Raw genomic sequence first — 72,089 nt, forward strand, 5'->3', positions numbered from 1 at the left:
AGTATTTATAATTACTTTAAATATAATTTTAAAATAATTTCCTGGCCGGGTGTGGTGGCTCATGCCTACAATCCCAGCACTTTGGGAGGCTAATGTGGGAGGGTCGCTTGAACCCAGGAGTTCAAGACCAGCCTGGGCACCATACAGAGAACATGTCAAGACAAAAAATTTAAAAATTAGCTGGCCATAGCGGTATGCACCTGTAGCCCCAGCTACAGGGAGACTGAAGTGGGAGGATCACCTGAGTCAAGGAAGGTCAAGGCTGCAGTGAACTCTGTGGCACTGGACTCTATCTTGGGCAACAGAGCGAGACTCTGTCTTTAAAAAAAAAATAAAAAAAATTTGGCCAGGCATAGTGGCTCATGCCTGTAATCCCAGCACATAGGGAGGCCAAGGCAGGTGGATCACCTGAGGTCAGGAGTTTGAGACCAGCCTGGTCAACATGGTGAAACCCTTTATCTACTAAAAAATATAAAAATTAGCTGGGCGTGGTGGCAGGTGCCTGTAATCCCAGCTACTCAGGAGGCTGAGGCAGAAGAATCACTTGAACCCAGGTGGCAGAGGTTGCAGTGAGCCTAAATCATGCCATTGCACTCCAGCCTGGGTGACTTTTTTTTTTTTTTTTTAAATAAAAATAACATCCTGTTCTTTTTTTTTTTTTTTTTTTTGAGACGGAGTCTCGCTCTGTCACCCAGGCTGGAGTACAGTGGCCGGATCTCAGCTCACTGCAAGCTCTGTCTCCCAGGTTTATGCCATTCTCCTGCCTCAGCCTCCCGAGTAGCTGGGACTACAGGCGCCCGCCACCTCGCCCGGCTAGTTTTTTTGTATTTTTAGTAGAGACGGGGTTTCACCGTGTTAGCCAGGATGGTCTCGATCTCCTGACCTCGTGATCCGCCCGTCTCGGCCTCCCAAAGTGCTGGGATTACAGGCTTGAGCCACCGCGCCCGGCCTATAACATCCTGTTCTTAAAAGATTTTAATTGAAAGTCACCTTTTTTCATGTATCTTACAAAACTTATGATCAGGAGGGGTTCTGTAATTACATATTTCCATGAAAAGTGTTCACTAGTAAAACAAGATTGAGAAACTTTGTCACAGAGGATCTTGCAATGTAAAGAATAGATTTGTCAAGGTGGGCCTCCCCTTCTGCAGGAAGGATCAGAGCCCTGCGGCATCAATGCAGAAATCCCTCCCTGCTACCCCCGAACATGTTCCAAGATAGAAATACTATGACAGCCTTTAGAATGTGCAGAAAAAAGCAAAAAAGTATACTTTTCCAAAGATGTCATTGCAAACGCATTTCACATAGAATCTGAAATTCTATGTGATTTTTTCCAAAAACAGGGTAGTGAATATATGGTAGTATAAGGAATGTGTATTAATTTCCTTTTATACAAGAGGGAATAAGACACAGAGAAGTAAGATTATGAGCCTGTGGTGATATAAATATTTAGAAACAATCTACAAGTCAGGTTGGAGAAAAACAACTCTGCTGTCTATCATAACAAAATTATTAAAAAGTGTTTTAACTTATTTTACAGGTAACCATCCACATAAATGTTACCATACTTGAATGTTTCTTGGAACATGTTGCTGAGAAGTGTCTGTAACATGCTATTGTAACTTTTTTTTTTTAATAGCTTGTATCTTTATACCTTATATCTTTCATTCCAGTGCTGTAAGAAGTGACACATCTCAACCTCTAGGACATTGTTATTTGTAACTGAAAAAATAGTGCTGCTTATCAAATTATCTAGAATTAATTACAAAGGCAAATGGTCTTCCTCATAGCAAGTATTTCATAACTATCAGTTCCTTTAAAAATCTCTAAATTAAATGACAGAGTGCCAGGAATTCTCATTTGCTTATTTTATTGGTGTCCTTAAAGATATTTATTGCTAGATGAATAGCATATAGTTAATGCTTTGTTTGAAATACCAGACCACTCTCAGACCAATCTTGAAATGCAAGATTATTACTATTATTTTTTAGTTTTAGAGAACTAGGATGACGTTGGGTACCACATATATTTTCAACATTTATTATATTTTTAATATAAAAAGCATAAAGTTGAATACCATATATGTTTTAAACATATGTTATATTTTAATGTAAAATATATAGCCCTAAAATCTAGGTAACTCCTAAAAACTTTTGAAATAAATACATATATGCATATTTTTCAAAAACGTGGTGCATAAAGATAAAATGAAAACCACTTTCCACTGAAGAAGTCTAGAAACGATGACCCACCCAGAAGAAACAATGAAAAAAGCACCCCAAAGGCCAGATTATTTTCTTTTTATTATTATTATTATACTTTGAGTTCTAGGGTACATGTGCACAATGTGCAGGTTTGTTACATATGTATACATGTGCCATGTTGGTGTGCTGCACCCATTAACTCGTCATTTACGTTAGGTAGTTCTCCTAATGCTATCCCTCCCCCCTCCCCCTACCCCACAACAGGTCCCGGTGTGTGATGTTCCCCTTCCTGCGTCCAAGTGTTCTCATTGTTCAATTCCCACCTATGAGTGAGAACATGCAGTGTCTGTTTTTTTGTCCTTGTGATAGTTTTCTGAGAATGATGGTTTCCAGCTTCACCCATGTCCCTGCAAAGGACATGAACTCATCCTTTTTTATGGCTGCATAGTATTCCATGGTATATATGTGCCACATTTTCTTAATCCAGTCTATCATTGATGGACATTTGGGTTGGTTCCAAGTCTTTGCTATTGTGAACAGTGCCACAATAAAGACTTAAATGTTAGAACTAAAACCATAAAAACCCTAGAAGAAAACCTAGGCAATACTATTCAGGACATAGGCATGGGCAAGGACTTCATGTCTAAAACACCAAAAGCAATGGCAACAAAAGCCAGAATTCACAAATGGGATCTAATTAAACTAAAGAGCTTCTGTACAGCAAAAGAAACTATCATCAGAGTGAACAGGCAACCTACAGAATGGGAGAAAATGTTTGCAATCTACTCATCTGACAAAGGGCCAATATCCAGAATCTACAAAGAACTCAAACAAATTTGCAAGCAAAAAAACAAACAACTCCATCAAAAAGTGGGCAAAGGATATGAACAGACACTTCTCAAAAGAAGACATTTATGCAGCCAACAGACACATGAAAAAATGCTCATCACCACTGGCCATCAGAGAAATGCAAATCAAAACCACAATGAGATACCATCTCACAGCAGTTAGAATGGCAATCATTAAAAAGTCAGGAAACAACAGGTGCTGGAGAGGATGTGGAGAAATAGGAACACTTTTACACTGTTGGTGGGACTGTAAACTAGTTCAACCATTGTGGAAGACAGTGTGGCGATTCCTCAAGGATCTAGAATTAAAAATACCATTTGACCCAGATTATTTTCTGATTACTATTTCCCACTAAAGAAACCAGGGCTCCTTGGAGAAACAGCTGGTTCCAAACCCAGCACAGAAAATGTACCAAAGGAGCTTATAATATCTTGTCATTCCAGAATGCAAGGAGGCTCTCAAAGACTTCCAGGGTCATGTCAAAAAAATCTCAGCACCCAAATTTCAGAGGCTTCTACTGGAATGATGGGAACATCAATAACAATTATAATAGCAGTGGATTAAAGTATATCAAATATGTTTAGATCTATATGTTCATAACAGTGAATAATGAAACACCATTTACCTTTGGAGGATGTTAGGAAACTAACTTTTTTTAAAAAACTGATACATATTTTTTTTAAATTCCCATTCAAATTGTTGGGTTAAACAGATAACAAGAGGGAGTTTCTCTTTATAGAAGTATTGCAGCAAATAAATTAAGAAGAACTGAACAGTGATTAAAACATCACCTTTTGGCAACTTCTGATGAATTAAACTGGATCTGGGCAATGATCATCAATGGCTGCTAACAGCACAAAGAGACAACCTGACATTTTGATCTACAAACGTATGATCTGGTTTCTTCCTCAAAAAAACTGAAAAGGGAAGCCGAGGCCATGGCTCACACCTGTAATTCTAGCATTTTGGGAGGTTGAGGTGGGAGGATGGCTTGAGTTCCAGGCTGCAGTGAGCCATGATCACACGACTTCACTCCAGCCTGGGTGACAGAACAAGACTGTCTCAATAAATAAATAAATAAATAAATAAATAAATAAATAAAGGTTAAAAAGATAAAGGAGAACTTATATGCTGAAAGGCACTGATGAGAGATATAAACCAATAAGAATATATGGACCTTATTTGAATTCTGATTCTGACTCAAGCAAACAAACTTAAAAATTGACAAGACAGAGAATTATGAACTGACTGGATAATTTGATGACATCACATGACTTTTTAAAAAATGTGATGAAGGTGTGGTGTTTTCTTTTTAAAGGATTCCTTACCTTTTGGGGATACATGTTGAGTTATTCACAGATAAAATGATTTGGTATCTGAGATGTCTGTTGAAAAGGGCAGGGGAGGGAAAAGTGAGAAACAAGATAGGCTGTGAGTTGAAGCTGGGAGATGGATACATGGTGCTTTGTTATTACTCTCCTCTCTGCTTTGGCTATGCCTGCTTGAAATCTCGTATACTAAAGGGCTTTATAAAAACAACAAAAAATCCTTTTAAAAAGAGTAAAATTTCACTTTCACTCACCACTTCTGGTCTACCCAAGTAGTTGCATCAATTTCTTTTCTTTTATACATTTTGAGAATCTTTTATTAATTTCATACCCACTTAGAATTTAGTATATTCATGGTGAGTTGAACCTTGCATCATTAGGTGTGACTAATGATGCTTTTTGCCTTAAAATCTATTTTATCTGCTGTTAATACAGTCATCCTAGCTTTATTTTTGTTAGTATTTACCTGATATATCTTTTTTCGTCTTTTTATTGTTAACTTATATCTGTTGTCATAATTGAGGTGTACCTCTTTAAAATAACATATAGTTGGACTGGATTATTTTACAAACTGATATATTCAGTGATTAACTGGTAAGTTTTGTCTTCTTACATTTATTAAAATTTCTGATACATTTGAACTTATGTCTGTCCTCTTAATTACAGTGTTTCATTTTGTCGCCTCTTTGCTCCTTTTTTCTTACCTTTTGAGTTGATATCTGTTATCTTCTTCTTACCAAGATAAGAACTATTCACTAGTTTCTTCTCTTTGTCTTCTTACTACTTTTGGGGTTTATTCTGTTGGTTTTTATCCCCAACTTTTTGAGTTAGATGTTCAACACATTGCTTTTGAGTTTTTATTATTTTTTAATATAAGCATTGAAGGCTATAATTTTCTGTAAAATATAGCTTTAGAAGCATCCTATATATTTTTTAAAATTTTAATTTTTTTTTTTTTTTTTTTTTTTTTGAGACGGAGTCTCACTCTGTGGCCCAGGCTGGAGTGCAGTGGCTGGATCTCAGCTCACTGCAAGCTCCGCCTCCCGGGTTCATGCCATTCTCCTGCCTCAGCCTCCTGAGTAGCTGGGACTACAGGCGCCCGCCACCTCGCCCAGCTAGTTTTTTGTATTTTTTTAGTAGAGACAGGGTTTCACCGTGTTAGCCAGGATGGTCTCGATCTCCTGACCTCGTGATCCGCCCGTCTCGGCCTCCCAAAGTGCTGGGATTACAGACTTGAGCCACCGCGCCCGGCCTAAAATTTTAATTTTTAAGTACCTCTCTTTAAATTGACACATATTTAAAAGAAGCCCTAATGAGGTATAATTACAATACAATAAGATGCATATATTTAAAGTATATAGGCTGGGTGCAGTGGTTCATGTCTGCACCAGCACTTTGGGAGGCTGAGGCAGATGGATCGCTTGAACTCAGGAATTCGAGACCAGCCTGGGCAACACAGTGAAACCCCATCTCTATAAAAAATGGTTTTTGTAATAAAAAAGTATATATTGTGATAAGTTCTGACCCATAAATACACCCACGAGAACATCGCCACAATCAAGGTAACAAATGTGTGCATCACCCCTAAAAGTTTCCTCATGGATCTTTGTAATCCCTCTTCCCATCCCCACATGACCACTCAACTGTAGTGTAGATTCTATTAGTGTAGATTCACTCATACTTTCAAGATATATATATATATATGTTTTTTTTTTTTTTTTTTTTTTTTTTTTTGAGACAGGGTCTCACTCCTGTCGCCCAGGCTGCAGTGGTGCAATCACAGCTCATTGCAGCCTTGACCTCCTGGGTTCAGGCGATCCTCCCACCTCAGCCTCCTGAGTAGCTGAGACTACAGGCATGCGCCATCATGCCTGGCTAATTTTTTGTATTTTTAGTAAAGAAGGGGTTTCACCATATTGCCCAGGCTGGTCTCGAACTCCTGGGTTCAAGCAATCTGCCTGCTTTGGCCTCTCAAAGTGCTGGGATTACAGGCGTGTGCCAGCGCACCCAGCCTAAGATTTTTGTATAAATGGAATGATTTATACATATGCGCTCTACCTTGCTGTATTGTTTCACTCAGCATAATTATTTTGTATTTCATACATGTTATTTGATATATTAATAGTTCATTCCTTTTTATTTCTGAATAGTTTTCAATTGTGTAGATAAATCATAATTTGTTCATTCACCTGATGATAGACATTTGAATTATTTCTAGCTTGGAGATGTTACAAATAAAGCTGCTATGAAGATTCATGTAGAAGTGTTTGAATGGACACATGCTTTTATTTCTTTTGGATAAATGCCTAGAAGTGGAATGGGTGGTTAATATGGTAAGTATACCGTTAACATTGTAAGAAACTGCCATACTTAGTCCAAAGTGGCTGCACCATGGTACACTCCCACTGGCAGTGTGTGAGTTCTGCATGCCCCCTGTATTTGCCAGCACTCAGCATGGTCAGCCTTTTTAATCACAGACATTCTACTAGGTGTGCAGTACTAGCTGCCTGGGGTTTCATTTGCATTTACCCAGTGACTCATAATGCTGAGCATATTTTCATGTGCTTCTTTGCCATCAATATGTCTTCTGTAATGAAATAACTGTTCAAATCTTCCACTCACCTTTCAATCCAGTTCTGCATTTTCTTATTGAGTTCTTAGAGTTCTTTATATATTTTTGGTTCATATTTTATCAGCTATGTGATCTGCCAATATTTTCTCCTAGTGTGCAGCATGTCTTAGCAGTGTCTTTTAAACAGCAGAAGTTCTCAATTTGATCCAATGTATCGATTTATCAGTGTCCTAGAAGGAATACTCTTAAATTGAGATTTGTTTCATGGCTCTAAGATGTTCTATATTGGTAAATGTCCCATGTGCACTTGAAAAGAATGTGTATTCTGCTATTGTTGGAGGAGTGTTCTATATATATCAATCAGATTCAGTTGGTTTGTAGAATTGCTCAAGTCTTCCATATCCTTACTGATTTTCAGTATACTTGTATTAATTGTTGAAAGAGGGGTGTTTTATTTTTAAGTTCTGGGGTACCTGTGCAGGATGTGCAGGTTACATAGGTAAACGTGTGCCATGGTGGTTTACTGCACCTATCAAACCATCACCTAGGTTTTAAGCCCAGAATGAATTAGCTATTTTTCTTCATGCTCTCCCTCCCCCGTCCCACCCTGACAGGCCTCAGTGTATGTTGTTCTCCTCCCTGTGTCCATGTGTTCTCATTGTTCAGTTCCTACATGTAAGTGAGAACATGTGGTGTCTGGTTTTCTGTTCCTGTGTTAGTTTGCTGAGGATAATGGCTTCCAGCTCCATCCATGTCCTTACAAAGGACATGATCTTGTTCTTTTTAATGGTGAAAAAGGGATATTTAAATATCCAACTATAATTATTAATTTACCTATTTCACCTTACAGTTCTATCGGTTTTTGCTTCAAATATTTTAAAGCTCTGTTATTGGGAACACACATGGTTAGGACTGTTGTCCTCCTGACCAACTAACACCTTTATCATTATGAAATGACCATCCTTTTTCCTGGCAATGTTCTTGAGTATGTAATCGACTTTGTCAGATATCAATATAGTCACTCTAGATTTATTTTGGTTAGAGTTAACTAGAACATCTTTTTCCATCCTTTTACCTTTACCTTATTTGTATAAAGGGGGTTTTTCCCCCCCAGGTAGGCAGCATATATCTGGGCCTTCCTTTTGACAATCTTTGCCTTTTAATTATGGTATTTAGACAATATTTAGTGAACATTAACCGATATAGTTGAGTTTAAACCTGCCATCTTGCTATTTGTTCTGTTTCCTTCCTCTCTTTTTATGCCTTCTTTTGGATTAATAGAGTTTTTTTTTTTTTAAACAATTTCATTTCATCTCTATAAGTTTTTAAATTATAGCTCTTTGTGTTATTTAGGAGGTTGCTTTAGGGTTTAGAGTACACATCCTTAGCTCATTACAGTCTTTCTTAAGGTGACATTATACCATTTCACATATAGCATTAGAACCTTACAACAGTATCCTGCCATTTCTCCTCTACCTGCCTTTGTGTTATTTTTGTAATACATTTTATTTCTACATGTTATAAACTTCACAACACACTAATATTTTTGCTTTAAACATTTCTTGCTCTCAGCAGGCATATCTCCGGCAGCTTCTTTCTGTTCTCTTGCTAGAAATTTGTCTAAAATAAGAACAATAGGATCTGAGATCATAAGGTTTCATAATCTTTACTGTATGGTCTGTGCTCTGAAGCTTTTTCCCCATTGCTTCCTGGTTGTTGTGAATTTGATGGATAAATCACCTTCAAATATAAGTGAATTGTTATTTTATAAAGAAAGCAGATAAAAATCCAAATGGTGATTGCAAAAGTGAATTTGAAATAATTCAGTAATGAAAAAGAGACCCAAACAGTAGACTGTTACCAACTAAGTAGACAGCTGGGGGAAATCCCTCATGGAAAGGGCGGGGGTGCTCTGCATTTGTTTATTGTAGAACTACAGGGCTGGCCAAAAGTTGCCTCTTTTTCCCTTTTAGGAACTGGTCTAAAGTGTTCTCTCACTTAATGAGGCATTTCTCCTTTCGCAAAGCCAGATGTGGTAAAGGTATTTTATATATTCTTTAGCCAGCGGTTTTAGATGTAGAAAAACCTCTCCAATCTTTAAAACAATTTCTTCTTGAAATATGAACAGTAGTATGAATTCTAGAATATCGTAATGCATTTTATTGTATTCAAATACACAGGATAAAACAGATACTGTGACAACAGGAAGAAGGGAGCAGGCTATACAGGAGAACTATAAGGAGAAATATATAGGCTATATAGGAGAAATTCTGAACCCAGTTAATGCACACAGAGGATTTTAATTTAATCCTTGCTTGTACACCAATGGAGCGTTTAACTCTCTCTCCCCAGCAACTTATGTCTGCAGTACTCCATGTTAGGGTGCACTTTGTATTTCTATTCTAATTCTATTAATTAGAATTCAATTTCTAGTTCTATTTCTGCTTCCTAATCAAGGGCACAATACAATTGTCTATTTCTCAAATCCCTCTCTCCTCCTGGCATCTGGTTTTCTTGGCCCTCCACGTTCTCTGTTAAAATGAGTTCTCAAAGGCCTCAGCCTACAGTTTCGTTAACAGAAGCTCGCTGAGGTGGGGCCTCGGGGTGCCCACTTCAGCCTCCCCAGTCATTTAGGACAATTTCCTAAGTCGAAGCTAGAGATGCGTGATGCGTTTGGTGACTTTTCCTGGGTTCGCGCTTAAGCAGAGCCACAGGTTGTGGGGGCGACCAGGCCTCTGGGGAAGAGCAGGTGCCGCGGAGCCGGCGCGCCAGCAGCCCTCGGCCAAGGCCACCTGCTCTCAGGGCCCCGGCACCTCTGTAGGGAGGCGGCGGGCAGGAGACGGGCGCGCAGTCGCGCAGGGGCCCCCAGGCGAGGGTGTGGGGGAAGCAGCGCAGAAGACGCGGACCTGGAGCGCGGTCACCGCGTTCCCGCAGCTACCTGAGTTACCGAAGCCCGCGGGACTGCGAGGCCGCCGCGCGTGGGCAGGGGCTCAGGTTGCGCCCGGGTGCCTGTCGCGGCCCCCGCCCCGGAACGGTTGCAGCCCTGCGGGGCTCGCCGCCCACGCCGCGCTGAGGACGCTGCCCGAGCCAGGCGCCCGCCCCCGCCCGCGGTCTCAGCCGCTCGCAGCGCGCCGCCCCCAGCCGCGCGTGGCTGCTGCCGAAGGCTGAGACCGCGCTCCCGCAGACCAGTTCCCAGCAGCAGCGCGTCCTCCCTGCTCCGCGCCTTCGCTCCGGACCCGCGTCGTCGCAGCCCCGCGGTGATGAGCCCCGAGCCGGTCCCGCCGCCGCCGCCGCCCCAGTGTCCCGGCTGCGATCGCGCGGAGCCGATCGCCCAGCGCTTGGAGGAGGGCGACGAGGCCTTCCGCGCGGGCGAGTACGAGATGGCAGCCGAGCTCTTCCGCTCCATGCTAGCCGGGCTGGCGCAGCCGGACCGCGGCCTGTGCCTGAGGCTGGGGGACGCGCTGGCCCGCGCCGGCCGCCTCCCGGAGGCCCTGGGCGCGTTCCGCGGCGCCGCGCGGCTCGGGGCGCTGCGGCCGGAGGAGCTGGAGGAGCTGGCGGGCGGCCTGGTGCGCGCCGTGGGCCTGCGCGAGCGCCCGCTGTCCGCGGAGAACCCGGGCGGCGAGCCCGAGGCGCCGGGCGAGGGAGGGCCGGCCCCGGCGCCCCGCGCGCCCCGCGACCTGCTCGGCTGCCCGCGCTGCCGGCGGTTGCTGCACAAGCCGGTGACGCTGCCCTGCGGGCTCACAGTCTGCAAGCGCTGCGTGGAGCCGGGGCCCGCGCGGCCGCAGGCGCGGCGCGTGAACGTGGTGCTGAGCGGCCTGCTGGAGAAGTGCTTCCCGGCCGAGTGCCGGCTGCGCAGGTTGGCGGGCCAGGCGCGTAGCCTGCAGCGGCAGCAGCAGCCCGAGGCCGCGCTGCTCAGGTGCGACCAGGCGCTGGATCTCGGTGAGTCGGCTGCGGGGAGGGTCCGCCTCCCCTACACCTGTCGGGCCCAGCAGCGGGGTGGGGAGCTGACCGGTGGGCCTGACAGGTTTTGGGCTTCCGAGTGCATTGTCCAGGCTTAGGGGTCACTTTGCTTCCTAACCATGGGAAGGTGAAAGGTGGGGGCGGCCACACCCTGTAGCCAGGAGAGGCCACCTGCACCCCACTGGTTTTGTCTTTTCCAGGATGCTGGTAAGTTTCCCGCGGCCCCGGGAGCAGCTCTGTAAGGTCCTGTAATTGCCTTTTGGCACCTTCTGCGCTGTTGAGGAGTGGGGAGGGTGACCAAATATTTTTGCTCACCCTGAGGGAAAATGCATGTAACTGACACACTAGAGGCGCGGAACGGGATGCCTTGTACTGGGGCAGGATTTGCTTTGGGTTTCAGCTAATATAGTCAGGAAGGAACCCCCTCCACTCTGCTGTCATCACGTCACACGCTCCGGCTCTAGCCTGCTCTCTGCCTCAGAGGCCATCATTAGATGTCATGGCGTATTTAACTTACAAGATAGTTACACTGACTATTGTGTGTAGTTTTAAAATTATTCATTCAGTCATTCCCTGATTTATCTGAGGCCTGAGACCAGCAACAGGCATTCTCCTGCCTCCACCCAACCACCACCTGTTAACACTACTTAGCTGAAAGGAAGACCAAACTTCTGTCATCGTTTTGGGCTTTGACATAGGAATATGCGCTCTATTGGCAGTTGTTTGGGGCCGTGTAAGGAGGACCGTTTGCTTTCTGGTTTCACCGGTTTTATAATAGGGGGTATGTGATTTAAAGCACTAGCCGAGAAGACTTGTTGAATCTCTTGTTACTAAAAGAATCTTCTAGCATGCTACAGTCAGTTCGCATGTTATTTTAAACCTAGGATTAAGGTTTTCTCTTTTAGAAAGCACAAATTATAAGGTGACTAGCATCCAATTTTGTCTTGCAAAAAAAAAAAAAAAAAAACAAAACAATAATTGAACAAGTGCTCAATATCTATATCTAAATTGGGATATTCTCTGCTGGAATAGAGCACTTAACTCAGCTTTTCTGACAAGTATTCTGTAGTTTTTGCAACCAACATATCCATACTTTAACAGGCATATTTTTTAGTTTTCTACTAATTTACGTATTGGTGGTGTTGGAGCAGCACTACCCAATAGAATTGCCGTGTAAGCCACACATATTTGGAATTTTCTTGTAGCTACATTGAAAGGGTGAAAAAAGCAGGTGAAATTTATTTTAGCAATTTTTAACCCTATGCATTCAAAATATTATTTCAACATGCCTTCAATTTTAAAAAATAATTGAGATTTTCCTTTTTTAAACTTAGCCTTTGAAATTCATTATATATTTTGCATTTACTGCACTACCCAATTCCAACACCAAATTTTCATTGGAAATGCTTCATCTATATTTAGATGTTGGAGAAGATATAGAAAAATGAAAAGCTGCGATGTTTATATGCTGCTGAAGGGGCTGCAAATTATACCCCTGAAAAATATTTGGTAGTGTCTGCAGATGGTAAGCCTGTCGTTGGCCAAATAGTTTCAAAGAGGTATATGCATATGTGCCCCCAAAAGAATGTGCAAGTAGGTACAAGAGTGTATGTCATTGTTAGAGACACCCCAAAAGTGCACACAACCCAAATGTCCAGTAAGAGCAGAAGGGGTGCATATATGATTATGTTTTCATAGCATACTATACAGAAAGAAAATAAATCAACTACAGTTACAAACTACGATGTGGACAAATCTCACAAACATAATGTTAAGTGGAAGAAGTCAGACTCAAGCATTTTTACTATATGATCCTATGTATCTGTAAGTCCAAACAGACAAACTTACTGTAGGATGTTAGAAGTAAGGACAGTGTTTACCTTGGGTGGATGAAAAGGGAATAGTGATTGTGAGGAAGTATGAGAGGGATCTGTGGGATAGTGGTGATGTTCTGTTTCTTGATTTAGGGGATGGATACACAAGTGTGTTCACTTTGCAACAGTTCATTGCACTATATACTTATATTTTTTGCTTTTCTATGTATATATTAGACCTAGTTTAAAGGTTTTTAAAAGACTATTTCAGTAAATTCATATGAGAACTTATATAGAATGTATTCATTTTTCTATTCAAAGATTAGCTTAAAATTTTATGAAAACATTTAATTTCCAAATAAATTAGCCCTTTTAAAGAGGTTTTGATATAGTAAAAAAAAAAAAAAAAAGTTCACCGATGTTTGGAATCAGAAATACCTGTGTTTAGATCCAAGCTCTGACTTTTTTTTTTTTAGACGGAGTTTTGCTCTGTCACCAGGCTGGAGTGTAGTGGCACGGCTGTACAACCTCCACCTCCCTGGTTCAAGCAATTTTCCTGCCTCAGCCTCCCTAAGAGCTGGGATTACAGGCACACACCACCACACCCAGCTAAGTTTTGTATTTTTAGTAAAGATGGGGTTTCACCATGTTGGCTATGATGGTCTCAATCTCCTGACCTTGTGATCCGCCCTCCTCAGCCTCCCACAGTGCTGGGATATTAGGCATGAGCCACCACGCCTGGCTTTTTCTTTTTCTTTGAGATAAGGTCTCGCTCTGTCACCCAGGCTGGACTGCAGTGATATGATCTCGGCTCACTGCAACCTCTGCCTCCTGCGGTCAAGAGTGACTCTCGTGCCTCAGCCTCTCAGGTAACTGGGATTACAGGCACGCACCACCATGCATTGTATTTTTTTGTGTGTTTACTATTAGTAGAGACGTGTTTCACTATGTTGTCCAGGCTGATCTCCAACTCCTGTCCTCAAGTGATCTGCCCACCTCAGCCTCCCAAAGTGCCAGGATTATAGGCATAAGCCACCACCCCTGACTTCTGACACTTATTTATTATGTGACCTTAGCCAAGTGTGGTAGTCATTAGTACTGGTCTATCTCTATACCTTCCCCAAACAAGGTAGGATTACACTTCCTGGTCCACCTGTGATTAGGTGGAGCCATGTGACTACTTTTGGACAATAAGTTATGAGTAGAATTTAAAATCACTAGTACGTATGTAAGAGGTAAATAAATGTATGAAAATATAAAGCATTCAGAAGACAGTTGTCTATAAAAAAGAGCCAAGTGAGTATTCTGGAAATTCAAAATACAATATCTGAAGTTGAGAATTAATTAGATTTGTTACAAACCAGATGGCACACATCAGAAGTCTGAATGAGAAAACTCAGAGGCAAGTCAACAGGAAATATCCAAACTGAATCACAGAAGAAGAATAAAAGAGAGCATGAGAGTTTATGTGAGACACAGACAGAAGTTCCAACATCTATGAAATTGGAATCCTGAAAGAAGAGAGAGGGGAAAGACAAGAGAAATATTTAAAGAAAAAAGTAATTGAGAATTTTCCAAATCTGATGAGAAACTTTAAATCACTGAATCAAAAAGTTCACTAAGCCCAACAGGATGGACACAAATGCACACACAAACATACACACAAAACCCATCCAAGTGCATTATAGTTTAGTTCCTGAAAACCAAAGATAAAGAGAATTTAAATGCAGTTAGAGAAGACAGGACATAGTTCCTTTGAAGAAATCATAGAAGACTGACAGTTGACTTTTAGACAAAATTATTAAAGCTAGAAGATAATGGAATAACGTCTTTACAGTGCTGAAACAAAAAACAAAACCTAGCTGGAATTCATTACCCAGCTGAAAATATTTTTCACAAATAGAGACAAAATCAAGGTTCTTTAAACCAAAGAAGTAACTCAAGCTAAAGTATTTTATTGCCATCAGAATTACATTTCATAATATACTGAGGGGAAGTCTTCCGGCTAAAGGAAAAGTATCCATATGGATGCATGGAACTAATGCACAGAGTAAAGAGTGCTAGAAGGTGTAACAATGTAAGACAATATTGACTATTTCAAATAACAATAATAATGTCTTGTGGTATTTGTAGCATACATAAAAGTGAAGGATATGGCAATAGTACAAAGCCAGAATGGGTAAATATAGTTAAATTGTTGTATGGTTTATACACTGTTTCGGAGGTAGTAAAAGTACTAATTTATTTTATTTTATTTTATTTTTTTTTGAGACGGAGTCTCGCTGTGTCTCCCAGGCTGGAGTGCAGTGGCGTGATCTCGGCTCACTGCAAGCTCCGCCTCCCGGGTTCACGCCATTCTCCCGCCTCAGCCTCCCAAGTAGCTGAGACTACAGGCGCCCGCCACCACGCCCGGCTAGTTTTTTGTATTTTTAGTAGAGACGGGGTTTCACCATGTTAGCCAGGATAGTCTCGATCTCCTGACCTCGTGATCCACCCGCCTCGGCCTCCCAAAGTGCTGGGATTACAGGCTTGAGCCACCGTGCCCGGCAAAAGTACTAATTTAAAGTAGACTGCTAAATCAGGTTTGCATGTTCTGTTATCTTGAGTAACCACCAATAGGAAGGTAAAATTAAAAAACTGTAGTGAAATAGTAAAGTAATACTTGATTAATCCAAAAGAAAATGGGAGGGAAAAATAGAGCAGCAGAGAATAAGTGGGATAACTAGAAAAGAAATAGAAAAATGGGGATTTAATTTACATTAAATGTGAAGACCTGAATTTTCCATTTAAAAACTAAATGTTGGCAGACTGGATTAAGTGAATTATAGTTACATGCTGTTTACACACGAGGTAAACTTTAGGTGTAAGAACACAAAAAAGGTTAAAATTAGTAGGATGGCAACAGAGACGGACAAAAAAAAAGGCCTGATATGGCAAAATGACTATGAGATAAAGTATTCTTTAAGGCAAGGAATATCAGAAGAAATAAAGACATTTATGATGAATGAGTCAGTTCAACAGAAAAAATAATGTATCATAATATTCCTAAATTTTTATGCACCTAACAACAAGTATACACACACACACGGAGAGAACAAAAGGAGACAAAAGTGAAAGGGGAAATCACTGGAGATTTTGAACAAAACTTTTAGTAACTGATAAAGTAAGGATTGAAAAATAGGTAAGGATATAGGTACAACATACTGCAGCACTTTGATTTAATTAATGTGTGTCTACAACTACTGCAAAAACACAGACATTTAGGCTCCCATGACCATAGGCAGAGCATTGGAGTTGGCCTGTGGTTGCGTTTGCCAACTCCTGGATTAGGCCATGAAGTCATAATAAATATTAAAAGATTGAAATCAGACTGTATATCTTCTTTAAACACTGTGGACTTAAACTAAAATTAAATAGCAGGTAAATAGAATATTTTCAAATTTTTGAAATTAAGCAATATATTTTTGTATAATGATGGGTAAAATGAATCATAATGTAAAGCAGAAAATTTTCTAATTTTCTAGTAATTATTAGAATTATTAGAATTTCTAATAATTATTAGAAAATTTTCTTTTTTTTTTTCTTTTGAGATGGAGTCTTGCTCTGTCGCCTAGGCTGGAGTGCAGTGGCGCAATCTCAGCTCACTGCAAGCTCTGCCTCCCAGGTTCACGCCATTCTCTTGCCTCAGCCTCCCCAGTAGCTGGGACTACAGGTACCCACCACCATGCCCGGCTAATTGTTTGTATTTTTAGTAGAGATGGGATTTCACCGTGTTAGCCAGGATGGTCTCGATCTCCTGACCTTGTGATCCACTTGCCTCAGCCTCCCAAAGTGCTGGGATTACATGTGTGAGCCACTGTGCCCGGCCAGGAAATTTTTCTAATTTACCTGAATGATAATGAAAATACAAATATCAAACACTATGGGATGCAGTGCAACAGTGCTTAGAGGGAAACTTCCTGTTTTAAGTGCCCATACTACAAAAGAACAGCTAATAGTCAGTGATCTCTAGGCTTCAATTTCAAGGTGCTAGAAAAAGAAAAGCAAATAGAATCCAAAGAGAGTACAGAGAAGGAAATAAAGGAGCCAAAATCAGTAACAAGACAGGAAAAATACAGCCCAATATTTCTTATGAATATAGTTACAAAAATCCTAAACAAAATATTAGCAAACTGAATCCATTGATATCCTTAAAGAATATCACATCACTATCAAGCAGGTTAAGTTTTGTTTAGTCCTGGAAAATCAAGCAATGTAATTCACCATCTTTACAGAAAAAAGAAAAATGATATGATGCGTGTTAGCATCTCTCAGGAAACTACGAATAAAAGGGAACTTTCTTAATTTGTTAAAAGTCTATAAAAATGAGATAGCAGCTATCATAATTAATGATGAAATAATGTTTTCCCATTGAATGAGAAGGTAACAATATTCTATTCTCACTGCCACTCAGCATTTCACTGGAGATTCTAGATAGCTATGTATTAAGATTGGAAAAATAAAAGATAAACAAAAAACTGTCATTATTTGTAGATGACCTGGCGTACGTAGAAACTGCAGAAGAATGTATGAACTATTAGAAATTATAAATGATTTATCCAGATTGCTGCCTACAAGGTCAATATAGAGGTATCAAAGTTAACTATATACTTAGAAAAAAGCAAATAGGAAAATTTTTTTTTTTTTTTTTTTTTTTTGAGAGGGAGTCTCGCTCTGTCGCCCAGGCTGGAGTGCAGTGGCCAGATCTTGGCTCACTGCAAGCTCCGCCTCCCGAGTTTATGCCATTCTCCTGCCTCAGCCTCCCGAGTAGCTGGGACTACAGGCGCCCGCCACCTCGCCCGGCTAGTTTTTTTTTTTTTTTGTATTTTTTAGTAGAGATGGGGTTTCACTGTGTTAGCCAGGATGGTCTCGATCTCCTGACCTCGTGATCCGCCTGTTTCGGCCTCCCAAAGTGCTGGGATTACAGGCTTGAGCCACCGCGCCCGGCCAGGAAAAAAATTTTTAAACAATTTATATAAACAGATTCCTTGGAATGAATCCTGAAATGTCTGAAAGATGTTTAATACCTCTACACTGAAAATTTCATTTCAATACACTGAAAACATGAAACATTTCTGAGAGAAATTAAAGCAGACTTAAATGGATGGATATATCATTTTTTTCATGGATTGCAAAACTCAGTATTGGCAAGACATGAGTTCTCTGCTGATTGAATGGTAAATTCAGTGCAATCTCAGAGAAAATCCTAGCCAATGTTTTTGGTGGAAATTGATGAATGACCAAGGCAACAATGAAGAAAAAAAACCACGCTGGCGGATTTACACCAGCAGATACCAATACTTACTATAATGCTGCAGTAATTAGGACAGCATTGTATTGGCTTAAAAATAGACACATTGAAACTGACTCTCACATATACAGTTTCTTGATTTTCTACAAAGATGCTAATGGAATTCAATGGGGAGAAAAGAGTCAGTTGCTTTTCTATATGGAAAAGAAAACTTGAATACCTATCTCACATCATATAACAAAATTACAATTAAGTATCTAGGAGTCATAGGAGACCGTTTTCAAGGACTTGGGGTAGGCAGTTGTTTCTTAAATAAGACACAAAAAGCATAACCATAAAACTTCTGTTCCTCAGAGGCCCCCAAAAGAGTGAGAAGGGGATGAGTATACAAATATCTTACTGAGACCTCTAATGCAGAATAAATAATGCCTATGATTCAAAAAGAAAAAGCCGATCTGTCTAAACACAGTAAGTACTCACTTAACACCGTTGATAGAAACAACTTGAGCTGAAACTACGTAATACGCAAAGAGTTAAATAGGTGCTTTTTAAAACTAGATCTCCAACTGAGCAATTAACATCTAAAAGACTGCACAACATAATTAGTGCTCAAATGCAAATTAAAATGAAAATAAGTTAGTACATCCCCACCAGAGTAGCTGAAATGAAAAGAACTGGCAATAATTCGTTTTTATTTGCAGCAATTGGAACTCTTAAATTACTGGTGGAAGCATAAGTTTGTGTGACAACTTAAGAAATATGTTTGGTAGCACCTGCTAGAGCAAAACTCATACAACCTCTGATGTGGCATTTATACTTTTGAGTATATTCCTAGATAAAAATGAATGCTTATGTCCATCAAAATATGTGTACAGGAATATTCATTACAGCTTTATTTATATATACCAGAAACATTTGGGGAGCAGTTCAATTGTTCGTCACTAGTAGAATGAGTAAATAAATCAATCCTACAGTGTAATATTACACAGCGATTTTTAAATTTTATTGAAAGATTAATTTAAAAATATTACTGAGACATATAACAATATGAATGAATCTCACAGAATGATAATTTAGTGAGAAGTCAGATACAAAAAAAGTACATTCCATTTATAATTATCCATTTAGAGAAGTTAGAAAACTGGAAAAAGTAATCCAAAGTGACAGAGGTGAGAATGGTGGTTACCTTTAGCAGTGCACACTAAGTGGGATAGTGCACAAGGGAACCCGCTTAGGCCCTGGGGATGATTGGTGTGATGATGGCACGGGTGCATATGTAAGAGTTCAAGATACACACCTAAGATTTGTGGGCTTGACTCTATAATTACAGTCTCCCATCAGTTTGAATACATAGGCTTTGAGGAGTATTGCCATTCTTTCTTTTCACAGGGAACACTACCCAGTTTTTATTACTTTATGTGTTTGTTTGTTTGTTTGTTTCTTTATTTGAAACTGGGTCTCACTCTGTCACCCAGGCTGGAGTACAGTGGCACAGTCTTGGCTCACTGCAACCTCCACCTCTCAGGTTTAAGTGATTCTTGTGCTTCAGCCTCCCAAGTAGCTGGAATTACAGCCACGTGCCACCATGACTGACTAATTTTTTACTTTTAGTAGAGATGGGGTCTCGCCATGTTGGCCAGGCTGGTCTCAAACTTGTGACCTCAAGTGATCTGCTCCACCTGGGCCTCCCAAGGTGTTGGGATTACAGGCATGCGCCACCATGCCTGGTTCATTTAACTCGTTTAAAATAACATGTAATTCTCCATTTCTCACCACTGCACACATTTGACAAATTTTATAGCTGTAACCCTAGCTCCGAGTACAACAGTGGCTCTGGGTTGCAGTTGGAAGAAGCCTTTGGTGAACCCTAAACACAGACGTGGTAGACATCTCCTCTTTTCCTCTCAAAGCCTGGGTCGTAGGCTGCCCTCTTACGACTTTTCCCCATAGAGGGGTTAATTGGTGAACCTACTGAAATTTTGCATCAATTCCTTGGGAAGTACATAGGTACATTTTTCTTCCATATGTTTTGTCTACACAAAGACTTTAAATGTGCACTTCCTCTTCTGCTTATTTTTGAGTGATCCTTGGAGAATTCCTTTAGTTTTGTTAAGCCTAAGGTTTAATCCTTAGAAAATGTGTAGGCATTTATTTTATGTGTTTTAAAAGACTAAATTGTGAAGTGCTGTCCTCACAAATGTATCACCAAATGGTGGAAGCCAACAGAGAAAACAGTTTGATTCTTTCAGTGTCTAGATGAGAAGTGTTTGTTTTTTGGCCTTTTGGCTAAGATCAAGTGTAGATGGGAGGTGTGAATTTTATGAAATTTGGACTTCAGTTAAAGCACCCTTTAGAATGTGAGTAGAAACTTTTTTTTTTTTTTTTTTTTTTTGAGACAGAGTCTCGCTTTGTGGCCCAGGCTGGAGTGCAGTGGCCGGATCTCAGCTCACTGCAAGCTCCGCCTCCTGGGTTTATGCCATTCTCCTGCCTCAGCCTCCCGAGTAGCTGGGACTACAGGCAACCGCCACCTCGCCCGGCTAGTGTTTTGTATTTTTTAGTAGAGACGGGGTTTCACCATGTTAGCCAGGATGGTCTCGATCTCCTGACCTCGTGATCCACCTGTCTCGGCCTCCCAAAGTGCTGGGATTACAGGCTTGAGCCACCGCGCCCGGCCTGTGAGTAGAAACTTAAATATAAAAAAGAATGATTAAAAATAAATGTAAATGAAATGTATTTTTAACCCTGGAAGCTTTATCAAGATTAATTAAGCTAACACAAAGATAGTATAAGCAGAGGAATAATGAACAAGATATTAGTAAAACAGAAAAAAATTGACTTAGTTAACAGGTCAGAAACTGGTTCATTACAAAGACCATTAAGGGACAAATATTTGACAAATGTGTTGAAGAAAAAGCAAGGCATAAATACCATCAGGAATAAAGAAGCGTAATTGCGGATATAAAAGGATATTTATAGAAGATTTTAAAACTTATATAAAAAGGACAATTTTAAGTAAAATACAAATTATCAAAATTTATCCCTGAAGAAGTAAAAGGCTGACATGACCCTATAAAAAAATGATAATGCTACTCAGGGATTCTCTTCTGCTGAAAAGGTGCTAAGGTCAAGCAAGTCCTTACAGCTTTCAATGACTGATTTCCATCTTATTTCAGATCATAGAAAAATGTGGGAAGATTTTCATCTCATTTAATAAGGTTAGTATAATCTTGACACCACAATCAGGTAAAGCTCGCACAAGAAAAAAAAATGTATAGGCTAGTCTTACATATGTATATAGATGTCAAAATCCTAATTAAATTTATTAGTAGTTGGAGTCCAGCAGTGTCATAAGAGTTAAGACCAAGAAGAGCTTATATTAGGGCCATAAGGATAATCCAGTACTAGAGAAATCTTTCAGAGTAATTCACCGCAACAGGTTGAAGGAGATAGACGATATGTAATCTCTCAGATGCTGAAAGCAGTCTATAAAATTAACACCTACTTGTTATAAAGTCCTTACAGAAAACTAGGAATAGGAGAGAAATCACCTAACTGGATAAATATTTTCTCTCAGAAACTTACAACAAACGTATTTTATGTTAAAACATTAGACACACGTTTTAAATTCAAGAATAAGAGAAAATGCTGTCACTATTATTGCAATATGAGAGTATAAGTAAATAGGAGGTACAATGTATAAATACTAGAATGAAAAAGAGTGAATTGCGCATGACATTCTTGTTTAAAACATTCCAGAAAATCCATTGGTAGATTGGACTAATAAGAAACTTTAGCCAAGTGGAAACAGGATACGAGATCTCCATTCTTACACAGATTTGCAGCAGTTATAATCCAAGCCTAAAAAACTGTACTTCTAGGAGCACATTTTTTTTTGTAGCTTTCTAAAAATCTCCAAAGGAGAATTGTATATTTCAAAATGCATTTAACTGTGCGTATGAGGCACTTTCACCAATCTTTTAGTTGGAAATAATCTAATGACATGCTAAAAAGGCAGATATCGTGAGGAGAATCTAATAGAATTCTATAATGTCTTCTCAGCAATTAAAATGCTCAATTTAAAATCATATGAATTGATGCCAGCATTTCAGAGTTAGATGCGCATTTTCAAAGATGAAATACATAAAATCTCGTGTTCGATCATAATTAACAGATGAATATTTTCAGTTGTTTTGATCATAGGAAACACTAACTTGGGAACTTAATTAAGAAAAATGTTATTCCCCAAACCAGAATTCCATTCTTTCATTAGTTTATCTGTATTCCAAAAAAGTACTTAAATTACTATCCTTACCATATTTTAAATTGCATCTATAAGAAATCTGTGAAAATTTGTTTTCCTTCTTGTTAAACAAGTATCTATATAATATCTTTCCATTTGCCTCTTTGCCTGCAAAGCCTAAAATATTTACTATCTGGCCTGTTACAGAAAACAAGTTTCTGCCACCTGCTCTAGCCAGTTATCCATACCCAGCAATGTCTCTTTTAATAATTCAAATTGTATTTTTTAACTCTTGCTATTTCTTTCCACTTCTACTTTTTTCTTGTTATACCTTCTCTATGTGACCTATATGTGGTGATGACACATTTATAGGTAGTTACTTTTCACCATGTCTTGGTGTAGTATCTTGATGCGTCAGTTCTCTGGTGCAGGCTTGCTCAGTTACCTACATCAACTAAAAGGAGGCTAGTAGCATTTGGAAAGGACCAAGGGGGTAGTTTGAAAAGAGTCAAGGTTGAGATTTTGGAGGAAACTGAAAACGTACATTAGGTAGAGGGATGAGAACACATCTTAGGAGCTCAGAAAATGTGTGGTTGAACTAAAATGCATAGCTGTAGCCCTCCTACAAGGATCGTAGGTGGGCGTAGGTAGAGTGAGCCAGGCCCCACAGTAAGGAAAAAGGCTGTGATGGTTCTGCCTTTCTGAGGTCTGGCTTCCTGCCTTTGCCATGGGACTCTGCCAAGTCAATACTTCGTAGACTGCAAGTCAGTCCAAAGAGAGAGCCAGTTTTGGCTTCTGTGTAGCTGGACTTAAGTCTGTGGCAGCGCGTGAGTCATTATCAGGACCTCTGCTGTTGAGGAATGCAGAGAAAGGAGTTTTTTTTTTTCTTTCTTCCCTTAAGAGAATGTACTCTAGTTACAATTATGGGGACAAATCAGCATCTATAAGTTGTGTAGAAAAACAAATTATGGGCCAGGCACAGTGACTCACACCTGTCATCTCAGCACTTTGGGAGGCTGAGGCGGGTGGATCACCTGAGGTCAGGAGTTTGAGACCAGCCTGGCCAACATGGTGAAATCCCATCTCTACTAAAAATACAAAAATTAGCCGAGCATGGTGGCACATACCTGTAATCCTCGCTACTGGGGAGGCTGAGGCAAGAGAATTGCTTGAACCCAGGAGGCAGAGGTTGCAATGGGCCGAGATCACGCCATTGCACGTCAGCCTGGGCGACAGAGTGAGACTCGATGTCTGGGAAAAAAAAAAAATGTTTTACTTTTCTGTTTCTTAAACATGAATTTCCTTGCATACTTTCATAAAAAATCATTTTAAATCTCTTCTAAAAATACCTAGCTGTAGCAGTAAGAGGATTCAGCCGTTGCTGAATTTATTATTGGAGATGATGTAGCTTGTGTGTGTGTGTAGGAATACTCAGTGGTGCTCTGTTTTTCTTGGTGCTTTTTCAAGTCTTGTTAATCTTCTTCCTGTTTTGCTGAGAGGAGCTGTCAAAAATATACTTCCCAAATAACTAAACTCTAAATACGATTGGAGGGAGCAATTCTTTCTTATTTCGTCTTTATACTTTATACGTATGTATATATACACTTTAATATATGTAATGACATTAAGATTGCTTGTTTTTAAATGCGGTCATTTTTATTGATTTGTGTTCCTCCTGTCTTTCAGCTCCTGATGATAATTCATTATTACTGCTGCGGGCAGAGTTATATTTGACCATGAAGAACTATGAGCAAGCGTTCCAGGATGCCAGTGCAGTCTGTCAGAATGAACCTCTCTTGATTAAGGTATTTGTATGTGTTCGCTTTGGAGATAATCAATGTGAAGTTTATACCATTTTCTTAAAAATAAAAGTAAGATTATTGTGATCAGGTACCTGTAGACAAAGTATGTTTCCCTCAAATTACTGTAGCCTACATTTAGCAATCCTTACCTCATACTAAAGCAACCTGATTTAAAAGACTAAATCTCCGACTGAATTTAGCTGAGAAACACGAATTTTGGTTACACTTAATAGAAATTTAGCTGAATAATATGCTGGCTGCATTGAAAAATATATAAATAAAATCAAATTTTATAAAGTTGTAAGTGAAGAAAAAAATATTTAAAATTGCAGCGTAAATAGGAAGATCACATCTTGATCCTGGTTAGCTGTTGGATCCTAATATGCATATGAACAAATCAATGCTATTGGTGAAAGAGGTAACATTTTGTGTACATTTTACACTAATTTTAGTCTCTGTGTTTTGATTGGAAAGGTTTAATATTTCTCTCATGACAAAAAACAAACTTTGCTGATCTAATAATGATAGCTTAAGTAGTACTTAAAGAAGTTCAAGAAGCCAAAGAATAAAAGCTTTTTCATGAATCTTTGAATGTTAAAGTTTTGAAGAACTTGTGATGAAATTACCAGCTCTATTAGTGAATAATTAAAAATATTTATTCTGCTCTATTACTTTATATCACCTTTGTTTTAGAAACATTAAAGAGACATTAAGCCAGGTTAGTAGACAAGCTCAGGGAAGCCTGCCCTTTTCCCTCCCAACTGTTTTTTTTTTTTTTTTGGTTTTTTTTTTTTAGGTGGAGTCTCGCTCTGTCACCTAGGCTAGGCAATTCTCCTGCCTCAGCCTCCCGCGTAACTGGGACTACAGGCATCCGCCACCACACCCAGCTAATTTTTTGTATTTTTAAGTAGAGACAGAGTTTCACTGTGTTAGCCAGGATGGTCTCAATCTCCTGACCTCGTCATCTGCCCGCGTCGGTCTCCCAAAGTGCTGGGATTACAGGCATGAGCCACTGCGCCCGGCCTCCCTCCCATCTTTTAAAACAAATATTTTCAGGTTAGCTTGAGTGTCAAGTTCAACCTAGGAATAAGCTCAGGATGGAAACAGATGTTTGCTGGACTAAGCTCAGAAATCTGTTTTGTTGCTTGTTTGCTTCCCTATAAAAGAAGTTTAGACTCCAATTTCGAATGCCTTTTCTCCTACGCCTTCATCCATTCTTCTTTAAAATTATGTTTTCAATTGACAAACACAAATTTGTATAATTTATCAGGTGCAATATGTTGATTTGAAACATGTATACACTGAGAAATGGCAAATTCAAGTTAATTAACATATGCATTACCTCACATACCATTTTTGTGGTGAGAACACTTAAAATCTATTCTCTTAGCAGTTTTCAAGAATGCAATACCTTATTATCGACCACAGTCAACATATGGTATTGTAATAGATCTCTTGAACTTATTTCTCCTGTTTGACTGAAATTCTGTATCTTTTGACCGACATGTCCCCAGTTCCTCTCCCCTGCCAGTCTTCTTCTGAGTTAATTTCTATCAGTAATGATCAAGCCTTAGTTCTTATGAATTATAACTATTATTTCTGACTGACAGCAGCCCTGCATTGCCCTCTGACGCTAGATTCCTCTCCATAGTATTATTCTTTGAGCTAAAAACTTGACAGTGTATCTCTGACAAAAGATAGACTTAATTCCTACAGAGGTACGTGGCTAATTGTAACTTTTCAAGGGAGGCAGCAAATGAATATCTAGTGTATGAGGTGGTATGAAATGATGGCCATACCTGCAGGGTCTGTTGCAAACCTGTGGACCTCAGTTCTTGACAGACGCCCAGTGAAGAGAAGCTTCAACCAAAACGTAGTTTAATAAGTAAGTTGAAGATAGTAAAAGATATATTCTAAGTTTATTATTATAAGTAAGGACTGGGGAAGAAGTGCTACTGGAAGGTAAGGCAAGGGGATGGGCAGTAAGTTCACTGAGGAGAAGACTAAGGTGGCTGAGTGTGATCAAGCTGAGATGGAAGCTGGTTTAGAACCAAGCACTTTGAGAAGCACTTCTAGACTCTCGGGAGAGTTGGGTTACAGCAGTGTGTCTTATTCAAGCAAAACTGCCCTTTCAAGCATCCAGTTATGGCTAATATTCATCATGGCTAATGATTCAAAGCTTTTGGAGCAACTGGAGATAAGCCATTGCCAGCAAAATATTTGCCCGTTTGCAGAAATAGATACAGGCACATGATCAGTTTGATCTTACCCACACAGCAAACCTGTAAGACTTAAAATTACTTAAAAGCCAGTTAATTTATTCAGTTAATAAATATTTATTGACACACTGTGGTATCAAAACTGCAAATCTTGATTGGGATTCTGAGCACATGTATGAAACACTTGAAACTTTACATGAAGTTCTTTGTGCATAGAAGACAGTATTATTTTCTCAGAACTTTTGATAATCAAAGCAAATTTAGACACTACTGAAACATGAAAATTGGGGACTTTCACAAGGCTTGAAAGGGGCCCTAGCAACTTTGTATTCTTACTTTTGTACTTTTCCTGACCAGGTGCAGTGGCTCACACCTGTAATCCCAGAACTTTGGGAGGCTGAGGCGGAAGGATCACTTGAGGTCAGGAGTTCAAGACCAGCCTGGCCAACATGGTGAAACCCTGCCTCTACTAGAAATACATACACACACACACACACACACACACACACACACACACACACACAAAATAGCCAGGAAAAAATTAGCCAGGCATGGTGGTGCACACCTGCAATCCCAGCTACTCTGGAGGCTGAGGCAGGAGAATCACTTGAACCTGTGAGGTGGAGGTTGCAGTGAGCCGAGATGGTGCCACTTCACTCCCGCCTGGGCGAGAGAGTGAGACTCCATCTCAAAAAATAATAATAATAACAATTTTGTACTTTTCCTTAAACAACTTTTCAAATGATGTAAGATTCAGGCTCCACCAAAGTGGAATCTTTTGTGATTCCGCTTTTGTGAAAGGAGAATAAGAACATGAGTCAAACCACATTTATTGTCAACGTAAGGTCCCATAGATGAATCCTGATTGTCCGAAGTGTATTTGAGACTTCAGGGAGCTCAGGGATGAAACTGCTGATTTTTTATGTAGAATACTCGTGTCTTTCGAAATGGCTGCTCTTCCCGAGAGCTGCAAGGTAAGCGATGTGGTGAATAGACAGTTAGCAAACATGAGGAGACATGCTGGTGCTGGAGATGGAACCTGGGCACCATCAGAAGAGTCATGGTATTTAAAACAATGGAGAGACAAGTGCAGTAAGATAGGACCTGAAAATAGACCTTCACATTTACCTGCTAGTGGCTAGCAGTGTTCTGGAGAAATTTTAGTGCAGAAATAATAAAAATGACAGTAACAGGGGTAGTGGTTTACTTCTGGTAACAGTGAAGGAGTGAAGCAGTCGTGTGAATCCAGAGGCGAAAACAGTTACCAAAACTGGATGAAAAAAATAAAGACACTATAAAGCCTCCAAAAACAGAAGCTGGAAGAGAGTTTCTAAAAAACCTGCGCCTGAAAGGGATGAGAATTGTGTGTGGGTTTTTTGTTGGTTTGTTTTTGGTTTTGTTTTTTTGGTCCCTGAGTTCTCTCTATCTCCACAGCTACAGCTGCAAAAAAACAGTACTGGGACAAGCACTCAGCATCACCACCTAAAAGGACCAGGAGTTCAGACTTCTAACAGAACAGCTGACAATTAGGGGAAATCCCTGAAAGCAGAGACATCCCAGAGTGGATGATTCCCAACTCTGGCCAAATCCTGACTTCCAAATTTCGTAGGCATCAGGGAGAACCACAAGGCTTAAAAAGGAGCTGTGGAGGCTGGGTGTGGTGGCTCACACCTCTAATCCCAGCACTTTGGGAGGCTGAGGCAGGCAGATCACAAGGTCAGGAGTTAGAGACTAGCCTGGCCAATATGGTAAAACCCCATCTTTACTAAAATAAATACATAAATAAATAAAATTAGCCACGCATGGTGGCATGCACCTGTAGTACCAGCTACTCAGGAGGCTGAGGCAGGAGACTCCCTTGAACCTGAGAGGCGGGGGTTGCAATGAGCCGAGATTGTATCACTGCACGCCAGTGAGAGAACAAGACTCTCACACACACACAAAAAGAACAGTCAATTAAAATTGTCTCTGAGAGGGCCCAGATACTATATTTTCCACAAAGAGTCTTTGAAGAAGCTATTATGAATTAGTTCAAAGAGTTAAATTGCAAAGAATTGAAGGAAAGTATGGTACCTTTGACTCAAGAGCAATCTCAACAGAGAGATGGAAACTGTAAAAAATGGAAATTCTGGCTGGATGTCATGGTTCATGCATCTATGCCCAATGCTTTGGGAGGCTGAGGCAGGAGGATCACTTGAGGCCAGGAGTTCAAGACCAGCCTGGGAAACGTCGCAAGACCCCATCTCTACAAAAAGTTTAAAAATTAGCGAGGCAGGGTGGCATGTGCCTGTAGTCTGAGCTACTTAGGAGGCTGAGGCAGATTGTTTGAACCCAGGAGTTAAAGGTCACAGTGAGATGTGATCATGCCACTGCATTCCAGCCTGGGCAGCAGAGTGAGACCTTGTCTCTAAAAAAGAAAGAAAAAAAAAATTCTAGAAATAAAAATTATCAATGCTGGAATTTAAAATTTCTAGGTAGGCTTAATAACACATTATACATGGCAAAATAATCAGTGAAATTGAAGATAGATCTATAGAAACAGAAATTATTCAATGCAAAGAACAGAAAGAAAAAATATTAAAGAAAAATGAAAAGAATCTTGGAAACTTGTGGGACAATATGAAGTGGTACAATATATGTGCAATTGGAATCCCAGAAGAAGACAGAAAATGTTTGGCAAGAAAAAAAAGAAGAAATAATGGGTGAAAAGTTTCCAAATTTAGTGGGAAACATTAATATTAGACCCGAGAAGGTTAATTCAAGTTATAAGCAATGATAAACTCAAATCATAATCAAATGGCTAGGCTGTAAGCCAAAGATAAAAGGAAAGTCTTAGAAGCAGTAAGAAAAATGACATGAAATGAGAATGAGAAAAATGACATACAGGGAGATAATATTTATGGTTGTCATCTCATCTGAAACTGTGGAAGCTGGTTGACATTGGAACAACATATTCCAAGTGCTGAGAGAAAGTCTTTCAACTATATGTAAACCAGTAAAAAAGAAACAAAAATAGTATTTTTACAGATTTGAGAAAATATGGTATTCATAAGATGAAAAGAAAATGCCCTGGGAAATTACTGATCTGTATTGTATTTTGTTTACTTTTATTGTGGCGCTTAGTATATTATGATTTGTATTATAATTGGTTTTAGTCATGTCTGTCTTAGCTCATGAGACTGTAAACTCCTGGAAGGCAGGAAGATGGTAGTGACCTGTAATTGCTGAATGAATTTAAAGTGGATAGCCAGTTTTCTCTTAGCACATCCCTTAGAACTCCTTTGTGCAGTATATTTCAGGTATGGTAGCTCCTGTGTTCTGACTGTAGATTGTATTTATGAGCTATTGAAGTTTGCTAAGTTTCCAGGATAGAGAGAGACAGGAGCGATAGAGTCATCCTTGGTGGGTTTTGTTTATTCTATGTAATGTGAAGTTAAAACAAATTGTTTTAATAAATTTGTTCAGGGAAGTTTGTATTCAAGTATGTAATCATGCTGAGTTTTAAACATGTATACTTTGTCTTCGGTGAATCTAGGGACATCAAGTAAAAGCTCAGGCTCTTTCTGGATTGGGAAGAAGTAAGGAAGTGTTAAAGCAGTTTCTCTACTGCCTCGCTCTAAATCCTGAGTGTAACTCTATGAAGAAAGAAGCACAGAAGGTAAGAGTTCTGTTAAAGGAGTTTCTCCTTCAGGTCTTGTTTATAGCCTTCATGTCCCTGCTGAGTAACCCTTGCCTGTGAAATAAACAAGAAATATAATTCTGAATGTGTGTGATGATGTGATAAAAAGCCCACGGCAATAATTATAAGGTTCGTGCATTGGATAACTTCTAGGGAAACATTATATTTTGTCCCTGGGTAAAGCGGAGTGTTTCGTGAGACAGCATAAACATGCCTCGATTCTGTTGACGTAAAGACACATGTGAGACAAGGCAAGGTTATTATAGTTTGTGTAGAAGCTTTATAAAAGACATTATGATATATGTAAAATGTATCAATTCGGCTCTATAGGGTGACCTGTGATTTTCACCAAAGCTTCACCAGCATAGTGCCGAAATATCTGCTCGTTTACCCATCATCCGGTCACACTGAATGTGGAAATCTATCCTGTTAAAAAGCTTATACGATGGTTACCTGGTATTTACTTAGCACTTCCAATGACCAGGAGTTTTTATGTTTTTATGATGCTTCCCTGTTTTAACTCTGTTTATTGTCAACTTCTACCATGTATTTACTCTGTAATTTTTACTTACCTGTCTAGTTCTATTTTCTGGAGCAACAGAAAATGAATCCGTTCTTCCTTGTGCAATTCAAACCACATAAGATGTTTGAGAACAGCTATTATCTTTGCCTTAATGTCACCTTGTGGGCCAAACATTCTTTTCTCACAGAGTGGCGTTTCTAAGATTTCCTCTTCTGGATGCATTCTAATGTACCCTGTATTTTAGCATCTATATTTGACAGCCACGGTTGGTGAAATTTTACCTCCACTTGTGTTCACATTAGGGGCATGTTTATTTTTAAGTACCTAGCTCATCTTCTTTTAAAATAGGAACTTTATAGCAACGTTGTTTTTTATCTTCTCTTGTGCAGTTGAATGATGTTAGTCCTGTTCAGTTGTCCTGACAGTTGTTCAATTGACCAGTGTCACTCATTGGTTTTTGGCCATCATTTCAACTTATCTAAATAATATTGCGTCTTCAGCCTGCTGTTCAGCTATCCCTGCCTGCTTTGTCCTATATGGAAACTTCCTAAGAATCTTAAAACATGTCTCAACTGATTCTCATAACACTTTTCTGAGAAAGTCAGCCCAAGGTCAAAGAGGTGAAGCACATTCACCAAGGTTCCTGGACCAGGGTTTAGGTCTTGTGGGTTGTTGTCTACCTGGAGCTTTTTCAGACATGGTGTTTTCCCCTGGGCATTCTATGACTGAAAGATATCGTGTATCACAGAAGGTACCGAAAACAATGTTAGCCTGTTCACATGGAATGTGGCTCCATCTCCAGCAGCTCTGCTGAGGCTACTCAGAGCTGGGGCTGAGGACATTGATGACCCTGCTGAGGGTGGTGGTGTGCATTGCTACAGGACCATGGATTCTAGTGCATCCACCTTGAACCTCGAGGAACAGTGGAGGGTGGGAGGAGTTTTCGTTTAGGTTTCAGTCACTCCTGTCTGCTTTCCTCAAACCTTGGATGCAGCTGAGGCCATGAGGACCACAGGACCATTCGAGTGTCTGCTAGAACCGGGTGTCAGCTAGAAAGCCTAACTGGCCATTGCTGTCCACCCTTCCCCTGCCCCCCCACAATGCCGCTCCCTGGTTCTTGAACCACAATTATGGCCTTTCCCTCTCTCTTCCTTTAAAGTTCTTTACCTGGTGGCTCTTCTGGTTCTCATAAATAAAGCAGTTCTGTATAGTGACCTCAGCCCTGTGGGTGATCACAGCTTAGATTTAATTCAAGGCCCCCAGCAACCTTTACACTACCTTTCTCTCTTATCTGTGTGGCTTTTAGGGGAGATTTTATGTAGTGTGTAAGGACCAGGTAGAAGGAAGTGGTAATGCTTTTGTCATTGGGAAGTGTAAGACGGAAAGGAATTGGAAGCTAAAATAACAATACATTGACTCTGGTTTCAAAAATGTTTGGATTTTACAAGGTTGGCAGTTAAAATTATTCTTTTCACGTTTTAGGCTTATTTGGCCTCTTAGTTTCCTCTGAATCTATAAGACATACTATATTTTCACAAAAGTGTTTTAAAATATATATTTTTTTCTTTTCTTGGCAATTTTGTAGGTAATGTGTGAAGTGCTGTTTTCAGCTACAGAAAATGTGCATGAAAATTTAACATCTTCCATCCAAAGCAGATTAAAGGCTCAGGGTCACAGCCACATGAATGCCCAGGCTCTGCTGGAAGAACGTGATGCAGGGAGCTCGGAGGTATGACGGGCATGTGTTTGTCAGGATTCTCTTGATTAAGCTTTAAGTAATTGCTTCCTTTTGAACAGTTACAGATTATTCACACATTATGGCATTACGTTAGTTAGACATATTTCTCAAGATCAGTTGTAGCTCCTTAACCTGGGAGTTGGAACTTTTACATGAAGTCTGTGGAAGTAATGAAAATGATTAAAGATCGAAAGAAGCTTTGGAACACCACCAAATCACGCAAAATGGCAGGAGACTTGAAGTTATTTTGGCTTGGAGAAAATAAAGCAAAGGGATGATTTGAATATGACATACGATTTTATGTGTGTACGTGTGTGTGTGTATGTGTGTGTGTGTGTGCGTGTGTGTGTAGATAGACAGATAGACAGACAGATTGCATATGAAGATAACTTTTCACTTTCCCAGCTCAGGAAGAAATTATCCTGTATTTTACTGTGAAAAGAATGAAGCTCATCTTAGAAATTAATAGATGAAACCAATTATGAAGGAAGAGTATAAGCCCCCCCCCTTTTTTTCCCCAAAGATTTCTAGTACAGGCTACTGCATTCTTTTTATCTTATGCTATGATTTCTTTAATATTCAGGATTCCTTTTTTTCCTACTTAACCAGAATTCATCTGAGAAATCTGATATGCTTGGAAATACCAATTCTTCAGTTTTGTATTTTATACTGGGTCTACACTTTGAAGAGGATAAAAAGGCATTAGAAAGCATCCTTCCAACAGCACCCAGCGCTGGCTTAAAGAGGCAGTTTCCAGATGACGTGGAGGATGCACCTGACCTGAACGCCCCTGGAAAAATTCCCAAGAAAGGTCGGTGAACTATTTTCATCAGGCAGTTCTGTGACTCCAAAGTGATAGAATGCTAGCTAGTATTCAATATATTTAAAAAATTTTTACACCATTTAATATTAGTAATGAAATGATTATATCAGCTCTAAGATTATAGAGCATTTTAGATGTTTTATACTGCAAAGACTTCATAGTCAAAAATAGCAGAGAAAATTTAGCCAAAATTTTAAATTTTATTCATGCTTACCATCCAGATAAATTACTGCTATATGCTATTAACTGAACAGAAACTATTTCTGCCCAGTGTGATTTGTTACATTGATACAACACGTTTGGTCCAGAGGAAATACATTTCTTGCATGGGTGTTGTTCAGGTGCTTAGGTGTTAATGACAGCGTTTTAAATTTTTTCACATTCAGATCTCTCACCTCAAAGGAGCCCAAACTCTGAGACAGAAGAAAGTCAGGGGCTCTCGCTTGATGTAACTGACTTTGAGTGTGCCCTCTGCATGAGGTAGGATGGTACAGAATCCATGCAACTGTTTTAAAACTTCAGCCTTTCTGAAATGTATACCAAAGTGTAATGGGCTTTTTATTATCAGGGAAACTATGGAGAGCTCAGTAATAGTTCATTTATTTTCTAAAGATTTGAGAGGATATAAAATGGCAGTGCATGCAAGTGTTTTCTAGAACAGTAAGGGGATTGCATAAGGAATCCTTCGAAAACCAATCTGTGATTTGAAAGTCTGTCCTGGACATTTCTGGCTGAAAACGGATATTTTGTTCCAGGTTGCTCTTTGAACCTGTCACGACGCCCTGTGGACACACATTTTGCCTAAAATGCCTTGAGCGCTGCCTTGACCATGCCCCACACTGTCCTTTGTGCAAAGACAAACTTTCGGAAGTAAGTACATTTTGGGAAATGACGGGACAGCTCCTCCTGTCATCCCTTGGTGGATGCTTATTCCCTGTCTTGCATTGCTTCCCCCGCCCAGTTGTTAAAGAAAGTGAGATTTCTCCAATCAAAGATAGGTCTTTTCTCATCTCTTTGATTGATCAAGAAATACACAAGGAAGGTTTACATGCAGAAATTGCTAAATGTTAAGGACATTTTTAGGTAGAAATTTTAGTTGAGATAGATTGAAAATAGCTCACATTATGAGCCCTTACATTACGTTCATTGTAAATGGTTGAGACATTGTCATGGTGCACTTAATGTGCTCCAGGAATTCTCTTTTTCATCTTGAGAGTTTTTCGTAGGACTGAAGACTTGATCATTTCTGACCACTGGTGAGTCCCTTTAGGGCTTTTACCAGTTGTCAGTTATTATTGTCTTTGGTCTGAAATCAAAACCAGTAAAAGTTGGGTTCCATGGGGAAGCTATTTAATGATATTTAGCCCCCATATAAACGCTTAAATCCATTTACTTTAGGTATGGTAAATACAATGAAGAATATTTAAAAGCTGAAGACCTTCTGATCAATTTCTGAAATAGTGAATCCATGTCAGCTGTATTGGGCTGTGGTCCCATTAGCACCATTAACTTTCTATGGAGCAAGTCATATAACATCTTAAGGAGATGGGGAGCATCTTCCTTTGTTTTGTATTCATTAAATGAGACTGATAATATTGCCTTAATTACTTTCCAGAGATTAAATTTATTGAATGCATTTTAAGTAGGATACAGTTTTTTTTTTCTTTTTACAAATGTACAGTAAAATTTATTTTTTAAATCTGATGTGATAAGAGGAGATATTATACTTAAGTGAAGTTTTAAATAATTATAACCTTGAAAATTTACTGCCAAAGCATTTTTAAAATAACTAGTTACAATTGAAACCATTTTCTAAAACATTATATGTACATACTTGCTTTATTAAATTGCATGTATACTGAGTCTTTTTAAAGTCTTCAGAGTTCTCATAAACATCAGTTATTGTGCTGTGCACTGTGTGTCACGGTGGTGGCTGTGTTCTGAGTCTGCAGAGCTGTTTCCTTGGTGGCCCCTGTGCAGTTTTCCTCCAGGCATTTGCTGTCTCTTCTTGCTAGTAGATGCATCGGACCCATTGCCTCTTGTTCTGGTGCCTGCCTGGGCCAGAACAGGTCGTCTGTTCTTACAAGAATAAAACGCATGTATGTGTGAGCCCTGTTTACAACACAGACCTTACTCACTTCCGTTTCAATGCTGCCTTGTAGGGGGCTGAGTGAAGAAGTGATAGCTGGAGGTTGGCGGTAGAATAGAAGCTGCTTAAGTACTGAGGCTTTCTGTGACCTGTTTTCCCTGTATTTCCAGGCACCAGCACATTCACCAGAGACTCTGGAAGTCTTTGTTGAATGAATGAATGAATGATTACATGTAAACTATACATGGATTACTAATGTTCTAGAAATTAGAAATTAGAGTACTATAAAATGAAATAAAATCCAAAATTATAGTTTCGTCTTTCTTCAATGCAGAAGTCACATCATGTGCATAGGCGACTTTGCACACACTACCAGGGACCTGAATCATCAATTATATATGAATCTACAGAACCCTTGGTTAGCATCATGCCAAGTAGAACACATTTTATTATATTACTCTTCAATAAAAGGACATCATAAACCATTTATTAAATACCTATGTCATATAATAATGACAATTATAAAGCAGTTTTGTGAATGAGGTGATAGCGTGTTTCTCTACCAGTTACCCTGTAATGGTGGTTCTCAAACGTAGGCGTTTCCAAAGTTTGAACTCCTGGTTCCCAGTCAGTCACAGCAATACATGTAGTTTGTTTCACACCAGCTATAGGGAAACCTGACAGTATGCGAAGGACTCACCCAGCCATCGTGTGTTGGAAATACGTGGAGCCGTACCAAGCCCAGAAATACAGCAGGCCACCAAAGAAAGAGCAAAGCCCTGAAGCTCGCCAGGCCTGGGGTCCTTGTATGCCATGGTGGCTCAGCACTGACCCCTTACCCTTTCTGAATCACAGCTTTATGAGCACAGTAGAGAGAACAACTATAGTATTATACTGTTTTCAGGACTGATGAAGCACCTGTAATGGTCCTGATGTGTATCAGAATGTCAGTGAAAAGAGCTACTATATGCTAGTATACATGCCTGCAATAAAACAGTGCAGCCTACTGAACTACTACTCTGTGTGCACACACGCACACACACACACACACGCACACACAGAGGAGTAGTTCAGCCACATTGTGGCCCTTCTACCCACTGATCCCAGCACTTTCTTGTTCAGTCTCCTTCCACCTTTCCCTCACATCCAGCTTTAATCTATGGTCCCTCACTCTCTTTCTCAATCCAAAGAAAGTCAACTTTTGCCTTTTGCATGCATCCTGAGTAACACAACAAAGCTAGAAAAACACACAACGTTGGGAAGATTGGTGTCAGTTTAAATTAACAATTTTAAGTCTTAGACTCAAAACATGAGTAATCATTCTTACATTCTTTCTCTAGTAGTTCCAGTTCTTCACTCTCCAAGCTGATCATTGCAAAAGTCTCTCTACTCCCAACATGCCCTACTTCACTCCCTCCCTTCTCACCAACATCAGGGCACTTGGTTGAAAATGTAGATGCTGTCAAGATTGAGTTGCCTCATCCTTTGCCCAGGTGAACGCCTCCTCCTGGCCTTTTCTCACAGTGGAGGGGCTGTCCGGGCTCCTGGCACAGGCTGGCCCGTCTCCCTCTCCATCCCTGTTCCTTTTTACCCGCTCAGAGATCCTACCCGCCACCTCTTTGTTCACCTTTTGACTCACAGAAGCTTCATCCTTTAGAGTCAATTACCATACAGTATCATTTGACTATTTTTGTTTGTTTTTGTTGAAGTTATTGGCAAGCAGGAACTTTAACATAACTGTTCTGGCCGAAGAATTAATATTTCGATATTTGCCGGATGAATTGTCTGATAGGAAGAGAATTTATGATGAAGAAATGTCAGAACTGTCAAAGTAAGTGCTCATGTTGTGTGTCCTTGGTCTTAAGTTCAGATTGAACTTAAGCTTCACCTCAGATTCAGCTTCACCTCAGATTTTCTTTTCATGGCAGAGAACTCTCTTGGCGTGTAAATGGAAACAAATGTTAGTTGTAAAGTATTTTTGGAAACATAATTGCAAGAAGTTATAAGAATTTTTTTCTTTTTTAATAAGGTATTTTTACAGTGTTTTAACAAAATTATATAGTTGCTTTTTGTATGTCAATAAGTGATACTGAATTTTTCAGGATTTAAAAAGCAAAGAAGGCTGGGCACAGTGGCTCATGCCTATAATACTAGCATTTTGGGAGGCCAAGGCAGGAGGATTGCCTGAGCTTAGAAGTTCAAGACCAACCTGGCCAACATAGCAAGACCCCATCTCTGTATTTAAAAAATTATTTAAAAATAAATAAAAGGCAAATAATATAAATGTATTTGTTACTGATGAACTGTATACTTAAGAATAGTAAATTATATATTTTACCTCAAAAATTGTTTTAATGTAATATCTGCAAAATGGAGTAAAGTGAAGCACAGTTTTAAAAAGTAGAGAGAATGAGAACTAATACCCAGGTTTGCGAATCACGACAGGCTTGACAGTTTTCATCTTTTAAAATGGTAAAAGTTTTGTATTTTAGTAGCGATCTTATCACTCTTCCACTCTTCTATTTAAAACTCATTGCCTTTGAGTACTATGCAGTTTTTGCTTTTATTATAATTTTTATAGAGTGCTTAAAAGGTATAACTTTTCCAAGCAAAGTAATATAATTCAGCATCTTCTCCTTTCTCAAGTTAAATAAGACAGATTTGTCAGGAAATCTGGGTGAGCAGAGAATTTTCATGTGCTATAGTCCTTGGCTTTCTTGTCCCTCTTAGCCTGAGGGTTTTGTTTTGTAGAGGGGAGAGCTGAGGTTGGCTAGCTTTTGCTGTTTTGGTGGCCAGTACTACCCTCTGATCTAATAGCTCATGTATCTGAGATAACATGTCCCCTTACTTCTGCAGTCTGACCAGAGACGTCCCCATCTTTGTGTGTGCCATGGCCTTCCCCACGGTCCCGTGTCCACTCCACGTCTTTGAGCCCCGCTATCGGCTTATGATAAGAAGATGCATGGAAACTGGCACCAAGCGGTTTGGCATGTGTCTGTCTGCTGAGCACGCAGGGTAAGAACTGTCAGCATTCAAAGGGTCCTAATGAAGGGCAACGTTTGACGTTTTTCTTGCAGAATGATTTAGGCTGATGCTTGAAAACCTCCAGTGACTCCCATTACATAGCAAAGTCCAAGTTCAAGGCTGCCCACAATGCGGTCCCATCCCTTCTTTCTAGCCTCACTGCCCACCTCTTCCTTTCAAGCTAGTCCACTGCCGTGCTACTTGCCCTTCTCTTGTGACAGCTCATGCCTCCACACCTCCATGCTTGCCTCTGCCTGCAATTTTCTTTATCCTCGTTTATATACAAACAAATCTAGTCCAACTTTTGAGGTCTAGAAAAATTGCGGCTGGGCTTGGTGGCTCACGCTTGTAATCCCAGCACGTTGGGAGGCTAGGGTGGGAGAATCGCTTGAGCCCAGGAGTTGGAGACCAGCTTAGGCAGCATAGGGAGACCCCATCTCTACAAAAAATTAAAAGAAAAATGTCTATATCCTCCACAAAGCTTTTTCTCTGTCTCTACAACCAAACCACTTTCAGTCTCACAAAAACGCACTATGCTTGGTTTTCCCCTCCCCTCGTTTCACGTCTTTGTCCAGAGAGGGTGTTGCAAGCCAGCAAGTTGTTCCCCTCTATAGACTGATTTGGGGACTCAGGACCCTCCCATCCCTTAGGGCCTTGTCAGCCCTACATGGTCATGATGAGGTCACTGCATCCAAGTGCTAACTGTGGAGGAGGCGCACGTGCTCTTAAAGGACTCTGGAGAAAGGGGGCTGCCTCCTGTTCACACCTGCTGCAGAGGAGCCTGGCAAATATAGTCCACCCACGTGCCCAGGAAGAAGAGGAGACTGCATTTTTAGGGCCACTCAGAATTTTCTACCATAAATACCTAGGGACAGAACTTTTTAAAATATGTGTAGGACCTTTATGGAGAAAATTCTGAAACTTGAAAGACATTCAAGAAGTTCTGAATCAATGGAGAGAAATGCCATGTCTGTTGGTGCAGAGACTCGATGTCGTAGAGATTCCGAATCTACCCAGTTCCCCAAATCTAGAGTAATTTCTGTCAACATCTCCAGGAGGCTTCTTCATGGACTTGCTCAAGCTGATTTTAGAATCTGTGTGGAAACGCAAAAGGCCAAGCCCAGATCTGGCTGAACAAACAGGAGAACATTCCTATAATATCAAGTTTACAAGCCTTAGTAAGTAGACCAATGAAACAATAAGGTAGAGATCCGAAACAGGTCCACGTGTATATGGACGCCAAATTTATAGACAATTGTATGAGAAAAGACAAACTACTCAATAAAGGGTGCCCAGAAAATTAGTGGATAGTCCAAAGGAGAGGGGAGAAGAAAACTTTACTTTATGCCGTAAATAAAAAATAACACATTTGTATTCCTAATGTGAAATGTGAAAAACAAAATATAAAAACATTTAAGAGGAAATATTGGGGACCGCCTTTATAATTTGGAATGGGGAAAGATTTTTTATACCAGGTGCTGAGAATACATAAAAGAGGGAGAGTTTAGTAAATTAGAATATATTAAAATTTGATTCATCTAAAGTCAGCACAGTGAAAAAATAAGCTATAAGAGTTCCACCTGCACTGAGAATATAGAACACTGAAAAGAATGTTATTCCCATCCAAACAACAAGAAAAACAAGAAAAAGCAGATAAACCACAGAACATACACTCCTTGAAGCCATCAGAGAGCGGAGGTTGCTCAGGGTAACCAAACAAGATCCTACGGGGAGAGAGTAGGCAGAGCCCAGGAAGAGACATAAAAGCGTGTAGGAAGAATTCAGCTATTTTTTTTTTTTTTTTAAACAAATTGCCAATGACCTTGTGTGGGCTGGCATCAGAGTGCAGGTCTGGAGAGCTACACTCACAAAGGGAGTTTGCATCACACACAGGCTCTTAACCACAGATAAGAGGCTCCTTGGTGAGTCATGCCCTGCAGTGAGGCAGGCTTGGAGGAGCTGACATTTATTTGGAGGCCTCTGCTGGTTGCTGGGGGCATTCAGTCCTCCCTTGAAGAGGAATCTTCAGGGCGCCTCCAGGTTCCCCACGCTGTGAATGAGATCATCCTGTTAGATGCCAGGAAGAGAGAGTTAAGAGAGAGTTTTATTAAGTGTATAAGTAGAGGCATCCAGGTGGCAGTTTGAATCATTGCTGCTCTTTAGTTTGAGGGATGTGTAGTAAAGCTGCTCACCATGAGGACTTTAGAATCACACTGCCATGAATTCTCATTTTGGCTCTGAATCTCCCTGTGGCCTTAGAGAAGTTAATTCCTCTGAGCCTCCGTGTTGTGTGGGCTTGAATTCGTATATATTATAAACTGCTGTGTGTGGTGCTTGGCACGTGGTAGCGTGAGAATATCACTGGGTTACAGGTGATAGTTATAATCAGAGTGTGGGTAAGAGCTGGGGAGAGCTTTGGAAGGAGAATAGCCATATCCTAGAGCACCATCCTGGGTAGTACGGAGCAGAAGGGACATGCAGAGGTAGGGGCTGTGAAGGGCTGGGCTGGTTAGAGAGGGTGCAGGAGAGCAGAGGCATTGGCTCAGCAACAGTCTGCAGGGCTGTGCCTTAGGGAGGTCAGACAGGAGCCTGGCCAGTGATCTGAGCAATTCAGAGGGCATCTCTGACTACTTTTGGAGGCATTTTAATGGAACGGTAGGATATGGAGGAGTGAAGGGGAGGCAAGGAGATGAAGGCAGTGGCCGGGGGCTGCTTTCCACAGCACTTTGGTTGGGGAGGGCAGAGCTGGCAGAATTGGAATGAGGTGAAGACCTTGTGGGCAAAGGCAGGAGGGAGGAGGAGCTGAGTGCCTTTGAAGGTGGAGGACTTGCTGCCCCAGCAACCAGCACCAGCAGAGGCTTCCAAATAAACGTCAGCTCATCCACGCCTGCCTCACTGCAGGGCATGACTCACCAAGGAGCCTCTTATCTGTGGTTAAGAGCCTGTGTGTGATGCAAACTCCCTTTGTGAATGCAGCTCTCCAGACCTGCACTCTGATGCCAGCCCACACAAGGTCATTGGCAATTTGTTAAAAAAAAAAAAAAAAATAGCTGAATTCTTCCTACACGCTTTTATGTCTCTTCCTGGGCTCTGCCTACTCTTTCCCTGTGGGATCTTTGTTTGGTTACCCTGAGCAACCTCCGCTCTCTGATGGGTTCAAGAGACATATGTTTTGTGGTTTATCTGGTTTTTCTTGTTGTTTTTCACATTCTTTTTAGTGTTCTGTATTCTCAGTGCACGTGGAACTCCTATAGCTTGTGTTTTCACTTTGTTGACTTTTGATGAATCAAATTTTAAGTGTGGGCTTGAATGCATATGTATTATAAACTGTTCCATGCGGTACTTGGCACGTGGTAGCATGAGAATATCACTAGGATAAGGGTGATAGTTACAGAGTGTGGGTAAGAGCTGGGGAGAGCTTTGGAAAGCCGAGTGTGTGCATGGCACCAGCTGGGCAGTCCTGATGTTGCCCCGCCAAGGTGGCTGAGGAGCCACATTTGAGATTTCATCTCTTCCCATCTCTCGACTCCTTCCCAAAACACTAGCCTATTGGAACTGCTAAGGCACAAGTCCTGTCTCACCCGGAGCCCTTCCCCTGCAGCCACCATCACCACTATATTTAGCATCTAACAGAAGCGACCATGTGCACATGTCTCTCAGCGACAGTAACCTTGCTGGTCTGATGTGGAGACACCGTTTTGTGTGGTTTTGTATTCCTTCTAAAAGCAAACCCTCATCCAGGGAAAACTAAAGGCCCCCTGCCTTTTAAAAATCACAGTCATTTCTCCCAACCGTCTCTTCAGGCTTTCAGAATATGGATGCATGCTGGAGATTAAGGACGTGAGAACGTTTCCCGATGGAAGTTCTGTTGTAGACGCGATTGGCATCAGTCGGTTCCGAGTGCTTAGCCACCGTCACAGAGACGGCTATAACACAGCGGACATTGAGTATCTTGAAGATGAAAAGGTAAGGCTTATTGTACTGGTGTATTTTGTAGAGGTCTGTCCTCTTGTTTCCCTCTTGCGTTGTGGAAAAGCTTTGTCAAACTTGTACTGACAATATTACTTAAGTCCTTAATTCATCACTTAAATTTGTTTGTTTGTTTGTTTGTTTTTGAGTCAAGGTCTCGTTCTGTCGTGCAGGCCAGAGTGCAGCAGCATGATCTCGGCTCACTGCAGCCTTGACCTCCCAGGCTCAAACGATCCTCCTGCTTTAGCCTCCCGAGTAGCTGGGACCATAGGTGCACACCACCATACGTGGCTAATTAAAAAATTTTTTTTTTGTTGAAACAGAGTCTCCCTGTGTTTCCCAAGCTGGTTTCAAACTCCTGGGCTCAAGCAGTCCTCCCTCCTCGGCCAAAGCGTAGTAGTCCCAAAGCGCTGGGACTACAGGCACGAGCCATTGCCTTCGGCAGTTATTTATTTTCTCAGTGGATTTTTACCTGAGTTGGGAGCTGGTACAGAAATCTCCTTTTAAAAAAATGATCTGGCCGGGCATGGTGGCTCACGCCTGTAATCCCAGCACTTTGGGAGGCCGAGGCGGGCAGATCACGAGGTCAGGAGATTGAGACCATCCTGGCTAACACGGTGAAACCCTGGTTCTACTAAAAATATAAAAAATTAGCCATGCATGGTGGCGGGCGCCTGTAGTCCCAGCTACTTGGGAGGCTGAGGCAGGAGAATTGCTTGAACCCGGGGGCCAAAGGTTGCGGTGAACTGAGATGGCACCACTGCACTCCAGCCTGGGCGACAAAACAAGACTCCATCTCAAAAAAAAAAAAAAAAAAAAAAAGACCTTACTGTACTTAGGCAACATGTAAACCTGCACATTGCAAAATAGGCTTGTGATTTGCTATTGGATGCTCTAGCCCTGGAGCTGGCAAACTTTTTCTGTAAAGGGCTGGATAATAAGTACTTTAGACTCCACAGGCCATATGGTCTCTGTCAAAACTACTCAGTTCTGCCCTTGCAGTGCAAAAGCGGCCATAGACAATGTGTGAAGGCATGAGCATGACGGTTTTCCATTAAATGTGATTTCCGGAAACATGGTGGTGAGCATGGTTTGACTCAGGAACAGCAGTCTGTCAGTCTCTGTTCTCTAGATTGGTATTAATTCAGAACGTGACAAAATCTACAACTTAAAAATACCTCCCAAAGCTAAATAGAAAAGACTTGAATTTATTACCCCCTAAGAATTTTTTCATGTGTCTCGTAGAAATATCAGGACCTATGATTTGACAAATTAGCAAAACGTTTTGAGAGATTCTCCAACAGACTGACACAAGGATGTCCGTAACAGTCTTACTCCATTATAGCTCCAAACCAGGAACAGCCCAGGTGCTGATCACACTTGAGTCAGTGAACACATTGTGGTCCATCCATGCAATACAATACTACCTGTCAATAAAAAGAAATGAACCACTAGTGCACGAAACAGTATGGGTGACTCTCATAGACATGCTAAGTGAGAGATGCCAGACGCAGGACGAACACATACTGCGTGGCTTCATCTGTATACTTCCAGGAACAGGCAAAACTAGACTCTGGGGACAGAAGTCAGAAAAGGCTTGTGGGGTTGGCTTTGTAATTGACTGGCGGGGGCGGTGAAGAATCTTTCTAGGTAGTGGAAATGTCTATCTGGTTTTGGGTGATGGTCAGACTGGTGTATACAGTTGAGAAATGGTGTATACTCTTTGAGAAAACTCTTTGAGCTAAACAAGATCTATGCACTTTTTGGTCTGTAAATTATACTGCAGCAAGAAATTTTAAAATACTTAAAAGGAGGAAATCCTTGGAATTATCGTATTCCTCTTTTAAATTCTTTGGCTGACATTTGGAAATGTGGAAGTGAGGGTACACAGCCACCCCACATCACACTAGGAGTCGTTTTTGGGGCAGTCGTGTACACTTAGGATTTGTGAATGGAGTCACACCCAGGACGCTACCTCTCTGCCTCCTCCAGCTGCGGTTTCTGGTCATCCCAGTGCAGAGGAACACAGCAGGGAGCCCAACCCCTAGACTGGACCAGAAAGCTGGGTTTCAAAGCTACGGCTGAAAGTGATCATCTTCAGGGTCTCTCTGCGGGGTGGATAGACCTGACGGCAGGGTTTAATGACCGTTGTTGTAGATGACAGCTTTTCATAGTGTATGTGTTTGTTTTAAAATGGGGGCTTAAATAGCTACAACATGAAATAATTTTAGCTTGCTTTTACAAGAAAATCCTCTATCACATATGAATATTTGATTTGTATAAATCAAATTGAGGGTGGTGTATGCATTACATTATAATTTCTCAGCACACCATAATTTTTGTAGGTACTGGAATTTTGTAACAGGAAAGGACCTGCATGGTTTATTCCTGTTATACAGATGAGAAAACTCTGCCCTCACGAGGCTGTGAGACTGGCTAGATTCACACAGGAGAGTTGGTGATGAAGCCAGAACAAACCCTGGTCCCGTGATTCCCAGTTCCATGCTCTTCCTCCTCTGCCAGGTGTTCCTGAACAGGAGCGAGGCATAATTTAATGACAGACATGACAGTGACATAGGGGCCAGAGGCCAAGCTTGGCCAGTCTAAGGTGCTGTGGCCGACGACAAGCTGGAGTCCATCAGCCCAGGCCAATGTAATGAGGATAGTCTTGCCTTATCATGCCTTTAGGAATATAGTTTGGTGATATGGAATACAATTTTTAAAATGTCACCCTTTGACTTGGTAATTCTGTCAAGGTCTCTAGGAAACTACCCTGAGGAAACCATACCTCCCTCCCTTGTCAACAAACAAAAGAAAACAAAACAACTTTTGCATAAGTGTTTATATTACTGTGTTATTTTTAAAAATAAAAAGCTAGACTATTCTAAATAACTTACGTGAATAGTTAAGTAAATTGGCATGTATCTCAAATATAAAATTGCATGCAGCCATTGAAAATTATTCAAAATTACATGAAACATGTGCTTATATTATGGTATGAAGAGAAAAATCAAGATACAATTGATAGATTTCAACTGTGCAAAAAAAATGCAGCTTTCTATATTGAGCATGTACCATTTTTGTGAAATTGATGAATTATTAAAGTGCTAAATGCCACAGATCCACTCAGTGGCAGTGCAGAGGTCGCTAACTGTGTTACGTGCATTACTATGGATGGTTTATACGGCCGTGCCTTTTTCCCTGGTCAGGTGGAGGGTCCAGAGTATGAAGAACTTGCCGCTCTCCACGATTCCGTGCATCAACAGTCTGTTTCCTGGTTCGCGTCTCTCCAGGATCGCATGAAAGAACAAATTTTAAGTCATTTTGGGGTAATGCCAGACAGAGAACCGGAGCCTCAGGTATGCTCTCCTTTTTCCTTTATAATTCTGTTATTTCCTGCTGTCGTGTGCTGAGCCATCGTTCTGGTGGAGAGCCTGGCAGTATGATGCTGGGTACCCCAGTGTGGTTGCTTGTGAGCCAGTTCTTCTACTAACAGCCCAAAGGAGCACCTACTGTGGTAGCACAGGACTTGTGAAGCAAAACAACAAAGTCTTTCTAACAGAACAGTTTCTTTTCTAACAACATTTTATTCTGCTTGACTGTCAGTTTGCAGCCCTTTGCTTCTTTCACTCACATCTTAAAATTTAAGTAGTAACTTTATTGTATTGGCACGAACACGCCACCTTCGGCACATAGCATTGCCTTGCACCTGGTATACAGATGTTGAATAAATGAAGAGAAAAATCCCATCCTTCTTGTGACATTAGAAGCATGACTTCCCTGTCCTGTAAGGACACTGCCGCCCAGCTGTCATGGGCTTTCTCCGATGCTCCCTATGCGTACTCTTGGTGACGCTGGTTCTTTAAGCAATGAATGAGCTTCAGGTTTGTGGAGCATTTCTAAGCTCAGGTGGCCCTCTCCTCTGCATTAGATGGGAGAGCCAGGCTGGGCTGGTTTAAGATTGTGCCTGAGAGCGTATACCTCCCACCTGTACACGGATGCCCAGCTGTCAAAGACAGTATGGGAGGGGGATTGGCTTTCAGCTGGTTTAGGGTGATGTGAAATGTCTTTTGTGTCTTTCCCCATCCACTTTAACTTTTTTTTTTTTCTATCTCTTGGTGCTTCTATCTTTTACCCCCTGCCTGAATTCTTTCTTTTCCAAACACAGAAAAATGCTTTAACTGCCAGAAATAGCCATTAAGTCCTTTCTAACTTGCCCTTTTTGCATAAACCTTTGTTCTACAGTGTCCTGGAACTCAGACTCAGAAAACATGATGGTTAGACTGACTTGCATTAGGATATGAGTCATTCTTTTTCTAGGAGTTTTTGTTTATTAACCAAATTAATCCATCTCTACTTGGCAGGTATATTAGCTTCTGACTACTGCTGTTAAGAAATTTCCCGAATGTGGTGGCTTAAAGCAACACATACGTATTGTCTTCCAGTCCTGGTTCTGCAGGCCAGACTATGATCCGGGTGATGGCAGCATGCGCTCCTCTGTGGAGGTTGTGAGGGAGAGTCTGTTTCCTTGCCTTTGCAGCTTGTAGAGGCTGGTGGCAATCCTCGGCTTCCTTCCTCCATCAGAGCCAGCAATGTTGCTTCTCTCCAATGGTCCTTCCAAAGCCACATGTTCCTCTGACCACAGCCCAGAAAGGACCCTATATGAACACATTGGGCCCATCAGGATAATCCCCCCATCCCAAAGTCCTTAACTGAATCACATCCTCCAATTCGCTCTGCCATATAAGGTACCATATTCCCAGGTTTCAGGAATTAGAGTCTTTGGGGGAACCATTTTTCTGATGACTACAGAGGGATTTTAGGTAATGTATCGATTTTTATATGAGGTCCTTCCCATTAAGCAGGCTACTCAGTTTTCTTCTTTCTCTGCGAGATGAGGCGGGGAAAAGAGTGTGAATCTGTTTAAAAGGTTGTTTTCTCCATCTGTGCCTTTCTCCCTCTGAAGGGCAGGTTGATGTCTTCCTCACAGTGACTTGGGCTACCCCCAGTGAGCTTTGGCCACAGTGCTGTTCCTAATCCTCCAGTATAATCTACCTCACCCTAAACTAAGGCGACTCCAGAGTCCACCCTCCCGGCTCTTATTGGCATCCTGCACATTTCTGGAGGAGGAATAGAGTTAAGAATCCTAGACCCTAGAAACAAAAAGGCCTGGATATCTTGGTTCCAATACCAAGCATATTGAGAACCAGTGTATGATTGGCTTTTGCCTAGCGCTTAGCCCAGAAGTGCTCTGTTTGATTATGTGAAATAAAGGTTATTTGGTGGCATAATAATTCTTACGTATATAATTTGTGATAACTCTTACATATGACATGCATACATATATATGTTTCATACACTCATTTGCCACATTGAGTATGTCACTCAAACTTGGACACATACTTTTAGCCCTTACAGTATTATGCTTTATATGACATGCTTAAGACGTAAAAAATAATAGCACAGAACATTGGAAAGTGAAGGTTAAAGTGATGGTCTTCTCCTCTGACCAGTATATACTCTTAACTGAAAGCTTGAGAGAACAGAAGCAACTGATTCATAGAATCTCCCCGTGGAAGATGCTTCTTTTTGCAGGTTCTTCCTTTTGTGGTTCCCCCACCTTTAAACGTGTACCGTAAAAGTAAACGATGTATTTTGAGAGCTGAATGAATTGTGAAGTAGCTCTAAAATACAAGGTGGCCTTTAATTCTTGCTCACGTGTCTGTTGGCGGAGCAAAAGACTGAGTTGGGGAACAGGCTTGCATTTTCAGTGTTAATCTTGCTTTCCTCTCATCTCTTTTGCAGAGTAATCCCAGCGGCCCTGCCTGGTCCTGGTGGATCCTGGCCGTGCTGCCCCTGGAGCGCAAGGCTCAGCTGGCCATCCTCGGCATGACCTCACTCAAAGAGCGGCTCCTTGCCATCCGACGGATATTAGTCATCATCACGCGTAAGATGAATAGTCGGCAAGAGCTGGCTAATGCCAGGGAGAGAAATAATTGATTTTTCTCTCTGTCAAGGTTTCTGGAAGCCCTTGTACTTTTATAAATGTCAGGCATGGACGAATAGCCGTCCATTCATTGTGCTTTGTCAAGTGCTTGTGGATAAGGTTCCAAAATGGGACGCTTGCCAAACATTGAGTCCTCAAAAATGACAATTCTGTGTCTGGTGGGATCTGATCTTGTACAAGGTTAGCCTGAAGTCTGAATGGAGCCCATAGATGGGAAAAAAAAGACCTAAGAAAATCTCTTGGAAGCAGGTGCTTGGGGAATACAGTTCACTGACAGCACAGGACCCTGCAGATAGTTTACACGTGGTTTAGGTTTCACGAGAAAGAAGGATTCCCTTCCCAGTCAGGATCTTGCTCTGCCAGATGGTAAAGGCATGCTTTAGCGTGTAGACAATATGGGGAACCACGTTTTTATCTGGAAGTGGATTTCTTAGAACACAGGCTAACTAAAACTACGCTTAGGCTTTGCGTGTTGCTGTGAAGTTGTCTGTGAAATTGAATAATCACACCATTGTTCAGTGCAGGAGCCCAAACTAGTCCTTACCCAAGAAGTAGTAGCCACCGGATAGAACTGTGTTTAATGTCCTGTTGTAGTCCCAGGTGTTGTAAATTGCATGTTGTAATCAAATGAATGTCAAAACATAAGAAAGTGTACCTTCGATATAGAAAAACCTGAGAACAGTATAGTTCACTGGAGGAGATACATATATATATATATATATTTACACACAATAAAGTGAGCAAAAGTGAGTTAAAATTGTATATGCATTGGGATGTAAAACATAAAACCACCAAGTACAAAGAATGCCTTGAAAGTAGAACCTTGTCTCATTGCTCAATGGTTACTAAGCATTTAGGAAACAGTCATCTTTTTCTGTTGGGATTTGCATTAGAAATTAGCCCCATCCATAAATTTCAGTTTACTATCCGTTTATTAATATACAAGAACATTAAAAATCTGCCATGCCATGGTAATCTGTCTGTTCCAGGAAAATAGATCAGAATATACGAAGGGAGGATGGCTGGTATGGGATGTAAATATTCGGTAAGTTTTTCTCCAACACTAACCTAAAATTATCTTTATTTTTTTGAAAGAAAGTTTTACGGTGATCAGACCAGGTGTCATCTGTTACAGGACAGTAGTGTAATTTCCATCGTGTGATGCACGTTGGTGATATTGATTGGAATAACTGAATCTGAGATACTTATATGTTCTTTCTGGCCCAACCAGCTGGTACATTTAGTTGGCTTCCTCTATGAGGTGGGTGTTCTTAACCAGAGGGTCACAACCACTAAAGAACACATCACAGCTGCCAGTTTTGCTTTGTTCATTGAAGGCGTATGTGATGTTTCAGTTTTAAAATATACATATCTCATAATATACAATATTGATGGTATATCAATCCATCAAGCATTTTCTTAGAAAGATTTTATAATATTACTAATTTTTCTTTTAGTTTTCAGTAGATAAAACTCAGTCTCATCGTGGAAGTTAGAAAATACCAGCGTCACTTAATTATAAGGAGAAAATGTGAAAGTATTTTCCAATCCAATGTTTCAAGTGCCTCACTTATTGTGAATCTCAGCTATCATCTTGAGATGGTTTAATGGTAACTTGGCCAAGTGATTTCTAAGAGATTTTATGAATTTATGCATTAACAATAGTATTCAGCTTTCTTAGGCATTATAACCTAACCTGATCATTTGATTGGAATAATTGAATCAGTCATTGACTGGAATAAAATAAAGAAAACAAAATGCATCTCACATGCCCGAAGACCTTTACCAGAAGTGGTTCGTGAAAATCGATGTGCATTGACCATTCTCGGCCTTTCCCTTTTGGAAAATTTTTTTGTACCTTCATATCACAGCTGAATCATTGTCATTGCTGTTTCCATTTGGAGGTGTCTAAATAACCACAATGTGATCACAGCTTCTCCACGAGCCTTCCTGAAGTTCAGTTGGTAAGCTTGCTACACCATTTGGAACCTGTTGCTTTCTCTTCCTCACTCTTTAAATGTCATAAGGTCACACAGTTCTTGGAATCAGAACTACTCAGTTATTTCTTCACCATTCTGCCTGGCTTTCTGAGCCTTCTCATTCTGCGTGTTATGTAAAAGCCTGAACAACAATGATGACGCAGACGAGAGCAACACACATTTTTATTTTTTGGTAGAGAGGTTTTTATTTTTTTGATACCAGAGGGAATTAACTATGATCACGTCGTGCTCTCTCTGTTCAGCGTCACACCCCCGCATACTGCAGCGTGGGAGCAGATTGGTACTTACCGAGCACTTAGAAACATCACGCATCAGTAACCCGGTCAGGGTGACAGCATCCTACGGTCATGTCATGAAGGAAGCCTCCTTTTACAAACCTAAAAAAAACAACCCCCCGGCTTCAGTTTGCTACCAATCAAGCTAAAGCAGAACGGTCTGCTTCCTCCTCCGCCTGCCCCCTTCTGCCTCTTTTCTGTTGGGGAGATGCCAATTCTAAGGGTTTCTCAGAAAATAATGTAATCTCTCATTCGATGTCAGGACATTCCAGCTTAATTGTACTGAAAGTGCTCCAGCAGTCATGCTCTCGTTACATTGGAATAAAAGCAGAAAAGAGTAATAGCAGCGTGGGGAAGTCATTTTTCTTCTTGAGGAACAATACATGCTGTTCGGTATTTTTCCATTCATTGCCCAAACCTGCCTGTGTCTTTGAAATGCGAGTAGGATCCCAAAGGCAGCATTCTGAAAGCCTGTGGCATTTTTAGCATATCCCATCCCCCCATGTGTGTCCTCATCTTCAGAATCGAAAGGATACTTTTTAAAGTTTCAAAAGAAAATAATTTAAAATGTCAAGGTTTATGCATAGAAACACAATAATTCTTAACCAATTCATGTACCAAATTCAACAGTATTATCTCATTTTTAGGGTCACAAATTTTTTTGCACTTAAACCTCCTCCCTCTCTCAAAACAAAACAAAACAAACAACAACAAAGCAAACAAACAAAACAAAAAAACACACCAAGACTGTTCAACAAGTTGTATCTCAACTTAATATATATTAAGTCTTACCACAGGACTTTTGAATCATCAAGGAACAATTGAAGTTTATGGATGGTAGAATTACAGTGAACTATGTTATTATCACTTTATTATAAACCTTTTGGAAAATTGACAGTTGTTACCATCAAAATACTCCATTGCCTGTATTACATCAAATTTGTTATAATTTTTAAGTGCTGTTAAAAAATACCCATCTGTTTCTTCTCCTTGTTTTCTTTTGTGCCCCACCACTTAAATTACTTGGGTAAATACCACTCTTCAAAATTTAAATACTATCTATCAAATAAGAAGAAGTGTGAAAGATACGGAGAAGAAAGGTGATAGCAAATTAGAAGAAAATAAGTGTGGCTGATTTCTTTTAGTTGAAAGCACAAAGTTTTATTTTTCCCCAGTATACCTATCAAGTAGGGTAGGGGGGTCCCCGTCTCCCCATTTTTTTTTCTTTTTTTTTTTTTTTTGAGATGGAGTCTCGCTCTGTCGCCCAGCCTGGAGTGCAATGGCGCAATCTTGTCTCACTGCAACCTCCACCTCCCGGGTTCAAGTGATTCTCCTGCCTCAGCCTCCTGAGTAGCTGGGACTACAGGCATGCACCACCACGCCCAGCTGATTTTTGTGTGTTTCTTGGTAGAGACAGGGCTTCACCATGTTGGTCAGGCTGGTCTCGAACTCCTGACCTCATGATCCGCCCACCTTGGCCTCCCAAAGTGCTGGAATTGCAGGCGTGAGTCACCGTGACCAGCCCATCTCCCCATTTTTTAGCACAGACAGCAGTGGCAGCCAGTGGAAGGAATTCTTCCCATTCAACATCATCCTTCCCAAAGGCCACATTCTGTTTCTATTGTTCACTGAAACCTACTTCCCAGGGAAGCCCGTTGTGGATGGGAAAGATGAGCTGCATGAGCCATCGTCCACGCAGGGAGATAACTGAACCCCTTTGCCAGCGTCACCCCCTCTCTACTGGGGTGACACACTTCCTTCGGAGCACTGGCTCTGCCTCCCGGGGGAAAGTCTTTTTCCCTATACGACTCCTCGCCTCAGCCTCACCTTGACTTTCATTTCTCAACTGCTGAATTCTATCAAAGAGCCTTTTAGCAGTGGCTCAGCTTTTAGGTGAGCACAAATAATGCAGGAAGTGAAGTGCCACCATTGTACTCCCCCAAGTTGGGGACATAAACTCGAATTTGCACCCGGGTCTGATAGAGGTGACTGATTGAGGACAGAGAGAGGTGGATGCCATTGACAGCGTTTACTGTTCCTCGCAATTCCTGTAGAAATGAAAGAACCAGAGGCGCAGCAGACCACACTGGGCCATGAGGGGAAGCACGGGAGACAGGCAGAAGCAGGAGTGAGGGTGAACGTGGCTCAGACCCTCTACTGTGTGTTCTGCAGGGAAGGGCAGGGAAACAGCTTAGACTGGCTGATTTGAATAACAGCTCAGACACTAGGCTGTATGGATGGTCTCTAGCTGTCTGGCACCTGGCCCTGGGTGATTAGGCTGGGGGATATTGCCTCCTAGGTTGTAAGAGCCAGAGAGAGGAGGATGGCCTCTGGATTGGTCACTTTGCTCCCAGGGTAGCCCTTTGCTATGTCTAAGAATTGGCTCACCCTGGGACGGACGGTTTCTCCCGGGTCAGCGAGGCCCCTGAGATGTCAAAATATCATAACATGTAGAAATCATGATTAATGCAATTGGTCCTCTGCTGTGTTGACATACTAAGGTCACTTGATAGCAAAACCTTTTAAAGAGTAGGGTATACGTTGCCCTGAAAAACATAGAAAACGTTTTATTCTGAGAGTGGAAAGGAGGAAGATGTGGAGATACAGGAGTCCCTTAGGCTGGCCCATAGCTGGGTCTTTGATGTGTATGGCCTTAGTCAAGAACGTAGTTCTGCCGTTTTGGGGGGGCCTCTAACAATTTCGTGGTGCAGTTGTTAACATGTGTTAAACATAAGAGTCTGATGATGATATTGTGGTGTGTCTCGGCTCGTGGTGGCTAGTCTGGCAGTTGTGTGGCTGGGGGTGTGCACTGATAGTTCAGTAAAGGGTAAGTAGAAACTTGTGGTGTTTGTGTGTCACCCCAGGGAGGGAGTGGCTGTGGAGACGCAGGGCAGGAAGTCGCGGTGGAAAGCGGGCTGGGGTGGTAGGAGAAGGCACTGGGGGTGGGTGCTCCTCCCCCAGGGGTTGAGGAGTTGACTGATAGGGGGCAGTTACCTGCTGGGAAAGCAAGGCACTCCCTTAAGTTTTAGAATGGCACAGAGAGTAGCCTTCTACCAGAGTCTCCATTTGGACGTGGGAGTGTAGGGGGCATGTTTTGGCAGAAAGCAGGGCGTGTATCAGCATTAGTGGACTCCTCAACATTTAAAGGAAGAACAGCAAAAATGTCATGTGCCCGCTTTGTGCCTCAGGAGAGGCAGCCCGTGGGCATCACCAGGGCAGAGATTCTAATATCTGGGACAGGTTATCTCCCACGGTGAGGTTGTGGCCGGGGCCATGTCATCTTCAGCCATGAGCTGCTGGGCTGGGCAGTGTCTTCTGGGATGTGAGACTTGGGGTCTCCTTTCTAAGTGGATCCCCACTCATGCTGATGTGGGTCCCAGCATTCGCCGTGCTTGGTTGAAATAGTGGCTTAGCTGGAGGGTCTGGGCCTCTGGATCAGAAACCAGCAAAAGCCCCCAGATCAGTGGTGACAAGATCAATAGACGCCAGAATGTGTGCAGCTGTGCTTGGCAGGGTTCTGGTTCTTGCTTTTTGGTGGAAGTTTAGGTTCCAATGGATCCCATGTCAGAGGAGCAGCTGGCTGGCCTGTGGGCGCCCTGGGGTTAGTGGGTCCGGGAGAAAATGTGTTCTTTCTCTGGTCTCCAGCCCTGATGGGGTGGGGACAAGATCTGAAATTTATAGGAATAGGGGGGAACATTATGGAAGGCCCTAATATGTAATGAGTTTTTATATACAAGAACGCAAGATAGTCCTCTTTTTATGTTTAAAGGCGACTATGGTCATGTTTTTTAAAGTTTGTGTGAGGTGTGAGTCAGCCGAGAGGCCCTCAATTAAGAGATTCAGGTTTGTGGGGCAAGATAGAGGCCCATTTTGGGGTCTGTTTAGAGACCAGAGTTTGAAATGGAGTTGTTTGAGGAGCCCATGGTGTGTCTTCACTAAACCGATTGTATGGAACCTGTCAGGGCTGCGGAAGCTGTAGCGAAGGTCTTTTCCCAGAGCCCAGCATTGTGGATTCCGTCCGAGAAGTGACATGTGTGTCTCGGTGACTTCCAGTGATGCCCGCCTCTCTGAAGGGGTGAAGCAGTGCCCCGGCAAGACCTCGAATCCCAGCTATAGCACCTATGGAGAGGTGTGATTTAGAGTTGGATTTGGGGTATCTGTGAGGAAGAGTCCCAGAGCTTTTCATCCTGCAGGGGGCAACTCTGAGGCAGTGGTCCAACAGTTGGCCATGAATGTGAAGCTGGGGCCCTGTGCTGACCAGGGCATCTGGCGTTAAGACGACTGCCTAACCTTGGCCATGTGCGCTGTTTTTGGGGTTCCATTTTGTATCAGGCCATGCTGGCTAAACGATGGAAAGCAGCACCATGCTGTTGGGCTCTGTCATTTATATGAGGGTTGGCAGTGCCATCTGTACCCTCTGTGAACTCCCACTGCTGTTCACTCAGTTAATCTAAAGGGACGCCAAAGGGTCTGCGGGAGGATGACGTCACAAGGGACTGAGGACGTGGGAGACCACCCTCCTGTGGGTAGAATACACCAGAGGGCCCAGGCTTGACTCTGTCCTGTGTTAAGGAGGCAGTGGTAGTTTTGCTGAGCTTGTCAGGGGTTTGTAATGGGCAGCTGGAGATTGGGGTCCTAGGCTCAGGTCTTTGAGAGCCTCTGTGTCCAGGAGAGCCCACTAGGCATCCAGCCATTTACTGCTTTAATGGGCTATTGCATGAGGCTGAGGGGGGCCAGTTTCTTGCATCCGAAGCCCTTGGGCACCTTACGTCCATCCTAAGTGGGCCAGAGACTCCAGGCCTGCACAGAGCTGGCCAGAGCTTCTATAATGAAGGGGTCTCTGAGGGCACCAACAGGAGTGCCCATGGATTTCAAGGTTTGATTTTAGAGGTTGTTTTTGGAGGGTGCCCCATTTAAAGCAAGCTGATTTGTAAGCAGCAGCAAGAAAAGTAAGTAGAGTGTGTAAATGAGGACTACATTGCCATCAGAACCTCAGACGTATTGAAAGATGTTGGGCTTGTATGTCCTTAATGAGAGTGACGACGAGTCTCCTCATTTGTGCCCCTGGAGAACGTGGATGTGGTGAAGAGCCTGTCTGCAGAGACGGTGTGCGTGGCAGAGCTGTGGAGCTCCCTGTGGGGCCTGCACAGGTGTGTGTGCCCCTTCAGGGCAGGAGGCAAACTGCAGCCGAAAAGCCGTGCAAGTAGACACTTAACAGGACATGTTAGCCAAACCTGTAAGAGCCAAATATTGGCCAGTTATTTATTGTGTAGAATTAGTAATTTTAATAATATTGGAAATTGGATAATGGATGGGACCACAGCAATAAGGTTGTAGTAATCCACCATAAGACACCTGTTTTTGTTTTTTGTTTTTTGTTTTTTTTTATAGGTTTAAGGATAGGAAAAATTGGGCTGTTCAATGGAGAAACAATGGATATAATCACCCCTTTATTAATTAGTAAGTTTTAATCCTTGAAGGCCTCATATTAACTGTTTTAACTGGAGGTCCTTGGGGCATCGTTTTATCAAGCTAGTTTGTAAGTGCCGAAGACGGACTTTAATTTTAATTTATTATTTGTTATATTAGAGTGTCTGTGTCTAATACGGGATATTAGGGCATTGGGTGCTATGACCACGGGAAATTTAGACAGGCTACAGTTAAAGTAAAGCATAACTTCCTCCCGCCATTTTATATTTAGTTGCCTTTTTGAAAAGATTATAGGGGTACAATGTTTAGATTTAGTGAGATCTCCAGGTATAACTGTAATTTGAGCCCCAGTATTAAGATTATGAAGCGGCCGGGTGCTGTGGCTCAAGCCTGTAATCCTAGCACTTTGGGAGGCCGAGACGGGCGGATCACGAGGTCAGGAGATCGAGACCATCCTGGCTAACACGGTGAAACCCCGTCTCTACTAAGAAATACAAAAAACCAGCTGGGCGAGGTGGCGGGTGTCTGTAGTCCCAGCTACTCGGGAGGCTGAGGCCGGAGAATGGTGTAAACCCGGGAGGCGGAGCTTGCAGTGAGCTGAGATCTGGTCACTGCACCCCAGCCTGGGACTCCCTCTCAAAAAAAAAAAAGATTATGAAGCTTTGTCAATGGGTACATTTTAGCAAATGTCACAAAAGAAACTAAGTTATGGAGACACAAAAGCCAATAGGCGCCGTTTTATCTTTTGGTTTAGTGTTTTAGTATATAAATCTTATTTATATGTAATATTAATATATAATTTGTTGTATACATTTTTAGTGTATAAGTGTTGGATTTCTAATTGGATCAGATTAGAGACCATCAGTGTAGCTGTATATGTACATATACATGTATAATTTATTATATATTTGCATTAAAATATTCTATCTGCATGTGTATATATGTGTGTAGGTGTATGTATATGCGCACACACACATAAATACACACAGTCTATTTAGTGACCTTTAATTTTTTTCCCCTTGTACCTAGGCTTTTTCTCGCTTTTTCCTTTTTTTCTGATTTTGTGGCAGTTTAGTTGGAAGGAGGCGGTCCCAGCGTGTTGAGAGACAGGGTGTTCAGAAGTGCCCAAGCACATTGGCCGGGGGGTGGTACAGGCTCACGTAGCTCAGGTCTCAGGGAAGTGGGAACAAAGTGTCCCACCCCTTCCCCTTTTCCTTAACCTGGAGCCACTGGTCTGTATGGACAGATCCTTTGCGTCCCACTGGATTGAGGAATGAGTCACAACAGCTGCGAGGCTCTCAAAGCAACATTTAAACCTTTTGGCAGCTGTCATTTCTGTGAGGAGGGCGCCTCTCAGCAGCCACAGGGCCGGAGGATCCCTGCAGCGCTTCGGAGACCAACACCCAGATCCTTTGCCCAGGAGTGCGATTCACTCCTCACTGGATGCTGGGGAGGGCCCCTCAGGTGAGCAGCCCACTGCTGACTTCAGCGTTGCTGGCTCGGTTATCAGACTCTCGTCCAGCACAAGCTCGCAGGGAAAGCCGTTCCTTGCTCCTTGTGGAGGGAGTCACCATCATTGCCCTGAGACCATCAGGCAAGAAAGTGGGTATGTCCAGGTAGGGAATTCAGAGGGACCCAGTGCATCCAATTATACAGTTATACCCAGAAGGTCCTGCGTAGGGGACTACGATTGACATCACCCTAGTCTACAGCACCAAGGATTGAATGAGCTCGGTCCTCTTATAATTTAGGCTGGACTGTCACAGACACTCTGGAAGACACAGCATACGTGGTGCAGCCAGAGTGCAAACATGCCAGCAGCAGCCATGCTCCCCAGGGTGGGGGTCCAGTTAGTAAGCCGCGCGCAGCCAAGAGGCGAGGCATGCCCTCCGCCACACACGGACTTACCCCGCTCACTGTGCCCGTGGTATCAAAATGTACCTGCATGTTTAATTCATAAAGGAGAGGCTGATGTCATTGAAAGAAAAGTTTGTTACTTGCATTTCTGGAGAAAAGGAGCACACCAGGCCATGCAGGGCCACAGGAGGAGGAGGCACTGGAGTGGTCAGGACGCAGAACTAGGCGCAAGCACGGGCAAGCAGCTTTCCTTTGTGTCTCCGTGGCAAAGGCGAAGATGGGCAGGGGTGGAGTGTAGGATTGGCAGGTTTGAATGCCTTGGGCGGTAGCTACAGGGTGTCCTCCAGCTGCCTGGTGCCTGGACCTGGGTGATGAGGGCGAGGGGATACTGCCTCCTGCGGTGGAAGAGTCAGATCGAGGAGACGGACTCTGAATTGGTTAGTGTGCAAAAGTGTACTCCCAAGGGACCCCTTCGCTCTCTCAAAGAACTGGCTTGCCCTGGGAAAGGCAGTCTCCCCCAGTCAGTGAGGTCCCCGAGATGTCAAAACATTGTACATTATTAAAAAGCATGATTAATAGAAGCTCATTCTAGCATTTCGGGTTACAGCTTCTAGAAGAGGTTTGTAGTCTCCAAATGACTAGGTTTTTCCTCTAGAGAGGGGCAGGCCTGGACCTTCAGGCACCCCTTGGTGTGTTTAGGAGCTCAGGAACTGAAGCACCTGCCTGCAGCCCTGCAGCAAAGGAAGCTTCTCTCAGTCACTCAGAGCAGGGAGGGGCTGGGAGAGGCATGTGAGGCTCCCTGGGTACTATGACAGTCCCCAAGGTGAAGGATTGGCCCTGATCATAATAGAGAACCTTACGGAAGTTTACTGTCATGAGTCTCGGTTGGTTGGCACATGTGACCTTTGAAGGATGAAGATGGAGTTTGCAACATGAGTATCACTAACCTTTTGTTTTCCAGGCATCATTTTTAAAAATTGCATTGGGGCCTTCATTATTTACCATAATATTTTAACTTTCATAGTTTTGTCACCTTTTGTACTATGAACAGTTCAACCAGTGAGCGATTTCTCTCTCATGCTGTTTACCCCACATACAATTTTCCACTCAATTCTGAAAATAAAAACCTGTTAATAGGTTGGAAGGCTGGGTACTCTATTCATATATTGTTCTTTCATGCTAGTGGAGAGTGGTGTCATTAGCATCTTAATTTTAGAGTTGTGAAATGATTTTACCAATTAGGAATTGAATGTGTGTTTTTTTTTCTATTTAATAAGAGCAAATTTGAATAAATAAGCCAGTGTAGATAAACTTGATAATCATGCTTTTTCTTGTTTGGAAATAAGTGATGTGTTGTCATATCATGTGATACAGGTCACTCATCTGGCCTTATGTTTCCGAAGTTTAAGTCTGTTTTGAAGATGTAATAATAATACTCAGCATTTCTTGTTGCCTAAATGAGACGAAACTTAAATGTTACAGTATTTGCTTCATGTATTCTTGTACTGTTCATTTCAATTAATTGGTATTGTATATCTAATATGTGATATTTGAACTGAATAAAACTTACAGTGTTATAAATGTTCTTTAATAAATAATCACACCTGAGTAATAGGCTAGACTGATGAGAAATTAGATCAAATCAGTGCCTAGGCCTTTGTGTTAGTGTCATAGGGATGTGCTAACACATCACCACAGACTGGCGGCTTTTCACAATAAATCACACAGTTTTCTTCGCTCACGTTTCTGGACATTAGAAATCCAAAGCCAAGGTGCCAGTAGGGCCGGGCTTTCTCTGAAGGCCCCAGGAAGACTCCTCCCTCATCTCCTCCAGCTGGTGTGGCTGCTGGCCAACCTCAGCCTTCCTCGGCCGGCGGCTGCATCACTCCAGTTTCCATGTCCATCGTCACATGGCCTTCTTCCCTCTGTGTGTCTGTGTCCACATGTCCCTCTCCTTATATAAAGACACCAGTTATTAGATTTAATGCCCACCCTAAGCCAGGATGACCTCATCTTAACTAGATTACATCTGCAAAGACCCTATTTCCAAATAAGGTTACATCCACAGGTTCTAGTGGATATGAACTTTAGAGGAACAGTGCAGATGTGGAACGATTCCAATTTAATTTTAGTAGAAAAAGAAAAGGAGAGAGGACTGCCAGTGGCTTTCACTTAAAACCATAATTACTTTTAAAAATCATTTCTATACGAGGCAGATAAGATTTAATAAGAAATGAAGCTTGTGTAGTTATTTATTTGGGAGGAAGGGGGTAGTGCTTCTTAAGAATAGGAATATGAATTGCAAATACTGAATTAACTATGAAAGCATATATTCATTTGGAATTTTTAAAGGCATAAATTAAAATATTTTAAACTTGGCATAACACACTCTACAAAATACTGAAAAGTATTTTTATTAACTTCCTGGCACCTTTATGATATCTTTTCCATCCTCCTTTTTATATTTTTTAACCTACCTACCTTTTTTTTTTTTTTTTTTTTGCTTTTGCTTTTTTTAGAGACAGGGTCTTGCTCTGTTGTCCAGGCTGGAGTGCAGTGGTGCAAATATAGCTCACTGCAGCCTCAACCTCTTGGGCTCAAAGGATTCTCCTGCCTCAGCCTTCTGAGTAGCTGGGACCACAGGTGCATGCCACTACACTAGCTAATATTTTTACTTTCTTTGGAGACGAGGTCTTGCTGTGTTGCTCAGGATGGTCTCAAATTCCTGGGCTCCAGCGGTTCTCCCACCTTGGCCTCCCAAAGTGTTGAGATTATAGGCGTGAGCCACTGCACCCGACCCTGCATACTCTTTGATCATCTCTTCTTAAGATGACTTTGTGTTGGTTACTAAAGAGAGACTGATATTCAAGTTCTTCCTCTAACATGGATATGGGGCAAAAATCATAGATCAAAAGTTTCAGTTTTCAAAAGTCATTATTGGTAATGTCATTTAAACAGGATTGTTGTCAAATCTGGGAAATCCTCTGATGAAGTCTTTTATATATGAGCTGTAAGGATCAGGCATTTTCCCGCTTCCTTATGCAGTGACTAATCTTAAATTCTTCAGCACTGTTCGATGAAGCTTTCTGCGATGATGGACATTGTTGGACATAAAGCTTGGAGTCATAAGGAAAATGATTATTTAGACATGCTCTGTATTTGTGCTGTACAGTATGGTAGCCACCAGCCACATGTCACTGTTGACCACTGATGATGTGGTTAGTGTGGCTGAGAAACTAAATTTTTTATTTAATTTGATTTTAACATTTGGCTTTTCCTCCAGAAAGCTGCCCCCTCCCAGCCCCATGGCCCACCTTGGTGTCCCCAGCTGGGCCTCCCTCCAGGCCTAGTGACTGTGTCCACAGACTGGGGCCTGAGCCAGTGGATTTGGTGAAAACTAACCAAGGTTTATTATAAACAAAATTGTTCACCTCACTCACCCACCTGAATATGCTCGGAATGACTATTGAATCAGTGTGTTTAAAAGTGAACAGGTGTGTGCTTCTGGACAGGTTCCTCTTTATGTTCTTGAAATCTTTTCCTTCCTTTCCACATGAAATCAGGTGTTTCAGTCAGGATGGGCTACATGATGCTGTGGTAAGAAGCATCCCCCACATCTCAGTGTTCTCCGTGGCAAAGGTTTATTTTTATTTTTTGAGACAGAGTCTCCCTCTGTCACCCAGGCTGGAGTGCAGTGGCGCGATCTCGGCTCACTGCAAGCTCCGCCTCCCGGGTTTACGCCATTCTCCTGCCTCAGCCTCCCGAGTAGCTGGGACTACAGGTGCCCGTCACCACGCCCGGCTAATTTTTTGTATTTTTAGTAGAGACGGGGTTTCACCCTGTTAGCCAGGATGGTCTCAATCTCCTGACCTTGTGATCCACCCACCTCGGCCTCCCTAAGTGCTGGCAAAGGCTTATTTTTTACTGATACAACATATTTCTGTGTGGTGGGCACCCGTGGTCCGTGGCCTACCTCCCCTTCAGTGAGAGACTAGTTGCTGCTGCTGCACGGAGCTCTGCTGGTGGTGGCTTTTGGCTGCCTGCCCCTTCACAGGGCCACCTTACCCAAAGGCTCTCCCTTTTTGGGAAAGTTCACATTCTGTGACTGATCAAAGTCATCACATAAAGGCCTGGCCATCTCAGCCACACATGGGACAACTCTGAAGGGCCAGGTTGCTCTGAGCTCTCAGTCCAGCTGATACTGTCACTGCACCTGCAGGACAGCTGGACTTCTCCCTTTGCCCACAGCCACTTCCTTCCTTAGGCATGAGTCCCAAGAACACTCCTTAATAAGCATCTTGCCTGCTAAGTCCTTGTCTCGGATCTGCTTCCCTAGAACCAGCCTGCAGTGGTTAGTTAGTACCAGGAGTGAGGGTTGGACATGGATCACTCACCACTTTTCTAACAGTAAGAACCCCTATCACTGCTGGTGGGTGGAACACAGCCCTGTCATGAAGTGACAGTCCAATTTTTAAAACGTTCACTGGTTGTGAACTGGGACGGTGTAGTGGCTTCTGCAACCTATCAGCCCTTTGAGAAATACAGAGTAAATCATAACTATAAGGACAATGGAATTGGGTAGCTATTGCTAAAATTGGTCGATGCTCTGGAAAAAGATAAAATATATGAATAGTTAATCACCAGCTGAAACCAGTGGAAGAATCTGAATATCAGGATTCCCCTGAACAGATAGAAGTAGCTTGAAGAGGATGGTACAAAAGCTTCTTCTTGCAGGGGCCGATGCCACGTGCCTCTCAGAATCTACCCTCACCTTCCCTCCTGGTCACTTAGCCTGTAACTAGGGTGAAATATCAGTAAAACCCACTGGGATGTTCTGAGCCCGATGTGCGGGGAGGGAAGCACTATACCCCCCAGGAGCTGTAAGACCAGCACGGACCAGCAGAAGCCGGGAAACTGTGTGCCGGGTGGGAACCTGAGGGTGTTTTATCCAGGGGACTGGCGTACAGCATTGAATGAAGGAGAGCTGGCCAATTTGGGAGTGCTCTTCAGGATTTAGCACACTAACATGGAGCCCAGGAGATGGGAGATGATCCTGGTGAAAGGGACACCAGCCACACTGAAGTCCAAGCCAGAGCTGATGCTAGGAGAGGCTGCTACAGAACTCGTCTCCCTCATGGCAGTCGGGATGGTACAATTCCAAAACAACAGAGGCCACGTGGAAACACGAGAAGCCAGGTGAGCACAGTGACTGTGATGGGGCACCGTGTCCGGGGGGTGGAGGGAGGGCTGCTGCTGGCTCATCGGCACAGAGCGGGTTATTAAAGCAGGGCACCCCTCCGGGCAAAAGAGCCAGCAGGGAGCCGCTCAGCCCTACTAAAGGCAGTCAGGAGTGATGGTCAGGAGGCAAAGGGGCATGGTCCTAATCCAAATTCACATTCCCTTGGTCTGGTTTCCGTGTCTGAGCTGGTTTCAGATCCAGAGCCCATTGACTGAAGAAGAGAACCGCTGTCCAGGAGGAAGGGCCTGTGATACCATGGCCGCGTTCCCCAGTCCTCCTCCAAAGGTGCCATCACCCATTCACTCAGATAACAGTACACTGGGGGAAGGGAAGATGGTGGATTTCAAGGTCTCTGGGGGTCCAAGTCCCCATTGTTCCAGGGACATGAAACATCATCGTGGCACCCCTATTAGAGTGGGGTACATGAGGACCAGGTAATAAATGCAGCCCCAGTCAGGATTTGAGTCACAGTGCGTCATTTTTCTGGTACCTAAACATAGTATCAGAATGGACACATTTTAGAGTATTCTTGGCCTGAGAGGTAAGAGCTGTTACAGTGAAGAGGGGAAGTGGAAGCCTCCAAAACTATTTCCTCTTCCCCTCAGCCACTCTAGTAAGTAACAACAATATCGGGTCCCAGGAGGGGTGGCAGAATTTAGCATCACTGTTAAATATCTAGAGGATGCAGAGGTTGTAGCCCATCATTTATCTGTGTAACTTACAAGTCTTGCCATTGAAAACTCCTGGTCGAGCCTAGAAAATGAGAGTAGACTCTTCTAAACTCAACTGAGGATTAGCACTGATGGCCATCTGCCATGCCAGATAGATTTTTATCTCTTTGCTACAGCATAGTCACTTAGACTGAAGCAAATCGTGTACAGACATTGATTTTGCAAGTGCATTTTCTGTCAGGAAAGAGGCACTTTACTTTCACATGAAACAATGTGTACATGTATAGTTTTGCCCTGGGGCTAATGTTGACCCACCTGCCCTCTGTCATAATTAAACAAGGAAGAGATCTGGACCACCCAGAAGATTTGTAGAGCATCGTGTCAATCAATTACATCACTGATGCCACTCTAATCAAACTGGATGAGCAAGAAGTGGCTAGCACATCAGAGGCCTGGGTAAAACACATGCACTCCAGAGGATGGGAGATAAACCTTACAATGATTCAGGGCTTTGCCACATCAGTGAAATTTCTAGGGAGGCAGGGATGAGGGGCATTCAGGAGAAATCACTGCATCTTGCACCTCCTACTGTGAAGAAAGAAGCACAGTACCTTGTAAACTTCTTTGGGTTTGGAGGCAGCGTATGACACATCTGGGAGTGCTGCTCAGACCTGTGTCCTGGGTGCAATAAAAAGCTGCCTGCTTTGGGGAGGGCCAAGAGCAGGAAAGAGCCCTGCACCGGACCCAGGCTGTGGTCCATGGAGCTCTGACGCTTGGGCACATCAGCTGGCCGACTGAGACATTAAGAGGATCACTGGGGGGTATTATGGGCCGAATTGTGTCAGCGAACATCCCCCCACCCCCACAGGAATTCGTATGTCGAAGTCCTAAATCCCAGTACCTTAGAATGTGACCCAAACAGGGTCATTGCTGAAGAGCTAATAAAGGTAAGATGAGCTCATTAGGGTAGGCCCTAATCCAGTATGACTGGTGTCCATATAAGAGAAAATTTGGACACAGCTACATTCAGGGCGGAAGCTCATGTGAAGACGCAGGGGAAAGACAGCCGTCTGCAAGCCCAGGAGAGAGGCCTGGAACACACCCGTCCCTCTCAGCCCTTAGAGGGGACGAACCCTGCTGACACCTAGATCCTGACTTCCAGCCTTCACCACTGCAAGAAAATAAATTGCAGTTGTTTAAGCCTTTCAATCATGGCACTTTGTTATAGCAACTCTAGCAAAATAATACAACAGAAAAAAAAGGAGCTGTGTGGAATTCATGGCAAGTTATAATAGGAGAATCACAAGACTGCCAGCGTGCTGCTGGGCCCTGGTGGAGACAGAGCCCTTGCCCATGGCATAAAGTGGACATGCAGCCACAGCCTGTGGGCTGGCACTAGGCCTTTAACAGTCATGCCAATTTCCTATAAGATCAGAAGCTCCTGTCTAGTTCGGTAGGTGACGTGCATCTACCATCACAGCCCATGCTGCGTCCTTCGCGATGGAGATGCTGTCCACTGCTGACGAAGCCAACACTCCATGAGCCCAAACCCCGATGAGTTAGGTTTGGGCAGAACCATCAGTCATAAGATGGGGTGGGCCAGCAGAAATCCATCTTAGGATTAAAGTGGTATCTCTACAGCCACACGCGAGCAGGAGCAGGGCACAGCACACGACACAAACATATAGCCCAGGCCTCTGTCATCGCCATGTGTGCACCACTGCATCTTACCAGTTCATACGCATGGCTGTGTGGGGAATTCTCTATAACCAAAGGAGGAAGAAAACATCCAAGCTTATCATGCTCGAGTAGGCGTGGCATGTTTGTGTGAGCTGCACATAGACGGCGGCCGCATTCAGCCTCGATCAAGGGTGGCCTCGAAAGACAGCAGTGATGGAGAAACCTCCCAACGGACAGAATTTGGGGCAGAGTACCTGGTCATCCACTTTGTGTGGAAGGAAAACGAGCCCAGAGTTAGAATATATAAGGACTTGTAGGCAGTGCCAAGTGGCTTGTCTGGCTTCGGGAGCCTGGAAAGACAAAGGTTGCAAGATCTGGGGCAGGGAGGTCTGGTAGAGGCACGCGAGTGGGCAAACGGGAGTGGCGGCTGGAGAGCATGATGACTTATTACGTGGTAGTTCTCCCTGGAGATCATCCACCATAGAGGAGGCTCCTAGCAGCCACGTAGGCCAAATGACTCGGCCAGGTACCACGGGCCAGCCTGTGTCATTGGCCCCCCAGTGCTGGCACAGTGGTAGCAGGGATGGAGGCTATGAGTGAGCCCAACGGCACGGACTTCTACTTACCAAATGTAACTACTGCTTCCATCAGATGTCCAATCTGCCGGTAATGGGGACAAATGCTGAACTTGATAGAAAGCTGAAGGGCCACTGATTCATTCTGAAATATAAATAGACTGCTACTCTGGGTAGAGATTTCTCTCTCCCAACCACAGGGCCTCCATCAGAAGCACCATGACAGGGCTCATGGAGTGTTGGCTTCGTCAGCAGTGGACAGCATCTCCATCGTGAAGGGCGCAGCATGGGTTGTGATGGTGGATGCACGTCACCTACCGAACTAGACAGGAGCTTCTGGTCTTATAGGAAACTGGCATGGCTGTTAAAGGCCTCGTGCCAGCCCACAGGCACTACTTGACAAGAATGAGATGCTGTCCTCCAGGATACAGGAGGCACTTGGGATCAAGCACTTTTACATGACACTTTGTCCCCAGTAGAAAGCCCCGGTCCGGAAACCAAGACGTGCTGACTCCAGCTCCCAGGAGCCCACTCGGAGCATCTGTGCCACCCGTGCCCTGAATTCTGAGCTCTGCAGGTTGAAATGTCTGGGTTTCCAAAGGGAAATTTTTCCCTGGGGACACAGCAATCCAACCCCTCACTCAAACTCAAAGTAAGGGAGTGAACTGCGAAGGTCACAGACTAACCTGGGCCTATGTTAGGCCCCAGGCCTCCTGGATCCCTGCCTCTGGTCTCAGGCAGGACCACTGCTTCTGATTCACACAACTGCTGCCAACGCCCTTTCACAGAGCCCGTGGCCTCCGAAGGGTGGAGTCAGGCCAGGCAGGCCAGGCAGTGCGGGAGCGTCCGGAAGATTCAGCACAGCATGCGTGAGGCCAGCACCTGCACCCAGCTGACACTCCCTGCGCAGAGGGAGGGCTCAGGCCTGGGCAGAAGGAGAAGGGTGGGGAGTGTGTGTTAGGAGGTGAGAGTCAAGCTTTTCTCCATGCCCCAGGGCCCTTTTCCTTCCTCCTCTAAGTCCTGAGGTGGGGGCTCTGATTCCTAGCACTACGCATACTGTGCCCTTATTTCTAGGGGAGGAGGTGGAGATTCCCACAGTCTGGCTAGGGAGGAGCATGTGCTGTGTCTCGCACCCCTCTATACCCAGGGAGACTGAGGGGCGTGGTATCCCACAGACCCCTGAGACCTATGATCCCTGACATGGGCCTGGTGGGCACACACTGTGGCCTGAAAGAGCAGTCGCCACTGCCCAGCAGATAACCAAGGTGCCAGCTGAGCAGAACCAGCCTCACCGGCCTGCAGAGGCTCAGATCTGCATGTCGGCCCAGGCCCCCAAAATGGAATGCTACGGTGCCCTCAAACCCATGCTCAAGGCTGCGCAGGTGCCACCTGCCCCCAGAGGCTGCCCCACCTGGGAGATTGTCCCTCCATTGTCACTGTGTCATGACGAAATCTTCAGAAACCTGGAGATACGGGGACTGGCCAGAGGCATCTGCGCCCCCAACACTCAACACAGTTCCTGCACAAAGATGCTTGTGGAAGGAAGGAACGAGGAGGAAGGGAGGGAAAGAAGGAGGCAAGAAGGAGGAAAGGAAGAAACGGCGGGTTCTAGTAGAGACCTTCTCTCATTCAGTGGTTCGATGCCACAGCCCACCATAAGGCTGTGCACGCCCAGTGTCTCGCTGGATGCTCATAGCTCAAGCGGCACTTGGGGTGCTCCAGCCTGGGCACCAGAAGTTCTGCCAGGGCTGCGTCTGATTCACATAACTGCAGCCACTGCCCTTAACCTTCCTCCAACACCTTTGCTGAAGTCAGAATTCCAGCTGGGTCCCGTTCCTCCCTTGCCTCCCTCTCTGCCAAGGTTTCCTGTGGGGGCCTCTGAGGAGGTGGAGGCTTGCACCCCACTTCAGGGAGCCCACAAAAGTGAGTTTCCATCTGTCGATGACCACCATGCACCCCTCGGTCCGAAAACCGTGGCTGACTGACATGACTCTAGAGCCTGGGGGTGCTGCACACTTGGTGGGGGAGGGGAGGGAAGCCCCTTCTAGAAGGTCTGGGCTCCCCCTGGAGACTCTGATGAGGGTCTGAGGAAGTGGGGTCCATCCTGTGCTGGCTGCTGTTTCCAAGACAGTCTCAGGAGCAGCAGGATGGACTACATACAGTTTCGGCGCCAGTAAGAGCAAGGAGGGCTCAGCATTTGGGGATTCCTAGCAAAAGAGGGGTGCAGCAAAGCGGGTCTGGGGCATGATTGGTGAGGAATCTCCCATGATTCCTCACCAATCATGGTGAGGAATGGTGATTGGGAGGAATCAAGGGAGATCATCCTGGCATTTTCCAGCTGCAGGTTGACCTTGGGAGAAGTGGCATTTTCTGTGGATGCTGAAGCTGGCTTTATCAGAGTCTGTCCTCCCAGCAGGATTAACAATTGGGCTGCTTTCTTCTCTTTTCAGTCCAGGCTGATTTTGACCATCACAGAGAAAAGTGTTCAAGAAGATGTTGAAGAAATATTCACCCTGACTACAAATCCCCACACACAGGGGTATTCCTTCTACTTACTTTGTACCTCCTATAATAACAAGGACAATCTTCTTCACAAGGTTGTCATACAAATGTCTATAGAATAAATGCATGCATGCAAGAATGAATGACTTATATGTTTTAAATAACGTTTTGTTTTTTCAAAAACTGTGCTAAATGTTTTAGGTATGTTAACTCCTTATGCCCACCTTATGAACACATCATAGGACAATCTATTGTTATCCTCATTTTACAGATAAGGAAATCGAGGCTTTGAGGCATTAAGGCGCTTGCACAAGGTTGCAGCAAGTGTGGAATCGGGACCAGAAGACAGACAAGACAGGTTGGTCTGACTCCAGCACCTGCAGGCTGCGATGATACTGCTCAAGAGTGACACTGCTCCCTCAGAAACCTGTGCCACCTCCTGTATTTCAGTTGGTGGTTATTTTACTTTTTTATTATACTCCAGGTTCCTCAAAGGCAAGGGACGCTGTCTTAATTCATCCCCCCAGTATCTTGCAGAGAGCTCTGCTTGTAGTCATTCATGGATACTTGATGATTCAATGAATAAAGAAGAAAGAGAGGGACAGAAGAGAAGGAGAGGACGGAAGGAAGGAAAGGAGGGAGGGAAGGAAGGAGGGAGCTGTCATTTTGGTCAAATTTCCTTCTTAAGGAGATGGGTGAGGCGAGCGCTTGTCTTTTGCGCCACCTGCTGGACATCCTGCAGTACTGCAGAGGACTGGAGTGCCCGGGATTTCCCCGCTTTCCAAAGTTTTGGGGGATACATCAGCGAAGTTGACAAGGCTCGGCTGAGATCCCAGGACGAACGGCCTCAAGACAACAAAGCATAGGCCAAGTCATGGTGAAGCAGGACCACCCTAGATGTCGCTCCACTCTCACATGCCCCGGGCAGAGTTGGACGTTCCTCTGTGAAAGAGGCCATTGGAAGATCCCGTTGGCAGCCGGCTCCATCTCCCCGCGGACCTGCAGAGCGACCCTCCTTCATCTCCGGCTGATCCTCAGGCGGCGCTTGTCACACACTCAAGCTTTGAGTTTCTCTGTGCTCAGGCCTCTTTCTTGAGTGGCTAAAACTTCAAAATATTTTCTCTTTGGGCGGGCGCGGTGGCTCACGCCTGTAATCCCAGCACTTTGGGAGGCCGAGGTGGGCGGATCACGAGGTCAGGAGATCGAGACCATCCTGGCTAACACGGTGAAACCCCGTCTCTACTAAAAATAGAAAAAATTAGCTGGGCGAGGTGGCGGCGCCTGTAGTCCCAGCTGCTCGGGAGGCTGAGGCAGGAGAATGGCCTGAACCCGGGAGGTGGAGCTTGCAGTGAACCGGGATTGGGCCACTGCACTCCAGCCTGGGTGACAGATCAAGACTCCGTCTCAAAAAAAAAAAAAAAAAAAAAAATTATATTTGAAGATACTGGAGACTTTCACTTAAAGGAGTCCCGTAATGAGTCCTTTTATGAAGCCAAGGATCTTTTCACAAAGCCAAAAGATTTATCTTGATTGTACATTTAAAAGACTTTTCACAAAATCCTGGACACAGCTGTACAAATAGTGAAAGAGGATGAACTGATGATCTTTGACTGATCATGGTGAAACCGAAATCACCAAGTTTCATGGTCATGTGGAAGGTTTCTCCTTGACTCTGTAAGAGTGACAGCAAGTCAAAGAATGGATTAAGGGTCTGGGGAAATGAACTCTTGGGCAAACTTGCTTACTAGATACAAACCCAGTATAGTGCTCTGTCCTTCCCGACAATGGTGACAACAGCCACAGCTCCTTCCTCAGAAAGCATGTTTTCATGCTGCTTTCTCCATTTACAAGGAAGTATCAGCGGTTACCACGCCAAGGGAGAGAGGCTTTGTAACGTAGCTTTTGAAGCCTGAGTCCTGTTTCTCTGCCCCTTTGTTAGGTGCTATAAAGTGAAGACCATAGGATTTGAGTCATAATTCAGTTAACCTAAGCTCACTAAACTTCACTTTCCTCACCTGTGAAATGGGATCACAAACTCTATCTGCCAGGGTTATTGTGAGGATAGATAAATTCATGTAAACATAGTAAGCTCTGAAGAAATGGCAGCTGTTATTATCCCGAGTAGAGATAGGTGAGGCCTCTAGTAATCTATATCTTCATTCTCCCCTTCCTTCTAGGAATACGCTCAGCTTAGAAACTACAGTTCCAATGGCCAATACGATAAAAGGAAGTTATTGGGTGAAACCTCAGGAAATGCTATTGAAGGGGAAGTTTATGCTTCTGACAATTGGCCTCTGAGCTTTCCCTCTTCTTCCTTTTCCCCGCCTGGGACTCAGGAGTGAGAGGGGAGCTGAAGCAGATGCCGTGACCATGATGTAGGCTTGTGGAGAAATGCCATGTTTTAGGACTGGTGAAGCAGAAGACAGAGTTGGGGTGTCTCATGACATCGTGGGGTCTCCCTAGCAGCCCTGGACCACCTGCTTCTGAGAAATTTCAGATTACATAAGAGAAAGACACCCCCTACTTAGTTGAAGCCCCCATGACTCGGCATATGTTGGTAGCAGCCATATGCAGTTCTTCACCAGCTCACACATATTAGTGGCTGGCTAAGGAGAGACCTTGTCACACTCTGGCGCTTGCTGTCTTTATAAAATGTGGGCATGACTTTGATAACCCCATGGGCCCTCCCAGCTCTCACATGACAGCCCCCCATTTCCACCTCCTGAGTCTGGGGGTGACTCAGTGCAGAGTTTCCTTGGTCTCATCTCTCTCTCTCTCTCTCTCTCTCCTTTCTCTATAATGCAGCAGCCTGGTTGGGGCCTAGAAGGCTTTAGGCCAGCTGTCCAGATCCCGGGTTGCTGCCCCTCCAATGTAGCCCTAAGGGGATGCTCTCAGCCCACATTCAGAGCTGGAGGGTCCTTGTGGCCAGCAGGCTAGGAGAACATTGTCCCTGCACGCTCAGCCCCGCCCTTCCCAGTTCGAGCTGCCTCTGTTTCCTCTCCTCCTCAGTGGAATGAAAGCAAAACTTCCAGCAAAAGCCAGCAATTGGAGAATTGTTTAAATGACGAAGAAATAGCAGCCACAACCCAACGGCCATCAAGTGGCTACATTTGGAATTGGCCACATGGGGTCACTGCACCCTCAGGAATGGAGGGACATCCGTGGGGTGCTTCTGTCTCTGAAGTATGGACTGGAGAAAGCTGCTGACTGTGGAAAGGATGGGAGATGCTCCTTTTCTGCAAAGTTGAGCTGCCTGGGACATGCTAAGTCCCTCCCCACAGCCAGGAGGGAAGGCGCTTAGTGTATGGCCTTGACTCAGAGAACAGTCTTCCAAAATATTACTCTTACCATGATTTTCATTGTTATTATAGCATTTTGGAACTCCTACATACTCTTTTTGTTGTTGTTCACAGCTGATGAAATCTATAGATCTTCTCTGTAAAAAGGTGGGGATATTAAATGCAATAAATCCAGGCCCTGGATGGTGAGTGAGTTTCTGGCTCCATCTGCTGGGTGCCAGGTAGTGTGGTAGAGACAAAGGACTGTCCTGCAGGCCCCAGGCCTGGGTTTAAATCCTTGCTGGCTAGGTGACCTTGGGCAAGGTGCTTCACTTCTTGGAGCCTTGAAAGCCTTATTTATAGGATGGGAATTCTAATATCTACCTTGGTTTGGAGTTAATGTATATGGAGCACCTATCAGTGCCAGGCACATGGTGAGCAATTAGTAAATG

At 42.9% G+C, this 72,089-nt stretch overlaps 1 protein-coding gene across 1 annotated transcript; it reads left to right on the forward strand.

Moving 5' to 3' along the window:
- Positions 1 to 10,213: 10,213 nt before the first annotated feature.
- On the forward strand, positions 10,214 to 48,892 carry LONRF2 (LON peptidase N-terminal domain and ring finger 2). The gene is made up of 12 exons (XM_025354520.1): positions 10,214 to 10,892; positions 23,944 to 24,062; positions 29,814 to 29,936; positions 32,066 to 32,209; positions 32,828 to 33,029; positions 33,428 to 33,521; positions 33,797 to 33,911; positions 36,840 to 36,961; positions 37,987 to 38,145; positions 41,958 to 42,120; positions 45,333 to 45,482; positions 47,929 to 48,892. The coding sequence occupies exons 1-12, from the start codon at positions 10,214 to 10,216 to the stop codon at positions 48,121 to 48,123; spliced, it is 2,265 nt and encodes a 754-aa protein (XP_025210305.1). The 3' UTR covers positions 48,124 to 48,892.
- Positions 48,893 to 72,089: the final 23,197 nt, after the last annotated feature.

This window comes from Theropithecus gelada, chromosome 13 (assembly GCF_003255815.1).
Source record: "Theropithecus gelada isolate Dixy chromosome 13, Tgel_1.0, whole genome shotgun sequence".
Classification (NCBI taxonomy): domain Eukaryota; kingdom Metazoa; phylum Chordata; class Mammalia; order Primates; family Cercopithecidae; genus Theropithecus; species Theropithecus gelada.

Excerpts from the sequence above, each read along its gene's own strand:
- LONRF2 (XM_025354520.1), top strand. The coding sequence starts at position 10,214 with ATGAGCCCCGAGCCGGTCCCGCCGCCGCCGCCGCCCCAGTGTCCCGGC. Across the intron at positions 24,063-29,813 it reads ATGAACCTCTCTTGATTAAG|GGACATCAAGTAAAAGCTCA; the intron begins GTATTTGTATGT and ends CGGTGAATCTAG. Across the intron at positions 32,210-32,827 it reads GTGATGCAGGGAGCTCGGAG|AATTCATCTGAGAAATCTGA; the intron begins GTATGACGGGCA and ends CTACTTAACCAG.